This window comes from Triticum aestivum, chromosome 3A (assembly GCF_018294505.1).
Source record: "Triticum aestivum cultivar Chinese Spring chromosome 3A, IWGSC CS RefSeq v2.1, whole genome shotgun sequence".
Taxonomy (NCBI): domain Eukaryota; kingdom Viridiplantae; phylum Streptophyta; class Magnoliopsida; order Poales; family Poaceae; genus Triticum; species Triticum aestivum.
The window spans coordinates 500495050-500567138 of NC_057800.1; positions in this window are offsets into that span (position 1 = coordinate 500495050).

Here is a 72089-nt window from a genome sequence, read left to right on the forward strand (position 1 = left end):
GCCCAAGACCCACCTAAACCCCCTCCATCATCTCGGTCTTTCGATCACGATCGCGTGGCCGAAAACCGCACATCATTTGGACTCTCCTAGCTTCCTCTACCTATAAATAAGTGATCCCCTCCGAAATTTGCGGTCTAACCCTAGCCTTCCTCTACCTCATGCCATCGGACAAAAATCCCCGCTGCCGGACATGTCCGCCCTCCACCTCGCTCCGGCCAATGGCGTCGCGCCACATCACCCTGCCGCCGCCAGCCTATCGCGCGCCGCTACCTCACCGTCCTCTCTCTCCCCGCGCCGCCGCGGCCCTGCGGGCCCGAGGCCGGCCTGCCCGGCCAGTGCTGCCCGCGCCCCGCACCCGAGCTCTCCCGATGCCGCGCGCCGCCCGCGTTGACTTGCTCCGCTGCCTGCCTCCGCGCCCCGCGCCGCGACCTCGCCGGAGCGCCGCCTCCCACCGCTGCTCCACGGTGCCATGGCGCCGCCGCCGCGTGGTTCGGCTCCTCCTCGCGCCGGCCTTCCCTCGTCGTGGAACCGTCAGCCGTCGCCGTCCTTCGTCCTGTTCCGGCCACCGCCGGCACCGCTTGCCGGAGTACCTCGTCGCCGGCCTCAAGCTCGCCGGAGCCCGTCTTGGCCGGATCTGCTCCGGTGGATGAGATCCACCGGGAGATGAACCAAACGCACGCCCGAGTCCGGATCTCCTCGTCCCCGTATCCCTCCGTCCGATTTTCCGGAGAGGTCTATTTTTTCTTCTAAGTCCCAGATCTCCATATTTTTTTAGCATTATTCATCATGTCATAACTTCATCACCGTTGCTTCGATTTGGGCGTGTAGCATATCAGAATGTTCGTCTCGACGAGTACGTCATTTCATCTCATTGCATCATTTTCATTTGAGCTCATCTTGATGCCCGAAATGCTGTTGGAAGAGGGCTATGTGATGATTATCTCAGATCTGTTTCAGCAAATGGCTTTTTGTCATTTTTGCCATGATTAATGTGTGCATACTATGATCCTGAGCTCTACATGTGTTCTGTAGAATAACATGTCATATTTACATGGGTGTATGCCATGTATTTTTGTGATCTTGGTGGTGACTAGCACAAGCATGCAAAGTAGCTTACTCAATGATGCTGATTTCAGGGACTTGGAATTTCACTAAGTCCTTGCCCTGTCATTATTTTTATGCCATATGTTCATGTTGTTTCCTAGTGATCCGTGCCTCTTTTGAGCATGATCAGTAAGGATGTTTTGTTAATATTGTGGTGCTCTATCCATCCATGTCTTTGTTTGCATTTATGGAGCACCCTAGCTTGAGTCAATCGAGCTCTACTTTTACTATAAAATGTTCCTGGCAGATGGTTAACATGTCTCCGGTCAATAACCAATAGCGGAACCTGGATGCTCATATTGGCTCCTACATATTCTACGAAGATCTTTATCGGTCAGACCGCATAACAATATATGTTGTTCCCTTTGTCATCGGTATGTTACTTGCCCGAGATTCGATCGTCGGTATCTCAATACCTAGTTCAGTCTCGTTACCGGCAATTCTCTTTACTCGTTCCGTAATACATCATCCCACAACTAACTTATTAGTTGCAATGCTTGCAAGGCTTGAGTGATGTGCATTACTGAGAGGGCCCAGAGATACCTCTCCGACAATCGGAGTGACAACTCCTAATCTCGAAATACGCCAACCCAACAAATACCTTCGGAGACACCTGTAGAGCACCTTTATAATCACCCAGTTACGTTGTGACGTTTGGTAGCACACAAAGTGTTCCTCCGGTAAACGGGAGTTGCATAGTCTCATAGTCATAGGAACATATATAAGTTATGAAGAAAGCAATAGCAACAAACTAAACGATCAAGTGCTAAGCTAATGGAATGGGTCAAGTTAATCACATCATTCTCCTAATGATGTGATCCCGTTAACCAAATAACAACACATGTCTATGGTTAGGAAACAAAACCATCTTTGATCAACGAGCTAGTCAAGTAGAGGCATACTAGTGACACTCTGTTTGTCTATGTATTCACACATGTATTATGTTTCCGGTTAATACAATTCTAACATGAATAATAAACATTTATCATGATACAAGGAAATAAATAATAACTTTATTATTGCCTCTAGGGCATATTTCCTTCAGCTATGATCCTGAGCTCTACATGTGTTTTGTAGAATGTCATGTCATCTTTACAGGGGTGTATGCCATGTATTTTTGTGATCTTGGTGGTGACTAGCACAAGCATGCAAAGTAGCTTACTCAATGATGCTGATTTCAGGGACTTAGAATTTCACTAAGTCCTTGCCCTGTCATTATTTTTATGCCATATGTTCATGTTGTTTCCTAGTGATCCGTGCCTCTTTTGAGGATGATCAGTAAGAATGTTTTGTTAATATTGTGGTGCTCTATCCATCCATGTCTTTGTTTGCATTTATGGAGCACCCTAGCTTGATTCAATCGAGCTCTACTTTTGCTATAAAATGTTCCTGGCAGATGGTTAACATGTTTAGCGATTTTGCCAAGCTTATTGTTGTTGATCCGTGCATGCTATGTTGTTGTTCTTGCCATGTCTAGCTTCTATGCCATGTCTATTTGCTGGGTGTATGATTAGTTTGTCATGCAATGCCTCGTAGTGAGTGCATCGAGCTCGTATTGCCTACTTGTTAATCTGTTTGCATGCTTCAGTTTTTCACCAAGTCTGAATCTGTTTATGTTTTTGCTATGTTCACATGCTTGCAATTGTACTTTCTGATCCCTTTTGGCTCATGGTCACTAAGGGACTTTTGTTATATGCTTTGAGTATCTTCATGCCATGCCTTGCTTTGCCATGATATGTTCCTGTAGCATGTAGTTTTCGTGCTCTAAACATTGCTTCCTGATGTTAAATTCCTGACTTGCTATTAATTTCACTAAGTCTGAAACCTGTTATCTTTTGCACTTTTACCATGCTTGTTTGAACCTGTTATTGGGTGAATTAGCCATAGCTCAGTGTTCATCTTTTGTCAAGCATCATGAGTGGATCCCTGCCATGTATTTTGTTGTCATGTTGGAATGTTGTAGCATGTTGTTCTTGATGCATTTAGAAGGCTACTTGCTGTTAATCGCAGACCGGTGTCATATTTGTTTGCTTGCCATTTCCAAACCGTGCATCCGATTCCGGTGATCTTTATATCGATTTCAACCGAAATCACCTTCCCTTTCCAGTGGCACTCTTGGATTTCCAAGTTGATGCCAGGTTCAATCATTCTTTTTCAAATCATGCATATGCATCACATACCGCATCTCGCATATCATGCCATGTTCATGTGTTGGTTGTTTACTATGTTGTGTGCTTCTTTCCGGTGTTGCTTCTTCGGGTTGGTTCCGATAACATCGCGTTTGTGAGGAACCATTTGACTTCGTCCATTTGTCTTCTTCATGGACTCGTTCTTCTTCCTTGCAGGATTTCAGGCAAGATGACCATACCCTCGAAATCACTTCTATCTTTGCTTGTTAGTTGCTCGCACTTTTGCTATGCCTATGCTACGATACCTACCACTTGCTTATCATGCCTCCCATATTGTTTGTTGGGGAACGTTGCAGAAAACAAAAAAATTCCTACGGTTTCACCAAGATCCATCTATGAGTTCATCTAGCAACGAGTGATCGGATTGCATCTACATACCTTTGTAGATCACGCGCGGAAGCGTTCAAAGAACGGGGATGAGGAAGTCGTACTCGACGTGATCCAAATCACCGAAGATCCTAGCGCCGAACGGACGGCACCTCCGTGTTCAAAACACGTACGGTCAGCGTGACGTCTCCTCCTTCTTGATCCAGCAAGGGGGGAGGAGAGGTTGATGAAGATCCAGCAACACGACGGCGTGGTGATGGATGCAGGGGTCACCGCAGCAGGGCTTCGCCGTTCTACTACGAGAGGGAGAGGTGTAGCAGGGGAGAGGGAGGCGCCAAGACTCAAGGGTGCGGCTGCCCCCTCCCTCCCCCCGTTTATATAGGCCCCATAGGGGTTGCGCCAGCCCTAGGAGATGGGATCTCCTAGGGGGCGGCGGCCAAGGGGTGGAGTGCCCCCCAAGCCAGGTGGGGCGCCCCCCCCCCCCACCCTAGGGTTCCCAACCCTAGGCGCATGGGGTGGGCCATGGGGGGCGCACCAGCCCACTATGGGCTGGTTCCCCTCCCCACTTTGGCCCATGGGGCCCTCCGGGATGGGTGGCCCCACCCGGTGGACCCCCGAGACCCTTCCGGTGGTCCCGGTACAATACCGGTGTGTAGGATCGAAAGTATGTCTAGAGGGGGGGGGTGATTAGACTACTTGACCAAATAAAAGCTTAACCTTTTCCCAACTTTAGTTCTTGGCAGATTTTAGCTATTGTAGGACAAGTCAAGCAATCATCACACAATTCAAGCAAGCATGCAAAGAGTATATTGGCAGCGGAAAGTAAAGCATGCAACTTGCAAGAATGTAAAGGGAAGGGTTTGGAGAATTCAAACGCAATTGGAGACACGGATGTTTTTCCCGTGGTTCGGATAGGTGGTGCTATCCTACATCCACGTTGATGGAGACTTCAACCCACAAAGGGTAACGGTTGCGAGAGTCCACGGAGGGCTCCACCCACAAAGGGTAACGGTTGCACGAGTCCACACAGGGCTCCACCCACGAAGGGTCCACGAAGAAGCAACCACCCACAAAGGGTCCACGAAGAAGCAACCTTGTCTATCCTACCATGGCCATCGCCCACACAGGACTTGCCTCACTAGCGGTAGATCTTCACGAAGTAGGCGATCTCCTTGCCCTTACAAACTCCTTGGTTCAACTCCACAATCTTGTCGGAGGCTCCCAAGTGACACCTAGCCAATCTAGGAGACACCACTCTCCAAGAAGTAACAAATGATGTGTAGGTAATGAACTCCTTGCTCTTGTGCTTCAAATGATAGTTCCCCCAACACTCAACTCTCTCTCATAGGATTTGGATTTCGTGGAAAGAAGATTTGAGTGGAAATCAACTTGGGGAAGGCTAGAGATCAAGATTCATATGGTAGGAATGGAATATCTTGGTCTCAACACATGAGTAGGTGGTTCTCTCTCAGAACATATGAATTGGAATTGTGTATGTGTTCTGATGGCTCTCTCCACGAATGAAGAGGAGGTGGAGGGGTATATATAGCCTCCACACAAAATCCAACCGTTACACACAATTTTCCAATCTCGGTGGGACCGAATCAATAAACTCGGTCGGACCGAAAATGTAAACCTAGTGACCGTTAGAGATTTTCGGTGGGACTGACATGCAACTCGGTGGGACCAATATGGTTAGGATTTGGGCATAACGTAATCTCGGTGAGACCAATTACACAAACTCAGTGAGACCGAATTTGGTAATCAGCTAACCAGAGAGTTGGTCAGGCAAACTCGGTGGGACCGATTTGCTCTTTCGGTGAGACCAAAAAGTTACAAAAAGGAAACACTGAATTTACATTGCAATCTCGGTGGGACCGATTCGCTCTTTCGGTGAGACCGAAAAGTTACGAAAGGGAAACAGAGAGTTTGCAATCCCATCTCGGTGAGACCGAGATCCCTATCGGTAGAACCGAATTGCTAGGGTTTGGCAGTGGCTTATGACAAGTGAAACTCGGTGGCGCCAGATAGAAAGAATCGGTATGACCGAGTTTGGCTTAGGGTTTAGGTCATATGTGGATATGGGAAAGTAGTTGAGGGTTTTGGAGCATATCACTAAGCACATGAAGCAAGAGGCTCATTAAGCAACACCTCATCCCTCCTTGATAGTATTGGCTTTTCCTAAAGACTCAATGTGATCTTGGATCACTAAAATATAAAATGAAGAGTCTTGAGCTTTTGAGCTTGAGCCAATCCTTTGTCCTTAGCATTTTGAGGGTTCCACTTTCACATCCATGCCATGCCAATCATTGAGCTTTCCTGAAATAATCATCTTGGAATAGCATTAGCTCAATGAGCTATATGTTGTTATGAATTACCAAAACCACCTAGGGATAGTTGCACTTTCAATCTCCCCCTTTTTGGTAATTGATGACAACATATAGATCAAAGCTTCGACAAATGATAATAAGCATGTAATATATCGTCACTTTGAGAAGTATGTGACAAGTAAGAGCTCCCCCTAAATTTGTGCATATTTAAAATTTGCTTTGGACTGCAAATGCACAAGGAGTTAGAGTCATGGGTTACTCTTTCATGTCACATACATCTTGGTGGAGCGCTTAAAATGATAAGAATGAAATACATGCACTCATCACCAAGAATAGTGAATGATCACATAAGATAGATAAGATAATAGCATTAAACAAACATTAAGTGTAGCTTATGATCAAACACATGATCATCAATGTCTCACAGATAACGACGTAGTATCTCAAGCACTCAAAAGCAAACAAAGTTCGAAAAACCACCAAACAAAGCAAGAGAGAAAAAAGGCAACACTCTCTCTTGAAGCCTATGATCTATACATTTTTCTCCCCCTTTGGCAACAAGTTACCAAAAAGTTCCTAGAAAATGCATAGTGCTAAGTCGACACTCAGGCTTGATCTTCTGGTGGTGGTGGAGTCCGGAGCACTCCAAGGACGAAGCCTTCTGTAGATGTGGTCGGAGTTGAGGCTGAAGTAGATGCTGGAGCTGGTTGGGCTGGTGCTATGGCTGGAGCTGAGGCAGTTGCTCTTGTGTCAGGAACTGGCACTACAGACGACCTCGGACCTCGTGGCACTCTGGCAAAGGCATCAGTGGTTGTCTTCCCTCTCCTCTCCTGCATGTCATCCTGGAGCTGCTCCACGACAGTCTAAATCTCTGTCACCTTGACATCCAAGTCATAGAACTTTTGTTCCATGATCCTCTCTAAGCTTGCCTGGTTCTGAGTTAGAGTGGCTAGTCCTTTCTCAATCCGCAGGGTGGATGCAATCAGGTAACCAAGCTGCTCTTGTTTAGTTTTCAGGAAATACTCAGATGCCTCCTCTTGAGTTGGCATCTTGGCAGCTTTCTCCTTCCTTGCCTTCTCCTTCTTGGCTTGTGCTTGGGCAGATGATGGCTCATTCTCAGTCATGACAACTTGATTATCTTCAAAATCTGGACGGATGGGCAGGTGTTCCTTGTCCAATAAGTATATGCCCGTGCCCATATTGGAGTTAATGAGCTCCTGAATTTGTGGGGCATATCCACAGCTCCTCTTCTAATCAGCTGTTGTCCTCTTAATGGTCTCTACCATGAGGCTCATCACCTTGAACTTCTGTGGCACATCAAAGATATGTAGCAAGTTGATTGCATGGCCTCTGATCATCTTGTGATCTCTAGACTTGGGCAAGAGAGTGTGCCTCAATATCCAATTTATAGTAGGCAGCCCTGACAGAAGATAATGCACAGACCCAAACTTGAAAGTATTAAGAGCTTCATTGGGAATCTCCTTGTACATGTTGGACATTGAGTTGTGGTCCATCTTCTTCTTGGCATAAATGTCCAAGTCATCCGCTTGCTCCTCTGGGGCATTGATCAACTTTGGCCATTCCTCAACAGTTGATTGGTACCTCGTACCTTCAGACATCCATGTGATCCTTCCATCTGGGTAGAAGTGTGCTGTGGAGTAGAATTGCATAATGAGCTCCTCGTTCCACTTTGTGAGCTTCTGCCCAACAAAGTCTGCAACTCCACACGCACTAAAGCTATCATACACTCCAGGGTAGTGGTCCTCATTTTCCTTCATGTAGGTCCAGTCGACCCATCTCATGTCACAAACAATGGGCTTCTTGTCCAACAAAATTGTCTCATAGAAATCCTGCTGTTCCTTGGTGTGAAATCTGTAATCCACAGCAGTCCTCCTCCTTGAAGCATATGGATCTGCTTCTCTCCACTTCCTTAGCCCTGAGTCTCTCCTGAGCTTCATGTCCTCAGCCACAGGATGAGCATCGTTGTGGTCTAGGATCTTGGGCTTGAGTTTTCTAAGAACTTGCTCTTCATCCTCTTCTTCAGCAGCTTCAGGCACTGGGGCCTTGTTCTTTTCAGTTGCAGGTATGCTCCTTGTATTTCTCTTTGGTGCTGTCTTGACCTTTGATGCAGCCTTGGGCTTAGATGCAGTAGCCCCTGATTTGATAGCATCACCCATTAGCTTGGGTGCCTTAGGTGCTGGTGCAGCAACCTCTTCTTCCTCTTCCTCTTCCATGATGGAAGCCTTTCCAAGCACTTTGGCTACGGTCTTCTTCACCCTTTCCTTTCTTTTCTTACCTTCAGCAGCAACTGGCTCTTTGGGTGCAGGCTTTTCAGTTGAAGCTCTGGCCTTTGACATAGGCTGCCTGCCTGTTGGCCTTTTGATCTTTAAGCCTGGCTTTGTGCCCTGTGCTGGCTCAACTCTCTTTGATGTGGCCTCTTCCTCTGCCACATAATCTTCATCTTCAGAGTCTGAAGTTCTCTTCTTCCTCTGTCTAGTGGCAGCTTTTGGCAGATTGCTTGGGGTACTTCTGCTGCCATCATCTGAAGAGCTGGAGGGACTAGTGCCCTCACTCATATGCACTTGCTGCTCTGACAAGTTCTGGCTGTCACTCTGATCAGACATGTTGCAAACTCTGACTGCTGACCCTGTGAATAGTTTATAGATGAGGTAGAATAGATGAGCATCACAAAATGCAGAGATTTTTGCAAAAGAATGATCCAGAAACTTAGTTTTAGTTTCCCACTGAAATCATCTCAGATCTACCGATTTTTAAACTCGGTGATACCGAAGCAGTTTTGGCACCTAAACTAGTGAACTCGGTCAGACCGAGTCACAGTTCGGTGGCACCGAGACTGCTAGGGTTTCATAGAGTTCCAAAATCGGTCACACCGATAAGTAATTCTCGGTCAGACCGAGTCTCACTTGTGCAATGGCATAAGCCAAATTGGTGGGACCGAGTTTTTCAACTCGGTGGGTCCGAGATGGTTTCGGCGGAAACCTAACCCTAAAATTTTCGAATCAAACCTAATCTACGAACGCATTGACTGGATAGGAGCGTTTCAATCGTGGCAAGAATCATGATGATCACAATGTGCTAAGAATCAGATTGGAGAATAGCACAAAGATCGAGTCCATACCCTAGTTCGGCGGAGACTCACTATGGCGGCAACGGCAGGGTAGAATTCCCGTTGACGGCGACGGAGACCAGCGCTGGAGGCGGCTGGCGGCGAGGAGACGATCCGGAGACCACGTTGGCAGAGTAGGCTATCGCGCGGGCGAAGGGGTTCGGAGAAATTTCCAAATTTTTGCCCATGACTATATATAGCCCGACCCTGTCGGTGTGACCGAGTGGAACAACTCGGTGTGACCGAAAGGTTCAAATCGGTTGCACCGAGATCAAAAACCTAGATCAACTTAATGATCTCGGTAGGACCGAAAGTGGGGTATCGGTCAGACTGAGAATCATAAAGAGGTTTTGGAAGTTTAAGTCTATGACGAATCGGGGACTCCGAGCACTCCTCACACAGAGTGGTTCGAATCTGACTTGATCAAATTTTGTGATGTAGCATGAATAGAGTTTGAGACGAGAAAAGCATAGATAGCTAGAGGAGGTTCTTAGGCACTCTTGTCCATCCACTTGGCAAAAGGAAATAAAACCAAACAATCAAAGCAACAAGTGGATGTCCTTGAATGAGTAAAATATGCAACCATCATGATCACACAATAAGATGGCAAAAGAAATATGTGACAAGGCATGCACAACCAATTCTAGCATCTATCAAGCAATTTGCGATGACAAGGTCATCTATATATGAGTATATTGACTTAGGAGTCAAGTGAGAACACTTGATCATAGGTCATACTCATCGTTTAAGCTCAAGTGGGGTTACCACTTTTACATAAAGCATTGTTGTGTTCACATCTTTAGAGTTGCTTTGGCTCAAGTCTTAGAGTAAAGCTCCCCCTAGATGTGATATCCCCCCTTAGAGGGATGAACTAACCTTGGGTTTTGTCGATGATGACTTCATGTAGATGTTGAAGATGTGGATGTTCAATGTTGATGTAGATCACTTGGAGCTATCCATTTGAGTGAATTGCACTTTCAATACCTACATGGGTTAGTCCCACAAGGAACAAACAAGGATATCCATAGACATAGAGTGATGCACACACAAGATGATGTCCATGAAAACTTTTAGGTTACCTTGTCCCTTGTCTTACCAACAAGAGGGTTTGTGACTCCTTGAACTAGTGCAAGATGTGGAAGTTGATTGCACTTGTTCTTGCCAAAATGATAAGAGTGAAGTATGTTGGCGGAGTCACCCTCAAGAACTCTCTAGTTCTTCTTCTTTTGGATCCACACCATCTTGATGGGAATCCTTGGAGTTGTAGTCGTACTTGATGAAGTGGAACTTGAATTAGTCTTGGGAATCCACTTGACTAAGGTCTTAGGAGCTTCTTCAAATGCATCAATTTCCTCTTGAAGCTTGTCCTTGCCTTTTTGCTTGTAGTCTTGTGGTGGAAGATCATCTTGAGCTTGTGTCCCCTTGAAGGAAGTATCATACTTCTCTTGTTGAGGAACAAACTTTGTCTTGTGGTATTGATCTTCTTCCCACTCAACTCCATTGGCATTGAACTTTCGTTCAAAACCAACACCTTGATTTTTCCGGTGCATTCCTTGCTTTACCACAATTTCCTCGAATTGCTTACTCCCGGCAAGGCTTTTGTACACTCCTTTCTCTATAATTCCCTTCAATAAGCTATTTTCTTGCTCAGGTGTAACTTGGCTAAGAGAATCATTAGTGGAATCAAGAGAACTACTAGAAGCAACAATATTGGATTTAGCATGATCATTGTTACTACTAGTGGAAGAATCTTTCTTGTTCTTGTTACTAGACTTGACTTGAGGCATGTAAGTGGATAAGAGTAAACGCTTGGCAATGTGAGAAGAACTTCTCTTGTGGAGATCATCATTGATTGCTTTTAAGAACTCATGCTCTTGCTCAAGATTGAGCTTTTCAAAGCGTATTTTCTCATGAGCTCTTAAAAGTTCTCGATGATCTTCGAAGATAGTTTCATGAGCTAACTTAAGAGTGTTTAGTTCTTTAGTTAGATCCTCAATCTTCTCCTTATCATTGTCATTCGTTTTATCTTGATTAGCATGATTAATTGACGTTTCATCATAGTATTTATCACTAGAGTTGTCAACAAGCAAATCATCACCTAACAAGTCGTCTTCATCACTATTGAAATCAACATACTCGGGGTGTGTTACCTTAGGACCTTTGGCCATGAAGCATCTTCCAATTCCTTCATTTGGTGAGTTAAATATGTCATAGGAGTTGGTTGACACAAGTGCTAGACTGGCAACACCTTCATCTTGAGTATCTTCGGAGTCGGAGTGATAACTTCTCTCGGAGCGGCTGTCGGAGTCGGAGCCGGATACCCATTCACCAACATGAGCTTGATGTCTTCGTTTTGTGTAGCTCCTTGATGATTTTTCCTTCCTTTCCGAATCCTTGCTTCTCCGTGAGTATCTTCGTTCATAACGATCATCTCTACTCCTTCTCTCTCTTGGTGGTGATTCTTTGCTTCTTCTTTTTGGAGAATCTTCTCTTCTCTTGTAGGGAGCCGTACACTCATTGGAATAGTGTCCGGGTCTTCCACAACTGTAGCAGTTTCGCTCTCGACTAGAAGATCTTTTGTCATTGTAGGACCTTGACTTGAAGCTTCTATCTTTGCTTCTACTCTTGTAGAACTTGTTGAAGTTCTTCACCATTAAGCTCAATTCTTCATTGAAGTTTTGTTTCTCACTTGATGATGTAGGGGCTTCACATGAGGCTTTGTAGGCACAACTTGATTTGTTGTGAAGTTCCTCTTTATCCCTAAGTGACATCTCATGAGCAACAATTCTTCCAATCACCTCCGTTGGCTTGAGATCTTTGTAATTGGGCATCATTTGGATCAATGTGCACATGGTATCATATTTTCCATCCAACGCTCTTATAATCTTCTTGATGATGAATCTATCGGTCATCTCTTCACTTCCTAAGCCAGCAATCTCGTTTGTGATGAGAGCAAGCCTAGAGTACATTTCAGCGACACCTTCACCATCCTTCATTTTGAACTTGTCAAGTTGACTTTGAAGCACATCCAACTTGGATTCCTTGACGGAGTTGGTACCTTCGTGCATATCAATCAAAGTGTCCCAAATTTCCTTTGGATTCTCAAGACGGCTGATTTTGTTGAATTCTTCGGGGCATAATCCGTTGAAGAGAATATCACAAGCTTGAGCATTGTATTGCAACATCTTCAACTCATCCGCGGTAGCTTCACGGTTTAATTCTTTCCCATCAAAGAAGTCACCTTGCAAACCAACACACATAATAGCCCAAACGGCGGGGTTATGTCCAAGAATATGCATTTTCATTTTATGCTTCCAACTAGCAAAATTAGTACCATCAAAGTAAGGACCTCTACGGTGATAATTTCCCTCGCTAGACGCCATACTCTCCTAGGTTGTGAAACCAAGGCTATGACCACCAAAAGATATGGGGATCAAAGCAAATGGAGACCAAAGCTCTGATACCAATTGTAGGATCGAAAGTATGTCTAGAGGGGGGGTGATTAGACTGCTTGACCAAATAAAAGCTTAACCTTTTCCCAATTTTAGTTCTTGGCAGATTTTAGCTATTGTAGGACAAGTCAAGCAATCATCACACAATTCAAGCAAGCATGCAAAGAGTATATTCGCAGCGGAAAGTAAAGCATGCAACTTGCAAGAATGTAAAGGGAAGGGTTTGGAGAATTCAAACGCAATTGGAGACACAGATGTTTTTCCCGTGGTTCGGATAGGTGGTGCTATCCTACATCCACGTTGATGGAGACTTCAACCCACAAAGGGTAACGGTTGCGAGAGTCCACGGAGGGCTCCACCCACAAAGGGTAACAGTTGCGCGAGTCCACACAGGGCTCCACCCACGAAGGGTCCACGAAGAAGCAACCACCCACAAAGGGTCCACGAAGAAGCAACCTTGTCTATCCCACCATGGCCATCGCCCACACAGGACTTGCCTCACTAGCGGTAGATCTTCACGAAGTAGGCGATCTCCTTGCCCTTACAAACTCCTTGGTTCAACTCCACAATCTTGTCGGAGGCTCCCAAGTGACACCTAGCCAATCTAGGAGACACCACTCTCCAAGAAGTAACAAATGGTGTGTAGGTAATGACCTCCTTGCTCTTGTGCTTCAAATGATAGTCTCCCCAACACTCAACTCTCTCTCATAGGATTTGGATTTCGTGGAAAGAAGATTTGAGTGGAAAGCAACTTGGGGAAGGCTAGAGATCAAGATTCATATGGTAGGAATGGAATATCTTGGTCTCAACACATGAGTAGGTGGTTCTCTCTCAGAACATATGAATTGGAATTGTGTATGTGTTCTGATGGCTCTCTCCACGAATGAAGAGGAGGTGGAGGGGTATATATAGCCTCCACACAAAATTCAACCGTTACACACAGTTTTCCAATCTCGGTGGGACCGAATCAATAAACTCGGTCGGACCGAAAATGTAAACCTAGTGACCGTTAGATATTTTCTGTGGGACTGACATGCAACTCGGTGGGACCGATATGGTTAGGGTTTGGGCATAACGTAATCTCAGTGAGACCGATTACACAAACTCGGTGAGACCGAATTTGGTAATCAGCTAACCAGAGAGTTGGTCAAGCAAACTCGGTGGGACCGATTTGCTCTTTCGGTGAGACCGAAAAGTTACAAAAAGGAAACACTGAATTTACATTGCAATCTCGGTGGGACCGATTCGCTCTTTCGGTGAGACCAAAAAGTTACGAAAGGGAAACAGAGAGTTTGCAATCCCATCTCGGTGAGACCGAGATCCCTATCGGTAGAACCGAATTGCTAGGGTTTGGCAGTGGCTTATGACAACTGAAACTCGGTGGCGCCGGATAGAAAGAATCGGTATGACCGAGTTTGTCTTAGGGTTTAGGTCATATGTGGATATGGGAAAGTAGTTGAGGGTTTTGGAGCATATCACTAAGCACATGAAGCAAGAGGATCATTAAGCAACACCTCATCCCTCCTTGATAGTATTGGCTTTTCCTAAAGACTCAATGTGATCTTGGATCACTAAAATATAAAATGAAGAGTCTTGAGCTTTTGAGCTTGAGCCAATCCTTTGTCCTTAGCATTTTGAGGGTTCCACTTTCACATCCATGCCATGCCAATCATTGAGCTTTCCTGAAATAATCATCTTGGAATAGCATTAGCTCAATGAGCTATATGTTGTTATGAATTACCAAAACCACCTAGGTATAGTTGCACTTTCACGGTGACCCCCAAAACTCTCTCGATGGCCGAAACTGCACTTCCTATATATAATTCTTCACCTCTGGACCATTCCGGAACTCCTCGTGACGTCTGGGATCTCATCCGGGACTCCGAACAACTTTCGGGTTACTGCATATTATATCTCTACAACCCTAGCGTCACCGAACCTTAAGTGTGTAGACCCTACGGGTTCGGGAGACATGTAGACATGACCGAGATGGCTCTCCGGTAGCGGGATCTGGATACCCATGTTGGCTCCCACATGCTCCTCGATGATCTCATCGGATGAACCACGATGTCGAGGATTCAAGCAACCCCGTATACAATTCCCTTTGTCAATCGGTACGTTACTTGCCCGAGATTCGATCGTCGGTATCCCAATACCTCGTTCAATCTCGTTACCGGCAAGTCACTTTACTCATACCGTAATGCATGATCCCGTGACCAGACACTTGGTCACTTTGAGCTCATTGTGATGATGCATTACCGAGTGGGCCCAGAGATACCTCTCCGTCATACGGAGTGACAAATCCCAGTCTTGATCCGTGTCAACCCAACAGACACTTTCGGAGATACCTGTAGTATACCTTTATAGTCACCCAATTACGTTGTGACGTTTGGTACACCCAAAGCACTCCTACAGTATCCAGGAGTTACATGATCTCATGGTCTAAGGAAAAGATACTTGACATTGGAAAAACTCTAGCAAACGAACTATATGATCTTGTGCTATGTTTAGGATTGGGTCTTGTCCATCGCATCATTCTCCTAATGATGTGATCTCGTTATCAATGACATTCAATGTCCATAGTCAAGAAACCATGACTATCTGTTGATCAACAAGCTAGTCGACTAGAGGCTTACTAGGGACATGTTGGTGTCTATGTATTCACACATGTATTACGATTTCCAGATAACACAATTATAACATGAATAAAAGACAATTATCATGAACAAGGAAATACAATAATAATCCTTTTATTATTGCCTCTAGGGCATATTTCCAACAGTCTCCCACTTGCACTAGAGTCAATAATCTAGTTACATTGTGATGAATCGAACACCCATGGAATTCTGGTGTTGATCATGTTTTGCTCTAGGGAGAGGTTTAGTCAACGGATCTGCTACATTCAGGTCCGTATGTACTTTACAAATATCTATGTCTCCATCTTGAGCATTTTCACGAATGGAGTTGAAGCGACGCTTGATGTGCCTGGTCTTCTTGTGAAACCTAGGCTCCTTGGCAAGTGCAATAGCTCCAGTGTTGTCACAGAAGAGTTTGATCGGCCCCGACACATTGGGTATGACTCCTAGGTCGGTGATGAACTCCTTCACCCAAATCGCTTCATGCGCTGCCTCCGAGGCTGCCATGTACTCCGCTTCACATGTAGATCCCGCCACGACGCTCTGCTTGCAACTGCACCAGCTTACTGCCCCACCATTCAAAATATACACATATCCGGTTTGTGACTTAGAGTCATCCAGATCTGTGTCGACGCTAGCGTCGACGTAACCCTTTACGACGAGCTCTTCGTCACCTCCATAAACGAGAAACATTTCCTTAGTCCTTTTCAGGTACTTCAGGATATTCTTGACCGTTTGTCCAGTGTTCCTTGCCAGGATTACTTTGGTACCTACCTACCAAACTTACGGCAAGGTTTACATCAGGCCTGGTGCACAGCATGGCATACATAATAGAACCTATGGCTGAGGCATAGGGGATGACACTCATCTCTTCTATATCTTCTGCCGTGGTCGGACATTGAGCTGAGCTCAATTTCACACCTTGCAACACAGGCAAGAACCCCTTCTTAGACTGATCCATATTGAACTTCTTCAATATCTTATCAAGGTATGTGCTTTGTGAAAGACCTATGAGGCGTCTTGATCTATCTCTATAGATCTTGATGCCTAATATATAAGCAGCTTCTCCAAGGTCCTTCATTGAAAAACTCTTATTCAAGTAGGCCTTAATGCTGTCCAAAAGCTCTATATCATTTCCCATCAAAAGTATGTCATCTACATATAATATGAGAAATGCTACAGAGCTCCCACTCACTTTCTTGTAAACGCAGGCTTCTCCATAAGTCTGCATAAACCCAAATGCTTTGATCATCTCATCAAAGTGAATGTTCCAACTCCGAGATGCTTGCACCAGCCCATAAATCGAGCGTTGGAGCTTGCACACCTTGTCAACATTCTTAGGATCGACAAAACCTTCCGGCTGCATCATATACAATTCTTCCTTAAGGAAACCATTAAGGAATGATGTTTTGACGTCCATTTGCCATATCTCATAATCATAGAATGCGGCAACTGCTAACATGATTCGGACGGACTTCAGGTTCGCTACCGGTGAGAAAGTCTCATCGTAGTCAACCCCTTGAACTTGTCGATAACCCTTAGCGACAAGCCGAGCTTTATAGATGGTCACATTACCATCCGCGTATGTCTTCTTCTTAAAGATCCATTTATTTTCTATGGCTCGCCGCTCAACAGGCAAGTCAGTCGAAGTCCATACTTCGTTTTCATACATGGATCCTATCTCGGATTTCATGGCTTCCAGCCATTTGTCGGAATCCGGGCCCGCCATCGCTTCTTCATAGTTCGAAGGTTCACCGTTGTCTAACAACATGATTTCCAAGACAGGGTTGCTGTACCATTCTGGTGCGGAACGTGTCCTTGTGGACCTTCGAATTTCAGTAGGAGCTTGATCAGAAGTATCTTGATCATCCTCATTAACTTCCTCTCTAATTGGTGCAGGCACCACAGGAACATTTTCCTGAGTTGCGCCACTTTCCGGTTCAAGAGGTAATACTTCATCAAGTTCTACTTTCCTCCCACTTACTTCTTTCGAGAGAAACTCTTTCTCTAGAAAGGATCCATTCTTGGCAACAAAGATCTTGCCTTCGGATCTGAGGTAGAAGGTATACCCAATAGTTTCTTTAGGGTATCCTATGAAGACGCATTTTTCCGACTTGGGTTCGAGCTTTTCAGGTTGAAGTTTCTTGACATAAGCATCGCATCCCCAAAATTTTAGAAACGACAGCTTAGGTTTCTTCCCAAACCATAATTCATACGGTGTCATCTCAACGGATTTCGACGGAGCCCTATTTAATGTGAATGCGGCAGTCTCTAAAGCATAGCCCCAAAATGATAGCGGTAAATCGGTAAGAGACATCATAGATCGCACCATATCCAATAGAGTGCAATTACGACGTTCGGACACACCATTACGCTGAGGTGTTCCAGGCGGCGTGAGTTGTGAAACTATTCCACATTTTCTTAAGTGTGTGCCAAATTCGTGACTCAAGTATTCTCCTCCACGATCTGATCGCAGGGACTTGATTTTCCTGTCACGTTGATTCTCAACCTCACTCTGAAATTCCTTGAACCTTTCAAAGGTCTCAAACTTGTGTTTCATTCAGTAGACATACCCATATCTACTCAAGTCATCAGTGAGGGTGAGAACATAACGATAACCACCGCGAGCCTCAACACTCATTGGACCGCACACATCAGTATGTATGATTTCCAATAAGTTGGTTGCTCGCTCCATTGTTCCTGAGAACGGAGTCTTGGTCATTTTACCCATGAGGCATGGTTCGCATGTGTCAAATGATTCGTAATCAAGAGACTCTAAAAGTCCATCTGCATGGAGCTTCTTCATGTGTTTGACACCTATGTGACCAAGGCGGCAGTGCCACAAGTATGTGGGACTATCATTATTAACCTTACATCTTTTGGTACTCACACTATGAATATGTGTAGCATTACGCTCGAGATTCATTAAGAATAAACCATTCACCATCGGAGCATGACCATAAAACATATCTCTCATATAAATAGAACAACCATTATTCTCGGATTTAAATGAGTAGCCATCTCGAATTAAACGAGATCCTGATACAATGTTCATGCTCAAAGCTGGCACTAAATAACAATTATTGAGGTTTAAAACTAATCCCGTAGGTAAATGTAGAGGTAGCGTGCCGACGGCGATCACATCGACCTTGGAACCATTCCCGACGCGCATCGTCACCTCGTCCTTCGCCAGTCTCCGCTTATTCCGCAGCTCCTGCTTTTGAGTTACAAATGTGAGCAACTGCACCGGTATCAAATACCCAGGAGCTACTACGAGTACTGGTAAGGTACACATCAATTACATGTATATCACATATACCTTTCCTTTTGCCGGCCTTCTTGTCCGCTAAGTATTTGGGGCAGTTCCGCTTCCAGTGACCACTTTCCTTGCAATAAAAGCACTCAGTCTCGGGCTTGGGTCCATTCTTTGGCTTCTTCCTGGCAGCTTGCTTGCCGGGCGCGGCAACTCCCTTGCCGTCCTTCTTGAAGTTTTCTTACCCTTGCCTTTCTTGAACTTAGTGGTTTTATTCACCATCAACACTTGATGTTCCTTTTTGAATTCTACCTCTACTGATTTCAGCATTGCAAATACTTCAGGAATGGTCTTTTCCATTCCCTGCATATTGAAGTTCATCACAAAGCTCTTGTAGCTCGGTGGAAGCGACTGAAGGATTCTGTCAATGACCGCGTCATCCGGGAGATTAACTCCCAGCTGAGTCAAGCGGTTATGTAACCCTGACATAGTGAGTATGTGCTCACTGATAGAACTATTTTCCTCCATCTTACAGCTGAAGAACTTGTCAGAGACTTCATATCTCTCGACCCGGGCATGAGCTTGAAAAACCATTTTCAGCTCTTCGAACATCTCATATGCTCCGTGTCTCTCAAAAGGCTTTTGGAGCCCCGGTTCTAAGCTGTAAAGCATGCCGCACTGAACGACGGAGTAATCATCGATACGTGTCTGCCAAGCGTTCATAACGTCTTGTTCTGCAAGGAGAACAGGTGCTTCACCTAGCGGTGCTTGTAGGACATAATCTTTCTTGGCAGCTATGAGGATGATCCTCAGGTTCCGGACCCAGTCCGTGTAGTTGCTGCCATCGTCTTTCAGCTTGGTTTTCTCTAGGAACGCGTTGAAGTAGAGGACAACGTTGGCCATTTGATCTACAATACATGTTGTAAAGATTTTAGACTAAGTTCATGATAATTAAGTTCATCTAAATCAAATTATTCAATGAACTCCCACTCAGATAGACATCCCTCCAGTTATCTAAGTATAACATGATCCGAGTTAACTAGGCCGTGTCCGATCATCACGTGAGACGGACTAGTCAACATCGGTGAACATCTTCATGTTGATCGTATCTTCTATACGACTCATGCTCGACCTTTCGGTCTTCTGTGTTCCGAGGCCATGTCTGTACATGCTAGGCTCGTCAAGTCAACCTAAGTGTTTGCATGTGTAAATCTGTCTTACACCCGTTGTATGTGAACGTTGGAATCTATCACACCCGATCATCACGTGGTGCTTCGAAACAACGAACTGTCGCAACGGTGCACAGTTAGGGGGAACACTTTCTTGAAATTATTATGAGGGATCATCTTATTTACTACCGTCGTTCTAAGTAAACAAGATGCAAAAACATGATAAACATCACATGCAATCAAATAATAATAGTGACATGATATGGCCAATATCACATAGCTCCTTTGATCTCCATCTTGGGGCTCCATGATCATCTTGTCACCGGCATGACACCATGATCTCCATCATCATGATCTCCATCATCGTGTCTCCATGAAGTTGCTCGCCAACTATTACTTCTACTACTATGGCTAACACGTTTAGCAATAAAGTAAAGTAATTTACATGGCGTTTCTCAATGACACGCAGGTCATACAAAAAATAAAGACAACTCCTATGGCTCCTGCCGGTTGTCATACTCATCGACATGCAAGTCGTGATTCCTATTACAATAGCATGAACATCTCATACATCACATATATATCATTCATCATTCATCACAACTTTGGCCATATCACATCACAAAACACTTGCTGCAAAAACAAGTTAGACGTCCTCTAATTGTTGTTGCAAGTTTTACGTGGCTGCAATAGGGTTCTAGCAAGAACGTTTTCTTACCTACGTGAAAGCCACAACGTGATTTGTCAACTTCTATTTACCCTTCATAAAGACCCTTTTCATCGAATCCGCTCCAACTAAAGTGGGAGAGACAGACACCCGCAAGCCACCTTATGCAACTAGTGCATGTCAGTCGGTGGAACCGGTCTCACGTAAGCGTACGTGTAAGGTTGGTCCGGGCCGCTTCATCCCACAATACTGCTGAAGCAAAATAAGACTAGTAGCGGCAAGAAAGTTGACAACATCTACGCCCACAACAAATTGTGTTCTACTCGTGCAAAGAGAACTACGCATAGACCTAGCTCATGATGCCACTGTTGGGGAACGTTGCAGAAAACAAAAAATTCCTACGGTTTCACCAAGATCCATCTATGAGTTCATCTAGAAACGAGTGATCGGATTGCATCTACATATCTTTGTAGATCACGCGCGAAAGCGTTCAAAGAATGGGGATGAGGAAGTCGTACTCGACGTGATCCAAATCACCGGAGATCCTAGCGCCGAACGGACGGCACCTCCGTGTTCAACACACGTACGGTCAGCGTGACGTCTCCTCCTTCTTGATCCAGCAAGGGGGAAGGAGAGGTTGATGAAGATCCAGCAGCACGACGGCGTGGTGGTGGATGCAGGGGTCACCGCAGCAGGGCTTCGCCGTTCTACTGCGAGAGGGAGAGGTGTAGCAGGGGAGAGGGAGGCGCCAAGACTCAAGGGTGCGGCTGCCCCCTCCCTCCCCCTTTATATAGGCCCCCTAGGGGGTGCGCCGGCCCTAGGAGATGGGATCTCCTAGGGGGCGGCGGCCAAGGGGTGGAGTGCCCCCCAAGCCAGGTGGGGCGCCCCCCACCCTAGGGTTCCCAACCCTAGGCGCATGGGGTGGGCCAAGGGGGGCGCACCAGCCCACTATGGGCTGGTTCCCCTCCCCACTTTGGCCCATGGGGCCCTCCGGGATGGGTGGCCCCACCCGGTGGACCCCCGGGACCCTTCCGGTGGTCCCGGTACAATACCGGTGACCCCCGAAACTCTCCCGATGGCCGAAACTGCACTTCCTATATATAATTCTTCACCTCCAGACCATTCCAGAACTCCTTGTGACGTCCGGGATCTCATCCGGGACTCCTAACAACTTTCGGGTTACTGCATATTATATCTCTACAACCCTAGCGTCACCGAACCTTAAGTGTGTAGACCCTACGAGTTCGGGAGACATGTAGACATGACCGAGATGGCTCTCCGGTCAATAACCAACAGCGGCATATGGATACCCATGTTGTCTCCCACATGTTCCTCAATGATCTCATCGGATGAACCACGATGTCGAGGATTCAAGCAACCCCGTATACAATTCCCTTTGTCAATCGGTACGTTACTTGCCCGAGATTCGATCGTCGGTATCCCAATACCTCGTTCAATCTCGTTACCGGCAAGTCACTTTACTCGTACCGTAATGCATGATCCCGTGACCAGACACTTGGTCACTTTGAGCTCATTGTGATGATGCATTACCGAGTGGTCCCAGAGATACCTCTCCGTCATACGGAGTGACAAATCCCAGTCTTGATCCGTGTCAACCCAACAGACACTTTCGGCGACACCCGTAGTATACCTTTATAGTCACCCAGTTACGTTGTGATGTTTGGTACACCCAAAGCACTCCTACGGTATCCGGGAGTTACACGATCTCATGGTCTAAGGAAAAGATACTTGACATTGGAAAAACTCTAGCAAACGAACTATACGATCTTGTGCTATGTTTAGGATTGGGTCTTGTCCATCACATCATTCTCCTAATGATGTGATCTCGTTATCAATGACATTCAATGTCCATAGTCAGGAAACCATGACTATCTGTTGATCAACGAGCTAGTCGACTAGAGGCTTACTAGGGACATGTTGGTGTCTATGTATTCACACATGTATTACGATTTCCGGATAACACAATTATAGCATGAATAAAAGACAATTATCATGAACAAGGAAATACAATAATAATCCTTTTATTATTGCCTCTAGGGCATATTTCCAACATTGTTAAGCCAAGCCTCTAACCCACCTTGTCCTAGCAAACCGTTGTTTGGCTATGTTACTGCTTTGCTCAGCCCCTCTTATAGTGTTGCTAGTTGCAGGTGAAGATGGAGTTTGTTCCATGTTGGAACATGGATATTTGTTGGGATATCACAATATCTCTTATTTAATTCATGCATATATATACTTGGTAAAGGGTGGAAGGCTCGGCCTTATGCCTGGTGTTTTGTTCCACTCTTGTCGCCCTAGTTTCCGTCATATCGGTGTTATGTTCCTGGATTTTGCGTTCGTTACACGGTTGGGTTATAATGGGAACCCCTTGACAGTTCGCCTTGAATAAAACTCCTCCAGCAATACCCAACATTGGTTTTACCATTCGCCACCTAGCATTTTCTTTCCCTTGGGTTCTGCAGACTCAAGGGTCATATTTATTTAAACCCCCCCCCCCCCCGGGGCCAGTGCTCCTCTGAGTGTTGGTCCAAACTAGAGCCCTGTGCAGCGCCCCCTCGGGGAAACTCGAGGTTTGGTTTTAGTTGTATGGAGCGCTCATCTGAGTGTGCCCTGAGAACGAGATATGTGCAGCTCCTATCAGGATTTGTCGGCACATTCTGGCGGTGTTGCTGGACTTGTTTTACCATTGTCGAGGATGTCTTGTAACTGGGATGCCGAGTCTGATCAGATTGTCTTGGGAGAAGGAATATCCTTCGTTAACCGTGAGAGCTTGTAATGGGCTAAGTTGGGACACCCCTCCAGGGATTTGAACTTTCGAAAGCCGTGCCCGCGGTTATGGGCAGATGGGAATCTGTTAATGTCCAGTTGTAGAAAACCTGAAGTTGAACTTAATTAAAATGCACCAACCGCGTGTGTAACCGTGATGGTCTCTTCTCGGCGGAGTCCGGGAAGTGAACACGGTGTTGGAGTAATGCTTGACGTGGGTTGTACTAGGATCACTTCTTGATCATAGTTGTTCGACCATGCTTTTGCCTTCTCTTCTCGCTCTCGTTTGCGTATGTTAGCCACCATATACGCTAGTCGCTTGCTGCAGCTCCACCTCATACCTTTTACACTTCCTATAAGCTTAAATAGTCTTGATCGCGAGGGTGTGAGATTGCTGAGTCCCCGTGACTCATAGATACTTCCAAAACCAGTTTTCATGTGCCGATGATACCGTGCAGGTGACGCAACCGAGCTCAAGGAGGAGCTCAATGAAGACCTTGTTCGTAGTGTTGTTTCATTCCAGTTGATTAGTAGTGGAGCCCGGTTGCGACGATCGGGGATCTGTGTAGCTTTTGGGGTAGTCTTCTTTTATTTTGGTTCCGTAGTCGGACCTTGTTTGTATCTGGATGATGTAATGCTTTATTCCTGTAATTGTGTGAAGTGGCAATTGTAAGCCAACTAGGTATCTCTTTCCCTTACGTATTACATGGGTTGTGTGAAGATTACCTCACTTGCGACATTGCTTTCAATGCGGTTATGCCTCTAAGTCGTGCTTCGACACGTGGGAGATATAGCCGCATCGAGGGTGTTACAAGTTGGTAATCAGAGCCTTCCCCGACCTTAGGAGCCCCCTGCTTGATCGAATCGTTGGCGTTGTTGAGTCTAGAGAAATGTTTTGAGTCATTTAGGATTATATATGTCAGAGAGTAGGATTCTTTTTACTCCTCACTCCCTTCGTCGCTCTGGTGAGGCATCCTGACGTAGAGTTTTGACTCTTCTCTTCTCAAATTTCACGAATTTTTTTTAGGATCACGCGGGTATCTTGGAATCGTTCCGATGGTTTTGTGACGAGAACATTGTTCTTGGTGCCTCCTGACATCTAGGGGTTGTGGCAGTGTCCCGGGGAGTTGAGCTCCGAGGTGTTGTCGTCACAATTTTATCGTTGCAGTTCTGGAATACCTGAGTTCGCCGACATCGAAAATCTCTTTTATGCAGTTTTTGGTGAGATAACCTCGATGCCACCCAGTACTGGGGCGGGAGTTCGGGAGTATTGCCATAACTCGTATAACGGATGTTTTTCGAAGGTTGAGGTAAATGATTTCCGAAGGTTTCTTGGTTATGTGTTGAAGGATGGATACAGCTGGATGTAGGATTTGCTAGTTTTGGGTGAGATATTATGCTTCCCTTGTATCCCCAACACCTGATTGCATAACCGGAAAGTTTTGGGAGTTTATAAGTGGGAATTCAGGTAGCTCCTAGGATATCTTTCCGACAGATGTATGATATGAAATTGGGGTTCGACGTCTAGTGGTCCGCCTATCCACGGTTGGTTTTACAGTGGTCTCGTTGTGTCTTAAAGAGTCCTTGGCTATGCCGACTCGGGGACACTTCGTATGTCATGTGCACTGCCTTGTACATGATGGTGTTGTACGATCGAGCCCGTGTAGGCCCCACCATGAAAACTTCGGACGAAATCTCTATCATATGTTTGTTCTGGCTTTTTCTGCAAGCCAATCCTTATTTTGTTTTGAGTTGTGGTATTCGAGTTGCTTCGAAGTCAAATGTTGATTCCATACCTTTCCTAAGCGGTGTTCTCATACTCCTATGCGAATACTAATCCTTCTTGATCATCGGGATGTGCTGTCAATCCTTTTCAACCGGCGTGTTTCTCTTCAAGTGGATCCGAACATTTCAACATCCGCAAGATCAAGTATCAGTTCTTCTCAACGGTGTTTGTTTCATCCGTCTCCAAGTTGCCTTTGTTTTTCCCGCCCACCCACCCTTTTTCTTCAAGGACTAAGATTTCTTTATCAAGTATCTATCTTATGATTATGAAGTCTCTCCATTCTTTTCCGTCAATGTTTTTACTCGGTGATTCTCATGAAGATTCTAACGGGCCTCAAGTTCATCATTCTTCATTATTTTCATCTCCGGTGGTTTCAAGTCAAGGTTTGTTGATCATATCCTTTTCCTTATTTCAATGCTTTCTCTTGCCGGTGCAATTCTTAATCGTTCACCTCTCGCTATTCATTTGTTACGGAGTGCTCAAGATATCTCAAAATGCGCGTCTTGTCATTCAAGATCCGTTCAACCTATTTCGAGGTTGTTATCTCATTCAAGCCATTCAAATCAACCGGTGTAATCTCTCCTTCAAATCTTTTCAACGGTGTTTCTCTTGAGTGGGCCCTAACCCACAGGTTTTTCCTAGGATCTTACCTGACTCTTCTAATTTTACCAGAGCTATTTTCAAATTCATCTCAAAGTTTGACGTAAGAATGAATTATCATCAGTCAAATGCCTTTCTCCAAGATCTTTCAAATTCTTTTCATCGTTGGCTCAACCTTTTCCAATTTCTTTCCGGAGTGCCTCAAAAATTTTCAGTGGTGGTTCTCGTCATCATTCTCAACATTTGAATATCGAGGAATAATTTCTCTTCAATCATATCCGTTCTCATGAAGATTCTAAGTACTAGCTTAATGCCATCCTCTCATAATTGTTTTGGTTGCGAAAATTCTTTTCACCTATCCGGAGCATTTCATGAGATGTTTCCATTTCTTTACTCCGAAGCCCATCACCTCAGATTTATTCATTCCAGCTTTCAGCTCTCATACTCTAAATCATACCGGTGCTTAAATCAAGGATTCTCTAATCAGCTCATAATCTCTTTGTTCTCATGTATCTAGATTGTCTCAATTATCTTCGTTCATTTCACAATTCTTACCCGATGATTCATCCCTTTACTTCGTTCATTTTGAATTCTTACGATGGTTCGTTCAAGATTTCTCTTCCTTCTTTATCATATCAATTCATTCGTTGTTTCGATCCTACTGGTGGTTCGTTGAACACTTTCTCAAGTTTATGTTATATCTCTCTTAATCTTTTCTACGAGAATAAGTAAGATGTCAAATCCGTTGATTGTCATCAATTTAATTGGTGAAGGATGAGCATATCATAATTCTTATTCTTGATTCACCCAAATGATTAATTCTTTATTCCGGAGGCTCATCAAATTCCTGATTTCAATCGTTTTCATCTTCTCTTTTTCCCGGAGTTCCAACCTTTTTCAATTATTTCACCACGGAGATTCATTTAAATCATTACAAGGTTTCACCTTGTGTTTTCAACTTCTCTTTCTTTTCGTTATTCTTTTGTACCGGAGTTCTTCATGGAGATTCTACATGTTGGTTCAGCAAGGATTTAATTCCTTCTCGGAGTGTTCATCGAGATTCTTTTCAGAGGAGCTCAAGCATTCTTCATCTTGCAATCCGGAGTGCAATTCTTTTTCGTATCATGGGAGGTGGTATTATGTTAATCTTGATAATTTGAGTTCATGTTTCATGACTCACATGTTGTCAAGAATGAGATATCTTAAATCCATCAATCGCGTCATTGGAGTTATGTTGGGTTATTTTTTCACCTAAAGCCTTCCCTAAGGATTTTTGCTATTTATGGTGCTTATAATTGACCCAAGTTCTTTTATCCTCCCGGTGGTATAAGTTTCTCGTCTCCTTGTTGATATCAATCCAATCTATCGTTTCCGTTAGTGGCAGAACTTCACCTCATAGTTTTGAGATGTTTTCCATAAGACCACAACAAGTTTACTCTTTTTGTTGTTGGTTTTCCAACAACTCCGTTCGACCCTTCTCCTAAGGATGCTTTTAAAGCTCTTTTGTAGCAGAAGTCGGCATTTTCTTCTCCATTCTTTCAATTATCTATCTTCTGCTAGGGTTTACTGCGTCCGCTGCTGACTTGCGCCGCTATCGTCTTCCCATCCGTCGCATCATCAGATCCCCCCCCCCACCTCCACCCCTCCTTCTTCCTTTTGCTGTGGTGATCTCCATGGACAAATCTAGGGGTTCTTCCTGCGAGGCGCTTTCTGGTTGCAAACGGCGCCGCGAGGATTCCCCCGCCTCCGCGGTGGAGCTGGAGCTTGAGGCTTCGCTCCGCTCCAAGCTGGAGTCGGAGCAAGCGGCGCACGAGCAGGCGGCTCATGCCCGCGAGGCCTGGGCTCCAGGTCCGAAGCGGGTGAAGGAGGGTGTGACTGGATCTGGCTTGCAGGGCTCTGGGTCTGGTCCCTCTCCTTCCCTGGTGGTGGACCCGTGGGAGGCGGCGGTGGCTTCTAGCGGTGGGATGTCTTCGTCCTCGGCTTCCCTCCCGGCTCCGGGGGTTGGGCGTGGTCCGTCGGCCCCGTCTCGGCCCCTACCTCCCCCTCCTCCTCGCTCGTTTGGGGCCGGATCTGGTTTTCGTCCGCCGCCTCGATCCTTCGCGGGGCCGGCGCGTCGGCCGCCCGGTTCGGCTTCTGGGGATGGGATCCTTCCCCCTCCCCAATTGCAGTAGCAACCCCGTCCCTCTCCCTCTTCCCACAGCAACCCCTCGGCGCTTACCTGCTTCGCTTGCCACAGACCGGGCCACTTTCAGTCTCGCTGCACCAATCCACCATTCTGCTTGATTTGTCGCTCTGATGGTCACCTCACGGTCAATTGCATGGATAGACAGAAACCTCCCGCGGTCATCCAGTTTGGTCTGGGTCTTCCTGGCTGCTCCTTCTTCGCTTTTGATGGTGACCTGCCTGTTCGGGAGGTGGCTCCTACGCTGTCCAATGCGGCTATTATCTCTGTCAAAGACCAAAAGATCTCCCCCCAAACTCTGCTGGAAGGGCTTCGCATCTGGGATGTGGCTAGTTGGGACTGGCAAGTTGTGCAGCTATCAGAGTTTGACTTCTCTGTGGTGTTCCCCTCCAAAGATTGCCTGCGAATGATTGCTTCCTGCACCAGCTTCACCTTACCTCTTAATCAACTGGTGGTTTCTGTCAAAGCGGCTGCATCCAACGGTACTGCTGTTGGTCCTTTGTCTCAAGTGTGGGTGTTGATTGAAGATCTACCTGCTAGTCTGCGCTCGTCTGTTTTCCTCATGTCCTTTGGGGTTTTGATTGGGAAACCCATCGAGGTGGATGAGGAGTCTTTGAACAAGGTTGGTCCTGCTCGGTTGAAGGTCTGGTGTGTTGATCCTGATCGGGTGCATGGCTTCATTGATGTCTATCCCTCTCCCAATGGCATCAGGTTGCGGGTGCGGGTGGAGGGGGCGACGGCGGCTGCTCCACCTTCCCCCCTCCTCCTGCTAACCCTTCAGATAAACATGACAAGGAAGGGGATGGTTCTTTTGGTGGCCCCAATCAGAGTTTTGGGTCTAATCTCCGCTTCACTCAATCTGAATGGGATAGCCTGGCAGACTCAGAACGTGAGATGTTTCATTCTCAAGCGCCTGCTGGTGATGCTCCTCGTGAAGATGTAGTGATTCCCCCTTCAGTCCAGATGGCCCCCTTTGCTGCTGTTGATCTGCCTAAAGCTCCGCCCTGCTCGGCTACTCCTGTGTCTGCTGCATGCTCCAACCTCCCGGCTCGCCCTATCTCCCCCACTCGTTCGGGTATTGAAGATCTCCCTGGCTCTCCTGCTCGTGATATGATGGAATCACAACACCCCTCGAAGAAGAAATCCTCAGTTCGCAAGTACTCAGCTAAGAGCCGGACCTCCTCGGGCTCGAAGAAATCTATGAAGGGGATCTGTCGGCGTCTTGATCATGATCTGGGCTCCACGTCCCACTCGGGCCCCCACGCTGGCTCTCCTGCTGCGCGGTCGCCTGCTATCCGCTCCCCGGTGTCCACGGCCCGCAAAGGTAGGCGGGTTTCACATTCTGGTGGCTCGATTCTGGAAAGGGCGGAGAAGCGGGCTGCGGCGAATGACCTCCCTCCCCCAGGTACCTCCCCATCCCCATCGGTCGCTGTTTCTCCGGTTCGGGTGGTTTTACCTTCGATGTCTGATGATCATCTTTTAAACATTATGTCGGATGTGGGTTTGGTGGTTGATACTTCTGTTGGCTCTCCCAGTTCGCTCCTTGCTATTATTCGGGCTAATGAATTGGCCCAAGCTACCATTGCGGAAGCCAAAGAGGTTGTTGCCTCGCGGGTGGCGGATGCTGGTTGTGTTGTGGGGGAGGCTTCGGGTGCTAGTAGTGGCCAGCCCTCATCCTCATCCTGCCTTGCTAAGAGGGGTACTAATAAACGATCTAAAACCTGTGTGGCCTCCAGCAGGTCGAGCCTCCGTATCAAGAACCTTTCGTATAAATGAGGGCCTTATTCTGGAATATTAGAGGGTTCGGTGCTAGGGGGCGCCGTGACCAACTGAAAGATTTGGTTCGTTCTAACTCTATTGACTTTGCGGGGCTGGTTGAAACGTTTAAGGATTCCTTTACCCCCAGTGAGCTTTCTGCTATCGTGGGTATGGATAGATTTCAGTGGCAATCTTTACCGGCTTCGGGCCACTCTGGTGGGATTCTGATCGGTTCTAATAAGGATATTTTTGACTTTGTTGCTTTTGATCATGGGTTTTATTGGGCTAGTGTTGTTCTCTCGCATAGATCTATGAATGCCCTCTGTGAATTTATAGTTGTTTATGGGCCCGCGGATCACTCCTTTTCGCACCTTTTCCTTGATGAACTTTCGATCAAGCTTGAGTCCTGTTCTCTCCCGACGGTGATTGGGGGAGACTTTAATCTTTTGCGATGCCCTCTTGACAAGAACAATGATAATTTTTCCTGGTCTTTAGCCAATGCTTTTAACGACTTTATTAGTGTCAACGCCATTCGGGAGCTTCCTCGGGGAGGAGCCCGCTTTACTTGGTCTAATCATCAGGCGAACCCCATCAGATCCGTGCTTGATCGTGTCTTCGTATGTCCTAGTTGGGATGCCTTGTTTCCTAGGTCCTCTCTTGTAGCTAAATGTATTGTGGGGTCAGACCACACCCCCTTGATTCTGGATGATGGTTCCATTCGCAATAGACCTCCGACTAGATTTCAGTTTGATGCTTCTTGGCTGTCTGTTGATGGCTTTGTTGACATGGTTGCGGAGAAAATCTCCCAATCCCTCTCTCACAACCCCCGCTCTTTTGGCCCTCTGGATGATTGGCAGTCATGTGCCTATGCTTTACGAAAATTTCTTAGAGGTTGGTCACGTAACCGTGCGGCGGAGGATCGCCGCTCCAAAGCCTTCCTTGAAAATCAGATCCTAGAGCTGGATCATATTGCGGACTCTATTGGGCTCTCGGATGATGGTTGGGTTGTTCGCTATAATCTGGAGGCCGCTCTTCTGCAGCTGCATCATCAGGCTGAGATTTACTGGCGTCAGAGGGGCACCCTCAATTGGACTCTCAAAGGAGACGCTCCTACTGCTTATTTCTTTGCGATTGCAAATGGTAGGCGTAGGCGTTGTGAGATTAATAGCCTATTGATTAATGGTATGCGCTCTACAGACCAATCTGTGATTATGGCTCACGTGGTGGACTTCTTTTCGTCTCTGTTAGGGGCTAAACCTCCATCGGGCCTGTCCATCTCCCCCCACCTCTGGAGTTCTGGTCTTAAAATTTCTCCTGAGGAGAATGCTTCCTTGATGCTTCCGCTCTCCGATCAGGAAATCTGGGATGTGGTTAATTCTGCCAATACTAATGCTGCTTCCGGGCCTGATGGCTTCTCCATCCCTTTCTTTCAGAAATTTTGGCCCCAGTTGAAACAGTTGGTGTGTAACATTATTTAGGGTTTTTGTCTTGGTACTGTCGACATCTCTCACCTGAACTATGCTGTTATATCCCTGATCCCTAAGGTTAAGGGTGCTGATGTCATTTCCCAATTCCGGCCTATAGCGTTGATTAACAACTTTGCCAAGTTCCCTTCCAAAGGATTTGCGAACCGGCTGTCTCCGGTAGCTCACAGAGTTATTAGTCCCTTCCAATCTGCTTTTATCCAAGGGCGCTTTATTTTAGATGGCATTCTCTCCCTTCATGAGATAGTTCATGACCTCCATGTGCGGAAATCCAAAGCTATCATTCTCAAACTAGACTTCGAAAAAGCGTATGACTCGGTTAGCTGGTCTTTTCTTAGGCAGATTCTTCTTGCCAAAGGTTTCGACGGTGCCTATGTTCACCGTATCATGCAGTTGGTCTCGGGTGGCCACACTGCAGTTGCCGTAAATGGTGCTATTAGCAACTTCTTTGCGAATGGGAGGGGCCTCCGCCAAGGGGATCCGGCCTCCCCTGTTCTTTTCAACTTTGTGGCTGACGCTTTCTCCTGTATGCTCTCCAAAGCGGCTCGATGTGGACACATTATTCCTGTGGTCTCTCACCTACTTCCGGAAGGGGTCTCTCATTTGCAATATGCGGATGACACAATCATCTTGGTAGAGTTGGACAATGCCTGTATTGCCAATCTGAAATTTATTATGTTGTGCTTCGAAGCTGTTTCTGGTCTTAAGATCAATTTCGCCAAGAGTGAGGTTATGGTGACGGGGGTTGATCGGGCGGAGGCCTTGCAGGTGGCCAGACTCCTCAATTGCTCCTTAGGTTCCTTTCCTTTCAAATATTTAGGTCTTCCTATCTCTCCTGGTCTGCTTCACGCGAAAGACTTCGCTCCGGTGGTTGCTAAAGTGGGGAATAGGGTGCTTCCTTGGAGGGGTAGGTATAATACCAATGCTGGCAAAGTGGCTCTAATCAATTCTTGCTTATCCTCTCTCCCGTTGTTCCTTATGGGCTTTTACCGTCTCACGGATGGTGTGCATGCTGGCTTCGACAAACATAGGGGTGGCTTTTATTGGAATTCTGCAGATAACAAAAGGAAGTATAGGTTGGTTAAGTGGCAGCTTATGTGCAAGCCTAAAAACCTTGGGGGGTTAGGCATTATTAATACTCGGGTGATGAATATTTGTCTGCTCATTAAGTGGTGGTGGAAAATTATGACGGTTGGGGCCGATGTGCTGTGGTTTTCGATTCTTAAGGCTAAATATTTTCCTAACTCCAACCCTATGTTTGCCCCTGCGCGGCGTGGTTTGCAGTTTTGGAAAGCCCTTGTTAAAGTTCGGCCGATTTTTTTGGAGCACGTTAAGTTTTGTGTGGGTAATGGGTCTGCTGTTCGTTTTGGTTAGATTGGTGGTCCGGGGATGCTCCCCTGGCTGTTAGCTTTCCGGTTCTGTTCTCTTATTGCCCCAATCCGCAAATCTCCATCGCGGAGGTGGCTGCTAATAATTGGGACTTGGCTTTTCGTCGGGCCATGTCTCCTGAAGAGTTGGAAGAATGGCAAAGTCTTTCTGCCCTCTTCCCTGTGCTCTCGGAGGAGGCTGACTCTGTGGTTTGGCCACTTACGGCCTCTGGGCTATTCTCGGTCAAATCGTTGTATTCTAGACTCATTGGTGGTACTACTTCGGCTCGCTTCTCTTGTATTTGGAAATCTAAGGTCCCTCCTAAGATTAAGATTTTCCTCTGGCAAGCCTTCCGAGGTCGCCTTCCTTCTGCTGATCAGATCAAAAAACGCAATGGGCCGGGCTCGGAATTCTGTAACTTGTGTGGGGCTTTGGAAAACTCTAATCACATCTTTTTCAAATGTGTTCTTGCCAAATTAGTTTGGTCTTGCGTAAGATCATGGCTTCGGGTCTCCTGGGATCCCTCCTCTTTCGCAGACACTAGAACCCTAGCCAAATCTCTGGTAGGGGTCACCAAGAGGGTATTCTGGGTTGGCTTGGGAGCCTTATGTTGGGCTCTTTGGACCATTAGAAACAAATTTACTATTGAACTTACCTTCCCATCTAAGCCTGCTGACGTTCTTTTCAAATCATGTATATTCTTGCAGCAGTGGAGATTATTGACTAAGGAGCCAGATCGGGACGCCCTGGACCTGCTCATCACCAAAATTCGGGCTTCAGCCTCTCAGATCTCTGAGACGAATCATGGCGTATAAGCCTGGTGCTGTAGTTTGTGGGATTAGGTCTCCTTCTCTCCCCGGCCTGCGTGCCGTGTTTGGCAGCTGCCTGTTTCGTTAGGAATTTGGGCCTATTTATCTTCTCTTTGTGTTTCTGAGACTGTGTGAACCTTTGGTATTCGTGACGCTGCCATGTGGCTTTATTTATAAAGTCGGGCTTTGGCCTTTTCTCTAAAAATTATCTATCTTCTATTTCCTTCTTCCGGAGGTCTTGTGATGTTGCTCTTTTCAATCATCATCTCGAATTGTGAAGGTCATGTTCTTTTCGTGCTTATACATTTAACCGGAGTGTGTGCCCGCTGCTCAAGTTCTTTCATTTTATGAAGCCTCGCATATCTTTCCAACCGGAGTGTTGTTCGAATTTGTTCTTCCTTCTTCCTTTTTCCTAACGGAGTGCTTTCTGTAAGTGCATCTAGTGCCACCCCTAGTTGGTTTTGGAGTGTTGACGACAAACCTAGTTGAGGGACTAATGTGTTTGTGAGAATTGCAGGATAACACAGGTAGAAGTCCCTCATTGATTCGGTTTTCCTACCAGAGATGACCCCTAAAAATGTATGAAGACATTGAAGTCAAAGGTGGTATATGAAGATATTCACATTAAAGACTATGACAAGAGAAGACACCACATGAAGCCTATGGAGCTCGAAGACTTAGATCTTTCGTAGTTCTCTTTCTTCTGTATTGAGTCATAGGAACCACTGTACTGTTAAGTGGGGTCCAAGAGAACCAGTCAGAATGACTGAAGTGATGCTTAAACAAAACCTATGTCTTCGAGTGAAGACTTTGAGAGCAAATCTTGTCCAGAGTCGGGCAAGTCAGCTTTGCTTGAAGCCCAAGTAAAGTTGTCGTGTGAGTTTGAAATCTGATCGTTGGAACACGTGTCAGTTCCTTAGTGACCCAGGGTCATTTCGGACAAATCAGGTCGGGTTGCCAAGTGGCTATAAATAGCCCACCCCCTACAACCATAAACGGTTGGCTGCTTAGATTCAGAGTACAGCTTTTGTCGTTTGAGAGCAACCCACCTCGAAGCCTTTGAGAGAGAATTCCTTGCGAGCATAAAGCCCTAACCACCCAGAGCCAAAGAGAATTAGGCATCACTTAAGTCTTCTTGTCTGTGTGATCTGAAGACTTATTACACTTGAGGACTGTGCATCCTCCAGCCGGTTAGGCGTCGCGTTCTGAGCATCCAAGAGACATTGTGGATTGCCGATGAACGAAGTCTATGAAGGTTTGGGAGTCTACCTTGAAGACTTACCAGAGTGATTGGGCGAGGTCTGTGTGACCTTAGCTCAAGGGGAATACGGTGAGGACTGGGTGTCCTGAGCTGCGTGTTCAGGACTGGGTGTCCGGGACTGTGTGTCCTAAGGTTTAAATACCTAGCCTCCCTAACCAGACGTACAGTTGTCACAGCAACTGGAACTGGTCCAACAAATCATTGTCTTCAGCGAGTCACTGGTTTCATCTTCCCTTCCCTTTACTTACTGTTACTCCTTGTGAAGTCATTGTATGTTCGCACTATCTTTTGTCTTCACTGAGTGACTGCGTGTTCTGTGTGGCTTCACAATATCTTCCTACCTGATCCTTACTACATTGCTGCTATTAGTCATTGTGCTTTCACTCTATTGAATACTTGACTATGGCTTGCCTAGTGTAGTCTACCTTCCGCTGCAGGGTAATAGGTTTATTTCTATCGTTTGTCTTCATAACTTCCACGTTTTGAAGACTTTCATAAAAATCGCCTATTCACCCCCCCCCCCTCTAGTCGATATAACGCACTTTCAATTGGTATCAAAGCAAGGTGCTCTCTTGTTCTGTGTGATTCAGTTTAACCACCTGGAGTTTTAGCTATGTCGACTGCAGGGATAATTAGAGTCTCCGCTTCGTGCCCCGTCTTCGATGGAACTGAATATCCCTACTGGAAGAATAAGATGCGCTTGCATCTTGAAGCCATTGACGTTGACCTATGGTATGTCGTCAAGAATGGCGTTCCCAAGGCTGGAGAAGGTATCACTGCTGCTGATGTCAAGAAGTTCATTCAACTGGACTCTACTGCCAAGAATATCATCTGTGGTCATCTGACCAAAGGACAGTATGGCCGTGTGAGTGCTTTGAAAACATCTAAGCTGGTCTGGGACTGGCTCTCCAAGGTCAATGAAGGCGTCTCAACCCAGAGAGATCAGAGAATCAGTGTCCTTCGCAACCTCTTCAACCGCTTCAAGCGAAATTACAATGAGAATGTCCAGCTCACATTTGACCAACTCACTGACATCACAAATGAGCTTCAAGCCCTCGGCGCTACTGAGATCACCAAACATGAAGTCGTCAAGACACTACTGAGATCACTTGATAGTTCGTTTGACACCCTAGCCCTGATGATTCAAGAACGTCCTGATTTCAAGACACTCGATCCGTCTGACATACTTGAGAGGCTCAACACACATGAGTTTCAGCTTTCTGAGAAAAGAGATATCTACGGTCCAAACTATGGGCGAACTCTTGAAGGCAAAAGTTGTCTCCGCATCTGAAGAAGAATCTGACGACAGTTCAGATGATACTGAAGACATTGGAAGGGAACTTGCTATGCTTGTGAAGAAGTTCCAAAAATTCACCAAGAAGAAAGGTTTCAGAAAGTCTTCCCGATCAAGCTCAAGGAATGATGAAGCTTTTGCTCATGACGACAAGAAGAAGAAGAAATACTCAAAGTCTTCTTCCAAGTCTTCCTCAAAGTCTTCATCACACAAGAAGAGCTCATCTGGCAAGGCACGTGCGTTTGTTGGCAAGGAAATGGATTCAGAGGAGGAGTCCGCTTCTGAGGAGGCGGAGGTGGAGTCTGAGGAGGAGTCCGATTCAGGCGTCGCAAGTCTGGCTATAGCATACGTTGCCAAGTCCATCTTCAACACTGAAGACAATGACTTCATCACCGACATCGATGCAAATGACAAGGACTACTCCGCTTCTACCTACTGCTTCATGGCACGCGGTGCCAAGGTAAATACATGCACTACTCACTATCAAACATCTAGTGACGATGACTCCGATTGTGGTTCAAAACCCAGCTACAAAACACTTGCTAAAATTGCAACTGAACAACAGAAAGCTATGGAACATATTCAAAAACTGTTAGACAGAAGCGATGATCTATTAGGTGCTGAAATGACTCGATCTGAATCCTTAATTGAAGACATAAAAAATCTTCACGTTAAGTATGAGGAACTTGAAAGTCGTCATGAAACTCTCTCAACAACTCATGAAAAGCTTTCCTATGGTTATATTCAAAGGAAGCAAGATCTTGAGAAATTGAGAGCGGCTCATGAAGATCTTCAAAAGGAAAATGAGTCACTTCGCGCCAAACAGATCAGTTCCGCTCAGGAAGGATTTGAACCACCATGTCTTAAATGCATTGAGCGTGATAATGCTACTTCTGTTGCTGAATGTTCTACTGCTACTACTGTTGCAATATCTTCAACTGTTGATGTGGTAACTAACCCCTCTGCTGAGGATATCACTGCTATTGCTGATGAGAATGCTAGGTTGAAGACATTGCTTGAAACAGGGATGTACAAAGGTCTTAAAGGGCATCAGACACTATGTGATGTCCTCAAAAAGCAGATTCTGAACCGAAACCCGAGGAAAGAGGGTGTTGGGTTCGTAAGGAAAATGAATGCTGATGGCTCTTACTGGAAACCTGAGCAGTACCCCAAAACCATGTGGGTTGCTGCAAAGGAACCTTCAGCAGATCCATCCAATCTATCTGGCTTCACTTGTGCTAACCCCATTATCATTGATGAATCCCTTGATGCAAACTATAAATTGTTTAAGAATCAGAATGGTGAAGTGTTTGCCAGGTACATTGGTACTAACTGCAGGAATGGACCGCCTATGAAGAAGATCTGGGTTCCGAAAAGGTGTCTGGAGAATCTTCCTATGAATGTCATCATGACACCTCACGTGAAGAAGACAAACCTCAGACCAAAGGCTTCTTACGGTCCAAAGGCTTCATACAGACAGAGAACTCACCCGAGTCGCACTAACGCAAATGTTTTGCAGGGAAACCATACTCAGGCATATGAATATGAGAGAGGTTCATCAAACCGCCATGTTCATAAGACCAAGAACTATTCTGCTTATTCTTATGAGTACTATTGTCCGCCTGCAAGACTGTTTGCTAGGGCTCCAAAGCCAAAGTTCTCAGATGCTGCACTTAGACTTATTGCTTCTAAGCCACCCTTGAAGATGTGGGTGGCTAAGAAAGCTTAACTCTCTTTTGCAGGGAAAGGTCTCCAGTAGAAAACCAAAATCGTCTGACACTATTGCTGGGGACCTTAAACATCTTGTAGGGCGCAAGATCAAATGCCCGAATGGTCTTACTATGTACTTCGTTCCTGAATCGCTTGCTACTCTCCCTATTAGTCCTATTCTGGATCTAAGCTTTCATAACCCACTAGTTCGTCAAATGTTTTTGCTTCACAATGCTCTTCGTGAAGCCTATCCCCCAAACTGCACTGTAGGGTACGACACCAGCGTCTTTAGAACGGATTATTGATAGTGGGTGTACAAATCACATGACTGGCAAAAGAAGCCTTCTTATGGACTCAACCTTACGTCCATCCGACAAGAGCCACATCACATTTGCTGACACTAGTAAAAGTAAGGTATTGGGTCTAGGTAGAGTTGCAATCTCAAGGGATCAACACATGGATAAAGTCATGCTTGTTGAATCCCTTGGCTTCAACTTAATGTCTGTCTCAATGCTTTGCGATTTAAACATGATCGTAATATTTGGAAAATATCGTTGGCTTGTTCTAATGGAATCTGACAAGTCTCTAGTATTTGAAGGGTATCGAAAAGATGATTTGTACGTGGTAGATTTCTCAGCAGGACCACAGCTTGCCGTATGTCTTCTAGCAAAAGCTTCAGAATGCTGGCTCTGGCATCGGAGGCTTGGGCATGCTGGCATGAGGAACCTCCACACCCTGGCAAAGAAGAAGCATGTCATATGCATAGAGGGCGTCAAGTTCAAGAAAGATCACTTATGCGGTGCATGTGAGGCAGGAAAGATGACGAGGGCCAAACATCCCTCGAAGACAATCATGACCACTACTCGACCCTTCGAACTGCTTCACATGGATATTTTCGGTCCCACTCATTACTCAACTCTTACTACTACTGCTTGCCTCTATGGCTTTGTCATTGTTGATGATTATTCTAGATATACTTGGGTGCACATAATCCTTTACAAGACTGAAGTGCAGGATGTCTTCAGACGCTTTGCCAATCGAGCAATGAACAACTATGGCGCCAAGATAAAGCATATCAGAAGTGACAATGGCACTGAATTCAAGAACACTGGCCTTGATACATATCTTGATACCTTGGGCATCACACATGAATTCTCAGCCCCGTACACGCCACAGCAGAATGGGTCGTCGAACGCAAGAACAGAACACTCATTGAGATGGCCAGAACGATGCTAGATGAATACAAGACTCCAAGAAAATTCTGGCCTGAAGCCATTGATACTGCATGCCATACAATCAATCGTGTTTATCTTCACAAGCTTCTGAACAAGACATCTTATGAGCTCCTTACTGGCAAGAAGCCAAATGTCAGTTACTTCAGAGTATTTGGCGTCAAGTGCTGGATCAAGGACCCACATCACACCTCAAAGTTTGCACCAAAAGCACATGAGGGTTTTATGATTGGATATGGAAAGGATTCGCACTCCTACAGAGTCTTCAATCTCTTTCATTACAAAGTGGTTGAAACAGTGGATGTGCGGTTCGATGAGACCAACGGTTCACAAAGAGAGCAACTGCCAAATGTGCTAGATGAAGTTCCATCCAGTGAATCAATCAAGCTAATGGGAACTGGAGAAATTATACCTTCTGAAGCTCATCCTGAAGAAGAACTTATCATCTCAGCACCTGATCAACATGAAGACAATGCTCAGCCTGAAGACATTCCTTCTAACAACGACAATGATCAGCAAGAGCAAAATCTTTGCCCTGTACATCCTCGCGTTGCCAATGAAGTGCAGATTGAAAGAATAATTGATAGCATCAATGCACCCGGTCCACTCACTCGTTCAAGGGCAACTCAGCTAGCAAATTTCTGTGGGCACTTCGCATTCGTCTCAATAACAGAACCCAAGAAAGTTGAAGAAGCCTTCATGGAACCTGAATGGATTCAAGCTATGCAAGACGAGCTTCAACAGTTTGAGCTAAATAATGTATGGGAACTGGTCAAGCGTCCCGATCCTCGGAAGCACAACATAATAGGCACCAAATGGATATACCACAACAAGCAAGATGAGCATGGTCAAGTTGTCAGAAACAAAGCTCGTCTCGTTGCTCAAGGATATACTCAAGTGGAAGGCATTGACTTCGATGAAACATTTGCTCCTGTGGCTAGACTTGAAGCCATACGCATACTGCTGGCCTATGCAAATCATCACAACATACTTCTTTATCAAATGGATGTGAAGAGCGCCTTCCTCAATGGCAAGATTGAAGAAGAAGTGTATGTTGCACAACCTCCTGGCTTTGAAGATCCAAAACATCCTGACATGGTATACAAGCTCAACAAGGCACTATATGGCCTCAAACAAGCCCCTCGGGCCTGGTATGACACACTCAAATACTTCCTGAAGAGCAAAGGCTTCATACCTGGTTCTCTCGACCCCACTCTCTTCACGAAGACATATGATGGTGAATTGTTTGTGTGCCAAATATATGTGGATGACATTATCTTCGGCTGCACCAATCAGAAGTACAGTGAAGAGTTTGGATATATGATGCAAGAGCAATATCAAATGTCTATGATGGAAGAGCTGAAGTTCTTTCTCGGTCTTCAAATACGACAGCAACGCAACGGCATCTTCATATCTCAAAAGAAGTATCTCAAAGATTGCCTGAAGAAGTTCAGTATGCAAGACTGCAAGGGCTTCACGACGCCAATGCCAGCCAAGCATCATCTGGGTTCTGACGACAATGGTAAAGAGTTCGATCAAAAGGTATACCGCTCCATGATTGGTTCTTTACTTTAGCTATGTGCATCTAGGCCAGATATTATGCTTAGTGTTTGCATGTGTGCTCGATTTCAAGCGGCACCAAAGGAGTCGCATCACTTAGCTGTGAAGCGAATTCTTCGATATTTGGCTCACACCCCAACTCTAGGATTATGGTATCCAAAGGGCTCAGAGTTTGATCTGGTTGGATTCTCGGATGCTGATTATGCTGGTGACAAAGTTGATCGCAAGTCTACATCAGGCACATGTCACTTTCTGGGACGATCACTTGTATGTTGGTCTTCAAAGAAGCAGAACTGTGTATCTCTCTCCACTGCTGAATCTGAATACATTGCTGCTGGATCTTGCTGCGCTCAGCTTCTGTGGATGAAGCAAATGCTCAAAGACTATGGCATTCATCTGAAGCAAGTGCCACTCTACTGCGACAACGAAAGCGCCATCAAGATTGCCAACAACCCAGTTCAGCACTCGAAGACAAAGCACATTGAAATTCGTCATCACTTTCTCAGAGATCATGTTGTGAAGGAAGATATTGATATCATACACGTCAACACTGAAGAGCAATTGGCAGATATCTTCACCAAGCCCTTGGATGAGAAGAGATTTTGCAAGTTACGGTGTGAGCTAAATATCCTGGAATCCTCAAATGTCATGTGATCAGGCACACATCCTAACCCTTATGCATATTGATGACTTAGATGTGCAACACACGAAGTAAAGTATATCTTCAATCAATGAAGACATACATTCTAAGTGTGAATACATTAATGTGGAATTTGACTTCGGAGCGCCACGATAATTGTGCGTCGTGTCTGGGTCTAATACTTCCTATATGGTGGGTAACGCCACCACCAAATGTTCTATTTTGAAGTGTTTCACTCATGGCGTTACCTTGCTATGTCTTCACATTTGGTTTGGCTTCAATCTCAACATGTCTTCATGATTATCTTCACTATGTTGATTATATATATATATACTAGTGTTCTATCCTCTACAGCATTCACTTATAGCTATGTCTTCTTGTTGAATCTTTTGAACTAAGTGAATGTGATCGGACCCTAACCTCTCTATGCTATCTATCTCAAACTCTATCTCTCCAAATCATATGCATTCTATTGAAACTGTCAAATGTCTTCTCTGCATCCTTGTCAGCAGAAGATACAAAGACAAACCTTAAGTCCACTTTCAATGCTCATTCCTCCACATGAAACTCGGAGAAGTAGGAATGACCACCCGACAATCCAGGCGTGCGTGGGACGTGGAACAAACCCCAAAATTCTGCATAATGGCCACGTGTTCCTCAGATGCGAATCGCCAGGGGCACCTGTGTAATAACGCAGTGCCGCCCCTGTACCTATAAATACACACTTCATGGCGGTCATTATCTCTTCTTCCACTCTCGCACGAACCCTAGCGCCACCGCTAGCCCTCGATGACGCCAGCGACGAAGCGCTTCGCTGCCGCAACCTCTCCGATGCCGTCTTCACGCCGACCGCGGACATCGTCCTCTCCGCCGTCGCCGTAGGTGTCCTCCGTCGCCAAGTTAGGGCACGGAAGATTGAACTGCTCGGCCTCATCTTCCACTCCGTCTAGCAGTTCTTAGTGTGGTAAATAAAACTTCCTTTTTACGGCACCGTTGATCCTATGGCTTTGTCACTTTCTACCACAAGCAGCTTCTATTCACACAAGTTAGATCTCTCTCATACTGCATCTCATAACATGCCTAGTATATTCACTTATGCTTCACAAAGTAGTTAGATTCCTCACTTGTACTGATCTCTGGATTCGTACAAATCTGGAACCAACTCCTTATCTATGAGTGAATGTCTTCGCACGATGAGGTCAATGTCTTCTAAACTGATTTATATTCAAAATCTTCTGAGAATGCATATGACCTCTTCCCCTTGCCTCGCACCTTAATGCTGTCACAGGTACATGTCCGTGGGAGAATCCCTTGGTTCTCATAGTCTGCATTCATTTGCAGAATTCTTACAGCATCATATAAATTCTCCCGAAGCAAGTTCTTATTTGTCCAGCAAGCGAAAATCTTTGAAGCCTTTGAACGTGTTGAAGCCTTTCAGTTTAAAGTTCATGGCTTCAGAGAAATCAGCAAGGAAGGGTGGCAGAAAGCATCATGGAGAAACATCTAGAGATCTGCCAGATGACCTCTCAGAACTGTACAAGACAGATCCTGAAGAGGATTACAATCAGCGCAAGACCCGAATCCAATGGATTCGAAGATATTGGGCAGAACAATGGTTCAAATACCGATTTGTAACCCAGGAATATGCTGAGAAAAATGCCATAAAGAGACCGTGGGGAGACATCCTATACAAGAATCTTCAACCCAGGTCCAGAGATGAAGCCATTGAACAAGGCTTCTATCCCTGCATGGTCCGTGGGCCACAGCCTGTTGATGCACACCCATCGTCACTACTATGGTGTCGTGACGACATTCTGTTCAAGCGCAACTTCCAATTTGCCCAAAACTCAGCGAAGCAAAACAAGAAGACATTGGGACTAGACTTCAACCCTGGTCCCTCAGCTCTAAGGGCTGATGGCACACGAGATGCAGAACCCAATGTCGTCGGTCCTTTCTACAACCTTGAAGGCCTCATCACCCATATTTTGGTTCAAGGGACTGCAGTGAATGAGCCTGCAGCTGACGCTGAATTAGATGAAGCGCCTACTGCACCGAAGCCAAAGAAGTTGAAGAAGCCTAAAGCTTCAAAGCCTGCCCCTTCACCAAAAATCTCACGGGCGAAGCCACTGGCAACTGCACCTCCTGAAGACAGTGTGCAGTCCGAAGATTTATCACGCATCTCCAAGCCCCAGAAGGTCAAGATGCCTCTGCCACACACCGGCCAAGAGCTAACAGATGCTGCCATTTTGCGCAATGATGCCATTGATCTGTCAAGTGATGAAGATCTTGCAGATGACGCTCTTGAGCAACTCATCAAGAGCAAAGAAGAAGCAGAAATCTTCAATTATCTGCCTCTCTTTGATATAACAATCATCCACAACTTCATTGATGAATGGTTTGACACGCCAAACATCAGCTTCGAAGATCTGCAACTACCCATTGGCCTCAGTGTCGCCTTCCATGGCGCCATTGCTTCAGAGTTAGCTATCGCCCAGCGCATTGTTGAATTGAAGCAAAAGATTGACTATGAAAAGGCTCAGTTCAAGAAGCATATGGCCAAGCTCAGCGTGTAAGAGGTGAAGAACTTCAAGATTATGCTGCACGAGCTCAAGGAAGCCTTTCTCAAGAAACATGTAGAAGCTCAAGGTTCTCGTGAGCGCATGAAGGTTCTGGCTGACAAATGTGTGCAGGCCTACAATGAGGCTGAGAAGCGCAAGGCCCTTGGGCGTCCTGGCATCGACCCCAGGATGGCAGCAAAGAGGATGAAGAAGCCCGCTACGGCTGAACCTGACGCACCAAGGCAGGAAGCAGATCTCATTGTCTTCCCAACTAGAATGACTGGCTCGAAGCCAAAAAGTCGGTCAACCGCTTCAGAGCTCAAGAAGACGAGGACTGCTGAGGCTGAAGCCAGGAAGAGGAAACATCCTGCAGCCTCTCCTATTGCCCCCTCCAAGAAGAAGAGGAAGACCAAGAAAGATCGGGCTGCTCCCACAGAGCCTTTGATAGTTGAACCCATTTCCATGGTTCGTCCTGACGCTGAATGCCAACTAACAATCCATGAGCCTACTTTCACAGAGGCTCATGAAGCTGAAGACTTTCCAGCTGCTGATCCTATCGCTGCTGAAGACATTGGTCAACATGACCATGTAGAAGATGGTGCAGTCCTTCCTCAGCTCGAGAACAACGAACTCATCAGCATTGGTTGTCCTCTGACGCCAATCACTCAGGATGCTTCATGGGTTGATCGCCCACAAGACGAAGAAGACTTTGAGGCCCAGCCAACTCCAACTACACAGGCGTCGCCTGCGTTGCGCAGGCTTTGCAAAGGACCTAGGTCTCCAGTCTCTGCGTCTGAAGCTGAAACTGCTGAAGACATTCCGGCTGCATCAGCCGATGAAGAAGAAGTCCCACAAGCTGCTACTCCCCTGTCCCACCAAGAAGCGGTTCTCGAGAAGAACGTGATTGTGACCGACCCTCTAGCTCGTCAAGTGGAGGTTGAAAATCTTGAGGCTGCCACCACCACCACCAATGAAGCCACTGACGTTGTCATGGCTGAAGCTAATGTGGAGCCCTCCCCAACAAAAGCATCAGAAGTTAGCGAAGCCACTGATCCCACTGCTTCTGTTCCTAAACCTGCTGCCGGTCCCCAGTTCGACTATCATGTTGAGCACAGGCCTCAGGTACAGAAGCCAATCCCAAGATTGCCCAGGTTCCTAGGTCCTGCATCAGCACCTGGATCCTTCAATATCAATGGCTTCAGAGCAGACAACACATTCTTCAATAGCTCCAGGAACCCCTACTCAAGGGAAAGGATATCATCTGATCGGTTCTGGAGCTATCCGCAGCGAAGCTATTACTCCTGCATTCTATACAATCAAGGTCGCATCTTCCCCCACAAGCGTCTTGACATTGAAGCTATAGCTGGTCTGCCCTGTCTGGAAGAAGCTCTGGATTGCTTCAAAGAAGTTGGATTGCTGCCATTCATCACTGACCAAGAGCATTGGAATGAAGAGTTGCTGCTCCAATTCTATGCCACACTTCACATCCGCGGGTATAACAGAGATCCGAAGACTTGGGTCCTGGAGTGGATGACAGGAAACGTTCATCACGAAGCCAAAGCCTTTGACATCATTGAGCTCACTAGTCTGCCCACTCCCGGAGATCTCTACGAATCTGGCTGTCAACTTCACAGTGAAGCTGTGGAGAGCATCTTTCAGAAGCCTGAACCTAACATGAGTCAGATGCTCAGTATGATGAAGCCATTACCCCAAGATGCTGCATATCCCAAAGAGTTCTTTGTTGAAGACCTAGAGTATCTGCCAAGGACTATTTATCACATCATAAGGCGAACTCTCTGGCCCATCAAAGGGTACTCTCCACATGCCAAGCTTGAAGGTGTAATGAAGACTTTGGTCTTCTATATTCTTCATGGAAAATGCTTCAATGCACAGGACTTCTTCATTCGCCAACTTGCTGCATCAGGCTCTGATCTGTTTGGCTTGAAGTTCTATGCCCCATGGGTCATGCGGCTGATCAAACTTCACTCCACTATCTCATATCAGCCATCTTCTCGCAATCATCGGATTTTTCTGCCTGATGTGGATATGTCGATTGAAGCCATCTATTCTGAGCCTTCCAAGGAACCTCTCAGTCTTCAGAATGCAGAGCATCAAAGTTTCACTCAGAATGTTGAAGGCGTGGAAGCCGTAACTCGTGTGTATCCTTTGGCTGGCACTACACATGCACCGCATCCTGCTCTCACTGAAGCCACTGACAGTACAACTGCTCCATGACCCAAGAAGCGCACTCGTGTTCTCAACGACCGAGAGCTTCTTGTGGCTCTTCACCAGAAACAGGATAGGCATCATGACTGGCTGAAGCGTCAGATGCAAAGCCTCTTGGTGGATGTTAATCGCATTTGCAATCTTGCCACCAAGAATGCTTTTGTTGCCCATGAAACCTCTCGCCGCACATGGAAAGGGCTAACGCTGATGTGTTCTGAAGATGATCTTCAAGAGGATGGCTACACTGAGCGATTCAAGTTTGACTCCACACCTCCTCGAAGGGCAGTTCTGCGACGAACTCCATCCCTTGAAGACTCTGAGTTTTGTTCCTCTGCTGCAACTGTGAATGCCAGAGTGATCGAGGAAGAAGACGATGCTACTTCACCGCCACCTCCTTCAGCACGCTTCGACTCTGCTCCAAGCTCTTCAGCACCGCCAAACACCACCAACGACCCTGCTGCTTCACCTACTCCTCATGGGAACGAGTAGATGCTCTATGTCTTCAAACCTTTTTGGTCCTTATTGACAAAAGGGGGAGAAGCATATGAGGTTGATAGTTTTCAAGCGGGTCCATATGGGCGGGTGCTTTATATTTTGCTTCGTGCTTACAACTCTCGTTTTGCTACATTTGGTTCTTTGAGTTGTAACACTTAAACTCGATGGTCGTCTGCTACTTATCTGCCACCTTGTGTTGCGATAATAAATTCCGCATGTGCGATGATAAATTCCGCACTTAGATCATTCTGCAGACGTCCATTTTCCATTATGCATGTCATTATCTTCATGTACTTTCACATGCATAGTGGATTGTCATCATAAGTTGAAGTGGATCTCCACAAGCACAACCTGCCATGTGCATTTGCATTCCAAAAGCAAATTACTTATATGCACATCTTCAGGGGGAGCCCTTGCAACTTATGAAGACAATTCCTTATCCTTTACAATTTCACAGATTATATTCCCCGTTGAAAACTTCAACTAGTTTGTCATCAATCACCAAAAAGGGGGAGATTGTAAGTGCATCTAGTGCCACCCCTAGTTGGTTTTGGAGTATTGACGACAAACCTAGTTGAGGGACTAATGTGTTTGTGAGAATTGCAGGATAACACAGGTAGAAGTCCCTCATTGATTCGGTTTTCCTACCAGAGATGACCCCTAAAAATGTATGAAGACATTGAAGTCAAAGGTGGTATATGAAGATATTCACATTGAAGACTATGACAAGAGAAGACACCACATGAAGCCTATGGAGCTCGAAGACTTAGATCTTTCGTAGTTCTCTTTCTTCTGTATTGAGTCATAGGAACCACCATACTGTTAAGTGGGGTCCAAGAGAACCAGTCAGAATGACTGAAGTGATGCTTAAACAAAACCTATGTCTTCGAGTGAAGACTTTGAGAGCGAATCTTGTCTAGAGTCGGGCAAGTCAGCTTTGCTTGAAGCCCAAGTAAAGTTGTCGTGTGAGTTTGAAATCTGACCGTTGGAACACGTGTCAGTTACTTAGTGACCCAGGGTCATTTCGGACAAATCAGGTCGGGTTGCCAAGTGGCTATAAATAGCCCACCCCCTACAACCATAAACGGTTGGCTGCTCAGATTCAGAGTACGACTTTTGTCGTTTGAGAGCAACCCACCTCGAAGCCTTTGAGAGAGAATTCCTTGCGAGGATAAATCCCTAACCACCCAGAGCCAAAGAGAATTAGGCATCACTTAAGTCTTCTTGTCTGTGTTATCTGAAGACTTATTACACTTGAGGACTGTACATCCTCCAGCCGGTTAGGTGTCGTGTTCTGAGCATCCAAGAGACATTGTGGATTGCCGGTGAACAAAGTCTGTGAAGGTTTGGGAGTCTACCTTGAAGACTTACCAGAGTGATTGGGCGAGGTCTGTGTGACCTTCGCTCAAGGGGAATACGGTGAGGACTGGGTGTCCTGAGCTGCGTGTTCAGGACTGGGTGTCCGGGACTGTGTGTCCTAAGGTTTAAATACCTAGCCGCCCTAACCAGACGTACAGTTGTCACAGCAACTGGAACTGGTCCAACAAATCATTGTCTTCAGTGAGTCACTGGTTTCATCTTCCCTTCCCTTTACTTACTGTTACTCCTTGTGAAGTCATTGTATGTTCGCACTATCTTTTGTCTTCACTGAGTGACTGCGTGTTCTGTGTGGCTTCACAATATCTTCCTACCTGATCCTTACTACATTGCTGCTATTAGTCATTGTGCTTTCACTCTATTGAATACTTGACTATGGCTTGCCTAGTGTAGTGTACCTTCCGCTGCAGGGTAATAGGTTTATTTCTATCATTTGTCTTCATAACTTCCACGTTTTAAAGACTTTCATAAAAATCGCCTATTCACACCCCCCCTCTAGTCGATATAACGCACTTTCACTTTCAACTTCGCTCATTCTCGTTACACTCTTTCTTTCAATTTGTTCAACCTCTCAAGGCTCGTGGTTTCACTCGTTTGTCAAGGAAGCAACTTAGCTTTACCTCTTCTCTTTCTCTTCCGTTTTCCCTCTGGTGCCATTCTAGATCTCGGGACGAGATCCTCTCGTAGTGGTGGAGTGTTGTGACGCCCCGAGACCGATGTGCCAGGTGTCTTCCAGTTATTTGTTGTTGTTGCCTTGTCATTGCTTGCGTGTCATGCATTTCATATCATGTCATGATGTGCATTTCATTTGCATACATGTTCATCTCATGCATCCGAGCATTTTCCCCGTTGTCCGTTTTGCATTCTGGCGCTCCTATGTCCTCCGGTGTCCCTTTCTACCTCTTTTAGTGTGCAGGTACTAAACGTTTTTGGATTGGACTGAGACTTGCCAAGCAGCCTTGGTTTACTACCGGTAGACCGCCTGTCAAGTTTCGTGCCATTTGGACTTCGTTTGATACTCCAACGGTTAACCGAGGGACCGAGAAGGCCTCGTGTGTGTTACAGACCAACACCCTTCCAAAGTGTCCCAAGACCCACCTAAACCCCCTCCATCATCTCGGTCGTTCGATCACGATCGCGTGGCCGAAAACCGCACCTCATTTGGACTCTCCTAGCTCCCTCTACCTATAAATAAGTGATCATCTCCGAAATTTGCGGTCTAACCCTAGCCTTCCTCTACCTCACGCCACCGGACAAAAATCCCCACCGTCGGACATGTCCGCCCTTCACCTCGCTCCGGCCAATGGCGTCGCGCCACGTCACCCCGCCGCCACCGCCAGCCTATCGCCCGCCGCCACATCACCGTCCTCTCTCACCCCACGCCGCCGCGGCCCTGCGGGCCCGAGACCGGCCCGCCCGGCCCGTGCTGCCCGTGCCCCGCGCCCAAGCTCTCCCGATGTCGCGCGCCACCCGCGTTGACTTGCTCCGCCGCCTGCCTCCGCGCCCCGCGCCGCGACCTCGCCGGAGCGCCGCCTCCCGTCACTGCTCCATGGTGCCATGGCGCCGCCGCCGCACGGTTCGGCTCCTCCTCGCGCCGGCCTTCCCTCGTCGTGGAACCGTCAGCCCTCGCGCCGCTGTCCTTCGTCCCGTTCTGACCACCGCCAGCATCGCTTGCCGGAGTACCTCGTCGCCGGCCTCAAGCTCGCCAGAGCCCGTCCTGGCCGGACTTGCTCCGGTGGATGAGATCCACCGGGAGATGAACCAAACGCACCCGAGTCCGGATCTCCTCGTCCCCGTATCCATCCGTCCCAATTTTTCGGAGAGGTCTATTTTTTTCTTCTAAGTCCCAGATCTGCATATTTTTTAACATTATTCATCATGTCATAACTTCATCATCGTTGCTCCGATTTGGGCGTGTAGCATATCAAAATGTTCATCTCGACGAGCACGTCATTTCATCTCATTGCATCATTTTCATTTGAGCTCATCTTGATGCCCGAAATGCTGTTGGAAGAGGGCTATGTGATGATTATCTCAGATCTGTTTCAGCAAATGGCCTTTTGTCATTTTTGCCATGATTAATGTGTGCATGCTATTGTTGGGGAACGTAGTAATTTCAAAAAAAATCCTACGCACACGCAAGATCATGGTGATGCATAGCAACGAGAGGGGAGAGTGTTGTCTACGTACCCTCGTAGACCGGCAACGGAAGCGTTGACACAACGTAGAGGAAGTAGTCGTACGTCTTCCCGATCCGACCGATCCAAGTACCGAACGTGCGGCACCTCCGAGTTCTGCACACGTTCAACTCGATGACGTCCCTCAAGCTCCGATCCAGCAAAGTGTTGAGGGAGAATTTCGTTAGCACGACGGTGTGATGACGGTGATGATGTTCTACCGACGCAGGGCTTTGCCTAAGCACCGCTACGATATGACCGAGGTGGAATATGGTGGAAGGGGGCACCGCACACGGCTAAGGAACGATCACAAAGATCAACTTGTGTGTCATGGTGTGCCCCCTGCCTCCGTATATAAAGGAGAAGGGGGAGGCGGCCGGCCCAGGGGGCGCAGGAGAGTCCTACTCCCCGGGAGTAGGATTCCCCCTCCTGCCTTGTTGGAATAGGAAGTGGGGAGGGGGGAGAGAGGAAGGGGGGCGCCGCCGCCCCCTTCCTTGTCCTATTTGGACTAGGGGAGGGGCGCGCGGCCCACCCTGCTCCCCTTTCTCCCACTAAGCCCATGTAGGCCCATTATAAGTCCCCGGCGGGGTTTCCGGTAACCCCCGGTACTCCGGTAAAATCCCAATCTCCCGGAAACACTTTCCGAATCCAAATATAAGGCTTCCAATATATCAATCTTCATGTCTCGACCATTTCGAGACTCCTCGTCATGTCCGTGATCACATCCGGGACTCCGAACAACCTTCGGTACATCAAAACTCATAAAACCATAATATAACCGTCATCGAAACTTAAGCGTGCGGACCCTACGGGTTCGAGAACTATGTAGACATGACCGAGACACGTCTCCGGTCAATAACCAATAGCGGAACCTGGATGCTCATATTGACTCCTACATATTCTACGAAGATCTTTACCGGTCAGACCGCATAACAATATATGTTGTTCCCTTTGTCATTGGTATGTTACTTGCCCGAGATTCGATTGTCGGTATCTCAATACCTAGTTCAATCTCGTTACCGGCAAGTATCTTTACTCGTTCCGTAATACATCATCCTGCAACTAACTTATTAGTTGTAATGCTTGCAAGGCTTGAGTGATATGCATTACCGAGAGGGCCCAGAGATACCTCTCCCACAATCGGAGTGATAATTCCTAATCTCGAAATACGCCAACCCAACAAATACCTTCGGAGACACCTGTAGAGCACCTTTATAATCACCCAGTTACGTTGTGACGTTTGGTAGCACACAAAGTGTTCCTCCGGTAAACGGGAGTTGCATAATCTCATAGTCATAGGAACATATATAAGTTATGAAGAAAGCAATAGCAACAAACTAAACGATCAAGTGCTAAGCTAATGGAATGGGTCAAGTCAACCACATCATTCTCCTAATGATGTGATCCCGTTAACCAAATAACAACACATGTCTATGGTTAGGAAACAAAACCATCTTTGATCAACGAGCTAGTCAAGTAGAGGCATACTAGTAACACTCTATTTGTCTATGTATTCACACATGTATTATGTTTTCGGTTAATACAATTCTAGCATGAATAATAAACATTTATCATGATACAAGGAAATAAATAATAACTTTATTATTGCCTCTAGGGCATATTTCCTTCAGTCTCCCACTTGCACTAGAGTCAATAATCTAGATTACACAGTAATGATTCTAACACCCATGGAGCCTTGGTGCTGATCATGTTTTGCTCATGGAAGAGGCTTAGTCAGCGGGTCTGCAACATTCAGATCTGTATGTATCTTGCAAATTTCTATGTCTCCCACTTGGACTAAATCCCGAATGGAATTGAAGCGTCTCTTGATGTGCTTAGTTCTCTTGTGAAATCTGGATTCCTTTGCCAAGGCAATTGCACCAGTATTGTCACAAAAGATTTTCATTGGACCCGATGCACTAGGTATGACACCTAGATCGGATATGAACTCCTTCATCCAGACTCCACCGTTTAGAACTGCACCAACTGACAGCTCCACCGTTTAATGTAAACACGTATCCGGTTTGCGATTTAGAATTGTCCGGATTAGTGTCAAAGCTTGCATCAACGTAACCATTTACGATGAGCTCTTTGTCACCTCCATATACGAGAAACATATCCTTAGTTCTTTTCAGGTACTTTAGGATGTTCTTGACCGCTGTCTAGTGATCCACTCCTGGATTACTTTGGTACCTCCCTGCTAGACTTATAGCAAGCCACACATCAGGTCTGGTACACATCATTGCATACATGATAGAGCCTATGGCTGAAGCATAGGAACATCTTTCATTTTCTCTCTATTTTCTGCAGTGGTCGGACATTGAGTCTTACTCAACTTCACACCTTGTAACACAGGCAAGAACCCTTTCTTTGCTTGATCCATTTTGAACTTCTTCAAAACTTTGTCAAGGTATGTGCTTTGTGAAAGTCCAATTAAGCGTCTTGATCTATCTCTATAGATCTTAATGCCCAATATGTAAGTAGCTTCACCGAGGTCTTTCATTGAAAAACTCTTATTCAAGTATCCCTTTATGATATCTAGAAATTCTATATTATTTCCAATCAATAATATGTCATCCACATATAATATCAGAAATGCTACAGAGCTCCCACTCACTTTCTTGTAAATACAGGCTTCTCCAAAAGTCTGTATAAAACCAAATGCTTTGATCACACTATCAAAGCGTTTATTCCAACTCCGAGAGGCTTGCACCAGTCCATAAATGGATCGCTGGAGCTTGCACACTTTGTTAGCTCCCTTTGGATCGACAAAACCTTCTGGTTGCATCATATACAACTCTTCTTCTAGAAATCCATTCAGGAATGCAGTTTTGACATCCATTTGCCAAATTTCATAATCATAAAATGCGGCAATTGCTAACATGATTCGGACAGACTTAAGCATCGCTACGGGTGAGAAGGTCTCATCGTAGTCAATCCCTTGAACTTGTCGAAAACCTTTCACAACAAGTCGAGCTTTGTAGACAGTAACATTACCGTCAGCGTCAGTCTTCTTCTTGAAGATCCATTTATTCTCAATTGCTTGCCGATCAACGGGCAAGTCAACCAAAGTCCACACTTTGTTCTCATACATGGATCCCATCTCAGATTTCATGGCTTCTAGCCATTTTGCGGAATCTGGGCTCACCATTGCTTCTTCATAGTTCGTAGGTTCATCATGATCTAGTAGCATGACTTCCAGAACAGGATTACCATACCACTCTGGTGCGGATCTTACTCTGGTTGATCTACGAGGTTCGGTAGTAACTTGATCTGAAGTTTCATGATCATTATCATTAGCTTCCATGTACTACTTTCCAATAAGGGAGCAGGTACAGTTACCTCATCAAGTTCTACTTTTCTCCCACTCACTTCTTTCGAGAGAAACTCCTTCTCTAGAAAACTCCGAATTTAGCAACAAAAGTCTTGCCTTCGGATCTGTGATAGAAGGTGTACCCAACAGTCTCCTTTGGGTATCCTATGAAGACACATTTCTCCGATTTGGGTTCGAGCTTATCAGGTTGAAGCTTTTTCACATAAGCATCGCAGCCCCAAACTTTCAGAAACGACAACTTTGGTTTCTTGCCAAACCACAGTTCATAAGGCGTCGTCTCAACGGATTTCGATGGTGCCTATTTAACGTGAATGCAGCCGTCTCTAAAGCATAACCCCAAAACGATAGCGGTAAATCAGTAAGAGACATCATAGATCGCACCATATCTAATAAAGTACGATTACGACGTTCGGACACACCATTACGCTGTGGTGTTCCGGGTGGCGTGAGTTGCGAAACTATTCCGCATTGTTTCAAATGTAGACCAAACTCGTAACTCAAATATTCTCCTCCACGATCAGATCGTAGAAACTTTATTTTCTTGTTACGATGATTTTCAACTTCACTCTGAAATTCTTTGAACTTTTCAAATGTTTCAGACTTATGTTTCATTAAGTAGATATACCCATATCTGCTTAAATCATCTGTGAAGGTGAGAAAATAACGATATCCGCCACGAGCCTCAACATTCATTGGACCACATACATCTGTATGTATGATTTCCAACAAATCCGTTGCTCTCTCCATAGTACCGGAGAATGGTGTTTTAGTCATCTTACCCATGAGGCACGGTTCGCAAGTACCAAGTGATTCATAATCAAGTGGTTCCAAAAGTCCATCAGTATGGAGTTTCTTCATGCGCTTTACACCGATATGACCTAAACGGCAGTGCCACAAATAAGTTGCACTATCATTATCAACTCTGCATCTTTTGGCTTCAACATTATGAATATGTGTATCACTACTATCGAGATTCATCAAAAATAGACCACTCTTCAAGGGTGCATGACCATAGAAGATATTACTCATATAAATAGAACAACCATTATTCTCTGATTTAAATGAATAACCGTCTCGCATCAAACAAGATCCAGATATAATGTTCATGCTCAACGCTGGCACCAAATAACAATTATTTAGGTCTAATACTAATCCCGAAGGTAGATGTAGAGGTAGCGTGCCGACCGCGATCACATCGACTTTGGAACCATTTCCCACGCGCATCGTCACCTCGTCCTTAGCCAATCTTCGCTTAATCCGTAGTCCCTGTTTCGAGTTGCAAATGTTAGCAACAGAACCAGTATCAAATACCCAGGTGCTACTGCGAGCATTAGTAAGGTACACATCAATAACATGTATATCACATATACCTTTGTTCACCTTGCCATCCTTCTTATCCGCCAAATACTTGGGGCAGTTCCGCTTCCAGTGACCAGTCTGCTTGCAGTAGAAGCACTCAGTCTCAGGCTTAGGTCCAGACTTGGGTTTCTTCTCCTGAGCAGCAACTTGTTTGCTGTTCTTCTTGAAGTTCCCCTTCTTCTTCCCTTTGCCCTTTTTCTTGAAACTGGTGGTCTTATTGACCATCAACACTTGATGCTCCTTCTTGATTTCTACCTCCGCGGCTTTTAGCATTGCGAAGAGCTCAGGAATAGTCTTATTCATCCCTTGCATATTATAGTTCATCACGAAGCTTTTGTAGCTTGGTGGCAGTGATTGAAGAACTCTGTCAATGACACTATCAACAGGAAGATTAACTCCCCAGTTGAGTCAAGTGATTATGATACCCAGACATTTTGAGTATATGTTCACTGACAGAACTATTCTCCTCCATCTTGCAGCTATAGAACTTATTGGAGACTTCATATCTCTCAATCCGGGCATTTGCTTGAAATATTAACTTCAACTCCTGGAACATCTCATATGCTCCATGACGTTCAAAACATCGTTGAAGACCCGGTTCTAAGCCGTAAAGCATGGCACACTGAACTATCGAGTAGTCATCAGCTTTGCTCTGCCAGACGTTCATAACATCTGGTGTTGCTCCTGCAGCAGGCTTGGCACTAGCGGTGCTTCCAGGACGTAATTCTTCTGTGCAGCAATGAGGATAATCCTCAAGTTATGGACCCAGTCCATGTAATTGCTACCATCATCTTTCAACTTTGCTTTCTCAAGGAACGCATTAAAATTCAACGGAACAACAGCACGAGCCATCTATCTACAACCAAACATAGACAAGAAAGATACTATCAGGTACTAAGTTCATGATAAATTTAAGTTCAATTAGTAATATTACTTAAGAACTCCCACTTAGAAAGATATCCCTCTAATCCTCTAAGTGATCACGTGATCCAAATCAACTAAACCATGTCCGATCATCACGTGAGATGGAGTAGTATCAATGGTGAACATCAATATGTTGATCATATCTACTATATGATTCACGCTCGACCTTTAGGTCTCCGTGTTCCGAGGCCATATCTGTTATATGCTAGGCTCGTCAAGTTTAACCTGAGTATTCCACGTGTGCAGTTGTTTTGCACCCGTTGTATTTGAACGTAGAGCCTATCACACCCGATCATCACGTGGTGTCTCAGCACAAAGAACTTTTGCAACAGTGCATACTCAGGGAGAACACTTATGCTTTGATAATTTAGTGAGGGATCATCTTATAATGCTACCGTCAATCAAAGCAAGATAAGATGCATAAAAGATAAACATCACATGCAATCAATATAAGTGATATGATATGGCCATCATCATCTTGTACTTGTGATCTCCATCTTCGAAGTACCATCATGATCACCATCGTCACCGGCGCGACACCTTAATCTCCATCGTAGCATCGTTGTCGTCTCGCCAATCTTATGCTTCCACGACTATCGCTACCGCTTAGTGATAAAGTAAAGCATTACAGCGCGATTGTATTGCATACAATAAAGCGACAACCATATGGCTCCTGCCAGTTGCCGATAACTCGGTTACAAAACATTATCATCTCATACAATAAAATTTAGCATCATGTCTTGACCATATCACATCACAACATGCCCTGCAAAAACAAGTTAGACGTCCTCTACTTTGTTGATGCAAGTTTTATGTGGCTGCTACGGGCTTAGCAAGAACCGTTCTTACCTATGCATCAAAACCACAATGATAGTTTGTCAAGTTGGTGTTGTTTTAACCTTCGCAAGGACCGGGTGTAGCCACACTTGGTTCAACTAAAGTTGGAGAAACTGACACCCACCAGCCACCTGTGTGCAAAGCACGTCGGTAGAACCAGTCTTGCGTAAGCGTACGCGTAATGTCGGTCCGGGCCGCTTCATCCAACAATACCGCCGAACCAAAGTATGACATGTTGGTAAGCAGTATGACTTATATCGCCCACAACACACTTGTGTTCTACTCGTGCATAACATCAACGCATAAAACCTAGGCTCGGATGCCACTGTTGGGGAACGTAGTAATTTCAAAAAATTTCCTATGCACACGCAAGATCATGGTGATGCATAGCAACGAGAGGGTAGAGTGTTGTCTACGTACCCTCGTAGACCGGCAACGGAAGCGTTGACACAACATAGAGGAAGTAGTCGTATGTCTTCCCGATCCGACCGATCCAAGTACCGAACGTACGGCACCTCCGAGTTCTGCACACGTTCAACTCGATGACGCCCCCCGAGCTTCGATCCAGCAAAGTGTTGAGGGAGAGTTTCGTCAGCACGATGGTGTGATGACGGTGATGATGTTCTACCAACGCAGGGCTTCGCCTAAGCGCTACTATGATATGACCGAGGTGGAATATGTTGGAAGGGGGCACCGCACACGGCTAAGGAATGATCACGAAGATCAACTTGTGTGTCATGGGGTGCCCCCTTGCCCCCATATATAAAGGAGGGAGAGGGGGAGGTGCGGCCGGCCCAAGGGGTGCGCCTGGAGGAGTCCTACTCCCACCGGGAGTAGGACTCCCCCCTATTGCCTTGTTGGAAAAGGAAGGGGGAAGGGAGAAAGAGGAAAGGGGGCGCCGCCCCCCCTTCCTTGTCCTATTCGGACTAGGGAGGAGGGGCACGCGGCCTGCCCTAGCCAGCCCTCCTCTTCTCCCTTAGGGCCTATGTAGGCCCAATAACCCCCGGGGGGTTCCGGTAACCCCCGGTACTCCGGTAAAATCCCGATTTCCCCCGGAACGTTTCCGATATCCAAATATAGGCTTCCAATATATCAATATTTATGTCTCGACCATTTCGAGACTCCTCGTCATGTCCGTGATCATATCCGGGACACCGAACAACCTTCGGTACATCAAAACACAAAATACCTAATTACGATCGTCACCGGACTTTAAGCGTGCGGACCCTACGGGTTCGAGAACTATGTAGACATGACCGAGACACGTCTCCGGTCGATAACCAATAGTGGAACCTGGATGCTCATATTGTCTCCTACATATTCTACGAAGATCTTTATCGGTCAGACCGCATAACAATATACGTTGTTCCCTTTGTCATCGGTATGTTACTTGCTCGAGATTCGACCGTCGGTATCTCAATACCTAGTTCAATCTCGTTACCGGCAAGTCTGTTTACTCGTTCCGTAATACATCATCCCGCAACTAACTTATTAGTTGCAATGCTTGCAAGGCTTGAGTGATGTGCATTACCGAGAGGGCCCAGAGATACCTCTCCGACAATCGGAGTGACAAGTCCTAATCTCGAAATACACCAACCCAACAAATACCTTCGGAGACACCTGTAGAGCACCTTTATAATTGAAGGAAATATGCCCTAGAGGCAATAATAAAGTTATTATTTATTTCCTTATATCATGATAAAAGTTTATTATTCACGCTAGAATTGTATTAACCGGAAACATAATACATGTGTGAATACATAGACAAATAGAGTGTCACTAGTATGCCTCTACTTGACTAACTCGTTAATCAAAGATGGTTATATTTCCTAACCATGGACAAAGAGTTGTTATTTGATTAACGGGATCACATCATTAGTTGAATGATCTGATTGACATGACCCATTCCATTAGCTTAGCACCCGATCGTTTAGTATGTTGCTATTGCTTTCTTCATGACCTATACATGTTCCTATTGTTGGAAATATGCCCTAGAGGCAATAATAAATTGATTATTATTATATTTCCTTGTTCATGATAATCGTTTATTATCCATGCTAGAATTGTATTGATAGGAAACTCAGATACATGTGTGGATACATAGACAACACCATGTCCCTAGTAAGCCTCTAGTTGACTAGCTCGTTAATCAATAGATGGTTACGGTTTCCTGACCATGGACATTGGATGTCGTTGATAACGGGATCAGATCATTAGGAGAATGATGTGATGGACAAGACCCAATCCTAAGCCTAGCACAAGATCATGTAGTTCGTATGCTAAAGCTTTTCTAATGTCAAGTATCATTTCCTTAGACCATGAGATTGTGCAACTCCCGGATACTGTAGGAGTGCTTTGGGTGTGCCAAACGTCACAACGTAACTGGGTGGCTATAAAGGTACACTACGGGTATCTCTGAAAGTGTCTGTTGGGTTGGCACGAATCGAGATTGGGATTTTGTCACTCCGTGTAAACGGAGAGGTATCTCTGGGCCCACTCGGTAGGACATCATCATAATGTGCACAATGTGACCAAGGGGTTGATCACGGGATGATGTGTTACGGAACGAGTAAAGAGACTTGCCGGTAACGAGATTGAACAAGGTATCGGTATACCGACGATCGAATCTCGGGCAAGTACCATACCGCTAGACAAAGGGAATTGTATACGGGATTGATTGAGTCCTTGACATCGTGGTTCATCCGATGAGATCATCGTGGAACATGTGGGAGCCAACATGGGTATCCAGATCCCGCTGTTGGTTATTGACCGGAGAACATCTCGGTCATGTCTGCATGTCTCCCGAACCCGTAGGGTCTACACACTTAAGGTTCGATGACGCTAGGGTTATAAAGGAAGTTTGTATGTGGTTACCGAATGTTGTTCGGAGTCCCGGATGAGATCCCGGACGTCACGAGGAGTTCCGGAATGGTCCGGAGGTAAAGATTTATATATAGGAAGTCCTGTTTCGGCCATCGGGACAAGTTTCGGGGTCATCGGTATTGTACCGGGACCACCGGAAGGGTCCCGGGGGCCCACCGGGTGGGGCCACCTGCCCCGGGGGGCCACATGGGCTGTAGGGGGTGCGCCTTGGCCTACATGGGCCAAGGGCACCAGCCCCTAGAGGCCCATGCGCCAAGATATAGGAAAAAGGGGAGAGTCCTAAAGGGGGAAGGCACCTCCGAGGTGCCTTGGGGAGGATGGACTCCTCCCCCCCTCTTAGCCGCACCCCTTCCTTGGAGGAAGGGGCAAGGCTGCGCCTCCCCCCTCTCCCCTGCCCCTATATATAGTGGAGGGGAGGGAGGGCATCCATACCTGAGCCCTTGGCGCCTCCCTCCCTCCCGTGACACCTCCTCCTCTCCCGTAGGTGCTTGGCGAAGCCCTGCAGGATTGCCACGCTCCTCCATCACCACCACGCCGTTGTGCTGCTGCTGGATGGAGTCTTCCTCAACCTCTCCCTCTCTCCTTGCTGGATCAAGGCGTGGGAGACATCGTCGAGCTGTACGTGTGTTGAACGCGGAGGTGCCGTCCGTTCGGCACTAGGATCATCGGTGATCTGAATCACGACGAGTACGACTCCATCAACCCCGTTCACTTGAACGCTTCCGCTTAGCGATCTACAAGGGTATGTAGATGCACTCTCCTTTCTACTCGTTGCTGGTCTCTCCATAGATAGATCTTGGTGATACGTAGGAAAATTTTGAATTTCTGCTACGTTCCCCAACAGTGGCATCATGAGCTAGGTCTATTGCGTAGATTCTTTGCACGAGTAGAACACAAAGTAGTTGTGGGCGTCGATATTGTTCAATATGCTTGCCGTTACTAGTCTTATCTTGATTCGGCGGCATCGTGGGATGAAGCGGCCCGGACCAACCTTACACGTACGCTTACGTGAGACCGGTTCCACCGACAAACATGCACTAGTTGCATAAGGTGGCTGGCGGGTGTCTGTCTCTCCCACTTTAGTCGGATCGGATTCGATGAAAAGGGTCCTTATGAAGGGTAAATAGCAATTGGCATATCACGTTGTGGTTCATGCGTAGGTAAGAAACGTTCTTGCTAGAAACCCATAGCAGCCACGTAAAACATGCAAACAACAATTAGAGGACGTCTAACTTGTTTTTGCAGGGTATGCTATGTGATGTGATATGGCCAAAAGGATGTGATGAATGATATATGTGATGTATGAGATTGATCATGTTCTTGTAATAGGAATCACGACTTGCATGTCGATGAGTATGACAACCGGCAGGAGCCATAGGAGTTGTCTTTATTTATTTGTGACCTGCGTGTCAACTTAAACGTCATGTAATTACTTTACTTTATTGCTAACCGTTAGCCATAGTAGTAGAAGTAATAGTTGGCGAGGCAACTTCATGAAGACACGATGATGGAGATCATGATGATGGAGATCATGGTGTCATGCCGGTGACGATGATGATCATGGAGCCCCGAAGATGGAGATCAAAAGGAGCAAAGTGATGATGGCCATATCATGTCACTATTTGATTGCATGTGATGTTTATCATGTTTATACATCTTATTTGCTTAGAACGACGGTAGTAAATAAGATGATCCCTTACAACAATTTCAAGAAGTGTTCTCCCCTAACTGTGCACCGTTGCGACAGTTCGCTGTTTCAAAACATCACGTGATGATCGGGTGTTTTATTCAGACGTTCAAATACAACGGGTGTTGACGAGCCTAGCATGTACAGACATGGCCTCGAACACACGCGAAACACTTAGGGTTAACTTGACGAGCCTAGCATGTACAGACATGGCCTCGGAACACGGAGACCGAAAGGTCGAACATGAGTCGTATAGAAGATACGATCAACATGAAGATGTTCACCGATGATGACTAGTCCGTCTCACGTGATGATCGGACACGGCCTAGTTTGACTCGGATCATGTAATCACTTAGATGACTAGAGGGATGTCTATCTGAGTGGGAGTTCATAAGATGAACTTAATTATCCTGAACATAGTCAAAAGGTTTTTGCAAATTATGTCGTAGCTCACGCTATAGTTCTACTGTTTAGATATGTTCCTAGAGAAAAATTAGTTGAAAGTTGATAGTAGCAATTATGCGGACTAGGTCCGTAAACTGAGGATTGTCCTCATTGCTTCATAGAAGGCTTATGTCCTTAATGCACCGCTCAGTGTGCTGAACCTCGAACGTTGTCTGTGGTTGTTGCGAACATCTGACATACACGTTTTGATAACTACGTGATAGTTCAGTTAAACGGTTTAGAGTTGAGGCACCAAAGACGTTTTTGAAACATCGCGAAACATATGAGATGTTTTGAGGGCTGAAATTGGGATTTCAGGCTCGTGCCCATGTCAAGAGGTATAAGACCTCCGATGACTTTCTTAACCTGCAAACTAAGGAGAAAAGCTCAATTGTTGAGCTTGTGCTCAGATTGTCTGAGTACAACAATCATTTGAATCGAGTGGGAGTTGATCTTCCAGATAAGACAGTGATGGTTCTCCAAAGTCATTGCCACCAAGCTGTTAGAGCTTCGTGATGAACTATAACATATCAGGGATAGATATGATGATCCTTGAGGTATTCGCGATGTTTGACACCGCGAAAGTAGAAATCAAGAAGGAGCATCAATTGTTGATGGTTGGTGAAACCACTAGTTTCAAGAAGGGCAAGGGCAAGAAGGGATACTTCATGAAACGGCAAATCAGCTGCTGCTCTAGTGAAGAAACCCAAGGTAAAACCCAAACCCGAGACTAAGTGCTTCTGTAATAAGGGGAACAACCACTAGAGCAGAATTACCCTAGATACTTGGTAGATAAGAAGGCTGGCAAGGTCGATAGAAGTATATTGGATATACATTGTGTTAATGTGTACTTTGCTAGTACTCCTAGTAGCACCAGGGTATTAGATACCGGTTCGGTTGCTAAGTGTTAGTAACTCGAAACAAAAGGCTACGGAATAAACGGAGACTAGCTAAAGGTGAGCTGACGATATGTGTTGGAAGTTTTTCCAAGCTTGATATGATCAAGCATCGCACGCTCCCTCTACCAAAGAGATTGGTGTTAAACCTAAATAATTGTTATTTGGTGTTTGCGTTGAGCATAGACATGATTGGATTACGTCTATCGCAATACGGTTATTCATTTAAGGAGAATAATGGTTACTCTGTTTATTTGAATAATACCTTCAATGGTCTTACACCTAAAATGAATGGTTTATTAAATCTCGATCGTAGTGATACACATGTTCATGCCAAAAGATAGTAATGATAGTACCACCTACTTGTGGCACTGCCACGTAAGTCATATCGGTATAAAACGCATGAAGAAGCTCCATATTGATGGATCTTTGGGCTCACTCGTTTTTGAAAAGTTTGAGACATGCGAACCATGTCTATTGGTGTATATGCATGAAGAAACTCCATGCAAATGGACCGTTTTGACTCACTTGATTTTGAATCACTTGGGACATGCAAATCATACCACATGGGCAAGATGACTGAAAAGCCTCGTTTTCAGTAAGATGGAACAAGATAGCAACTTGTTGGAAGTAACACATTTTGATGTGTGCAGTCCAATGAGTGCTGAGGCATGCAGTGAATATCGTTATGTTCTTACTTCACAGATGATTCGAGTAGATGTTGAGTATATTTACTTGATGAATCACGAGTCTGAATTATTGAAAGGTTCAAGTAATTTCAGTGTGAAGTTGAAAGATCGTCGTGACAAGAGGATAAAAGATCTATGATATGATCATAGAGATGAATATCTGAATCACGAGTTTGGCACAGAATTAAGACATTGTGGAAATTGTTTCACAACTGATACAGCCTGGAACACCATAGTGTGATGGTGTGTCCGAACATCATAGTTGCACCCTATTGGATATGGTGCATACCATGATGTCTCTTATCGAATTACCACTATCGTTCATGGGTTAGGCATTAGAGACAACCACATTCACTTTAAATAGGGCACCACGTAATTCCGATGAGATGACACCGTATGAATTATGGTTTAGAGAAACCTAAGTTGTCGTTTCTTAAAGTTTGGGGCTGCGACGCTTATGTGAAAAAGTTTCAGGATTAAGCTCGAACCCAAAGCGGATAAATACATCTTCATAGGACACCCAAAACAGTTGGGTATACCTCCTAATTCAGATCCGAAAGCAATATGGATTGTTTCTAGAATCGGGTCCTTTCTCGAGGAAAGGTTTCTCTCGAAAGAATTGAGTGGGAGGATGGTGGAGACTTGATGAGGTTATTGAACCGTCACTTCAACAAGTGTGTAGCAGGGCACAGGAAGTTGTTCCTGTGGCACGTACACCAACTGAAGTGGAAGCTTATGATAGTGATCATGAAACTTCGGATCAAGTCACTACCAAACCTCGTGGGATGACAAGGATGCGTACTACTTCAGAGTGGTACGTAATCCTGTCTTGGAAGTCATGTTGCTAGACAACAATGAACCTACGAGCTATGGAGAAGCGATGGTGGGCCCGGATTCCGATAAATGGCTCAAGGCCATAAAACCCGAGAGAGGATCCATGTATGAAAACAAAGTGTAGACTTTGGAAGAACTACTTGATGGTCGTAAGGCTGTTAGGTACATATGGATTTTGAAAGGAAGACAGACAATGATGGTAAGTGTCACCATTGAGAAAGCTCGACTTGTCGTTAAGATGTTTTTCGACAAGTTCAAGGAGTTGACTACGATGAGACTTTCTCACTCGTAGCGATGCTAAGAGTCTGTTGGAATTATATTAGCAATTACTGCATTATTTATGAAATCTTGCAGATAGGATGTCAAAACATTGTTTCCTCGACGATTCTTGAGGAAAGGTTGTATGTGATACAACCGGAAGGTTTTGTCTATCCTGAAATATGCTAATAAGTATGCAAAGCTCCAGCAATCCTTCTGAGGACTGGAGTGAGCATCTCGGAGTTGGAATGTATGCTTTGATGATGATCAAAGATTTTGGGTGTATACAAAGTTTATGAGAAACTTGTATTTCCAAAGAAGTGAGTGGGAGCACTATAGAATTTCTGATGAGTATATGTTGTTGACATATTAATGATCAGAAATGACGTAGAATTTCTGGAAAGCATATAGGGTTATTTGGAAAGTGTTTTCAATGGAAAACCTGGATTAAGCTACTTGAACATTGAGCATCAAGATCTATAAGGATAGATCAAAACGCTTAATAGTACTTTCAAATGAGCACATGCCTTGACGTGATCTTGAAGGTGTTCAAGATGGATCAGTCAAAGAAGGAGTTCTTGCCTGAGTTGTAAGGTATGAAGTTAAGACTTAAAGCTCGACCATGGCAGAATAGAGAGAAAGGAACGAAGGTCGTCCCCTATGCTTAAGACATAGGCTCTACAGTATGCTATGCTGTGTACCGCACCTGAAGTGTGCTTTACCATGAGTCAGTCAAGGGGTACAAGAGTGATCCAAGAATGGATCACAGGACAGCGGTCAAAGTTATCCTTAGTAACTAGTGGACTAAGGAATTTTCTCAATTATGGAGGTGGTAAAAGAGTTCGTCGTAAAGGGTTACGTCGATGCAAGCTTAACACCTATCCGGATAGCTCTGAGTAGAGATACCGGATACGTATAATGGAGCAACAATTTAGAATAGCTCCAAGTAGAACAGTTATTTGGAATAGCTCCAAATAGAACGTGGTAGCTGCATCTAGGAGATGACATAGAGATTTGTAAAGCACACACGGATCTGAAAGGTTCAGACCCGTTGACTATAACCTCTCTCACAAGCATAACATGATCAAACCCAGAACTCATCGAGTGTTAATCACATGGTAAATGTGAACTAGATTATTGACTCTAGTAAACTCTTTGGGTGTTAGTCACATGGGGATGTGACCTTGAGTGTTAATCACATATCGATGTGAACTAGATTATTGACTCTAGTGCAAGTGGGAGACTGTTGGAAATATGCCCTAGAGGCAATAATAAATTGATTATTATTATATTTCCTTGTTCATGATAATCGTTTATTATCCATGCTAGAATTGTATTGATAGGAAACTCAGATACATGTGTGGATACATAGACAACACCATGTCCCTAGTAAGCCTCTAGTTGACTAGCTCGTTAATCAATAGATGGTTACGGTTTCCTGACCATGGACATTGGATGTCGTTGATAACGGGATCACATCATTAGGAGAATGATGTGATGGACAAGACCCAATCCTAAGCCTAGCACAAGATCATGTAGTTCGTATGCTAAAGCTTTTCTAATGTCAAGTATCATTTCCTTAGACCATGAGATTGTGCAACTCCCGGATACCGTAGGAGTGCTTTGGGTGTGCCAAACGTCACAACGTAACTGGGTGGCTATAAAGGTACACTACGGGTATCTCTGAAAGTGTCTGTTGGGTTGGCACGAATCGAGATTGGGATTTTGTCACTCCGTGTAAACGGAGAGGTATCTCTGGGCCCACTCGGTAGGACATCATCATAATGTGCACAATGTGACCAAGGGGTTGATCACGGGATGATGTGTTACGGAACGAGTAAAGAGACTTGCCGGTAACGAGATTGAACAAGGTATCGGTATACCGACGATCGAATCTCGGGCAAGTACCATACCGCTAGACAAAGGGAATTGTATACGGGATCGATTGAGTCCTTGACATCGTGGTTCATCCGATGAGATCATCGTGGAACATGTGGGAGCCAACATGGGTATCCAGATCCCGCTGTTGGTTATTGACCGGAGAACATCTCGGTCATGTCTGCATGTCTCCCGAACCCGTAGGGTCTACACACTTAAGGTTCGATGACGCTAGGGTTATAAAGGAAGTTTGTATGTGGTTACCGAATGTTGTTCGGAGTCCCGGATGAGATCCCGGACGTCACGAGGAGTTCCGGAATGGTCCGGAGGTAAAGATTTATATATAGGAAGTCCTGTTTCGGCCATCGGGACAAGTTTCGGGGTCATCGGTATTGTACCGGGACCACCGGAAGGGTCCCGGGGGCCCACCGGGTGGGGCCACCTGCCCCGGGGGGCCACATGGGCTGTAGGGGGTGCGCCTTGGCCTACATGGGCCAAGGGCACCAGCCCCTAGAGGCCCATGCGCCAAGATATAGGAAAAAGGGGAGAGTCCTAAAGGGGGAAGGCACCTCCGAGGTGCCTTGGGGAGGATGGACTCCTCCCCCCCTCTTAGCCGCACCCTTTCCTTGGAGGAAGGGGCAAGGCTGCGCCTCCCCCCTCTCCCCTGCCCCTATATATAGTGGAGGGGAGGGAGGGCATCCATACCTGAGCCCTTGGCGCCTCCCTCCCTCCCGTGACACCTCCTCCTCTCCCGTAGGTGCTTGGCGAAGCCCTGCAGGATTGCCACGCTCCTCCATCACCACCACGCCGTTGTGCTGCTGCTGGATGGAGTCTTCCTCAACCTCTCCCTCTCTCCTTGCTAGATCAAGGCGTGGGAGACATCATCGAGCTGTACGTGTGTTGAACGCGGAGGTGCCGTCCGTTCGGCACTAGATCATCGGTGATCTGAATCACGACGAGTACGACTCCATCAACCCCGTTCACTTGAACGCTTCCGCTTAGCGATCTACAAGGGTATGTAGATGCACTCTCCTTCTACTCGTTGCTGGTTTCTCCATAGATAGATCTTGGTGACGCGTAGGAAAATTTTGAATTTCTGCTACGTTCCCCAACAGTGGCATCATGAGCTAGGTCTATTGCATAGATTCTTTGCACGAGTAGAACACAAAGTAGTTGTGGGCGTCGATATTGTTCAATATGCTTGCCGTTACTAGTCTTATCTTGATTCGGCGGCATCGTGGGATGAAGCGGCCCGGACCAACCTTACACGTACGCTTACGTGAGACCGGTTCCACCGACAAACATGCACTAGTTGCATAAGGTGGCTGGCGGGTGTCTGTCTCTCCCACTTTAGTCGGATCGGATTCGATGAAAAGGGTCCTTATGAAGGGTAAATAGCAATTGGCATATCACGTTGTGGTTCATGCGTATAAGAAACGTTCTTGCTAGAAACCCATAGCAGCCACGTAAAACATGCAAACAACAATTAGAGGACGTCTAACTTGTTTTTGCAGGGTATGCTATGTGATGTGATATGGCCAAAGGATGTGATGAATGATATATGTGATGTATGAGATGATCATGTTCTTGTAATAGGAATCACGACTTGCATGTTCGATGAGTATGACAACCGGCAGGAGCCATAGGAGTTGTCTTTATTATTTGTGACCTGCGTGTCAACTTAAACGTCCTGTAATTACTTTACTTTATTGCTAACCGTTAGCCATAGTAGTAGAAGTAATAGTTGGCGAGGCAACTTCATGAAGACACGAGATGGAGATCATGATGATGGAGATCATGGTGTCATGCCGGTGACGATGATGATCATGGAGCCCCGAAGATGGAGATCAAAAGGAGCAAAGTGATGATGGCCATATCATGTCACTATTTGATTGCATGTGATGTTTATCATGTTTATACATCTTATTTGCTTAGAACGACGGTAGTAAATAAGATGATCCCTTACAACAATTTCAAGAAGTGTTCTCCCCTAACTGTGCACCGTTGCGACAGTTCGTGTTTCGAAGCACCACGTGATGATCGGGTGTTAGATTCAACGTTCACATACAACGGGTGTAAGAGCAGACAGATTTACACACGCGAAACACTTAGGGTTAACTTGACGAGCCTAGCATGTACAGACATGGCCTCGGAACACGGAGACCGAAAGGTCGAACATGAGTCGTATAGAAGATACGATCAACATGAAGATGTTCACCGATGATGACTAGTCCGTCTCACGTGATGATCGGACACGGCCTAGTTTGACTCGGATCATGTAATCACTTAGATGACTAGAGGGATGTCTATCTGAGTGGGAGTTCATAAGATGAACTTAATTATCCTGAACATAGTCAAAAGGATTTTGCAAATTATGTCGTAGCTCACGCTATAGTTCTACTGTTTAGATATGTTCCTAGAGAAAATATAGTTGAAAGTTGATAGTTAACACTTATACATGTTCCTATGACTATGAGATTATGCAACTCCCGTTTGCCAGAGGAACACTTTGTGTGCTACCAAACGTCACAACGTAACTAGGTGATTATAAAGGAGCTCTACAGGTGTCTCCAAAGGTACATGTTGGGTTGGCATATTTCGAGATTAGGATTTGTCACTCTGATTGTCGGAGAGGTATCTCTGGGCCCTCTCGGTAATGCACATCACTTAAGCCTTGCAAGCATTGCAACTAATGAGTTAGTTGCGGGATGATGTATTACAGAACGAGTAAAGAGACTTGCCGGTAATGAGATTGAACTAGGAATAGGATACCGACGATCGAATCTCGGGCAAGTAACATACCGATGACAAAGGGAACAACGTATGTTGTTATGCGGTCTGACCGATAAAAGATCTTTGTAGAATATGTAGGAACCAATATGGGCATCCAGGTCCCGCTATTGGTTATTGACCAGAGACGTGTCTCGGTCATGTTTACATTGTTCTCGAACCCGTAGGGTCCGCACGCTTAAGGTTACGATGACAGTTATATTATGAGTTTATGCATTTTGATGTACCGAAGGTTGTTCGGAGTCCCGGATGTGATCACGGACATGACGAGGAGTCTCGAAATGGTCGAGACATAAAGATTGATATATTGGAAGCCTATGTTTGGATATCGAAAGTGTTCCGGGTGAAATCGGGATTAGTGGGCCTTAGTGGAAGAGAGGAGAGGTGGCCATAGATGGGTCGCGTGCCCCTCCCCCCCCCCCCCTTGGTCCGAATAGGACAAGGAGAGGGGGTCGGCCCCCCTTCCTCCTCTCTCTCCTCTTTTCCCCCCTCCGCGAATCCTATTCCAACTAGGAAAGGGGGGAGTCCTACTCTCGGAGGGAGTAGGACTCCTCCTGGCGCGCCTCTCCTGGCCGGCCGCACCCCCCTTGAGCCTTTATATATGGAGGCAGGGGCACCCCCTAGAGACACAAGTTGATCCACGTGATCATATTCTTAGCCGTGTGCGGTGCCCCCTTCCACCATAGTCCTCGATAATATTGTAGCGGTGCTTAGGCGAAGCCCTGCGACAGTAGTACATCAAGATCGTCACCACACCGTCGTGCTGACGGAACTCTTCCCCGACACTTTGCTGGATCGGAGTCCGGGGATCGTCATCGAGCTGAACGTGTGCTAGAACTCGGAGGTGTCGTAGTTTCGGTGCTTGATCGGTCGAGCCGTGGAGACGTACGACTACATCAACCAAGTTAACGCTTCCGTTGTCGATCTACAAGGGTACGTAGATCACACTCCCCCCCTCTCGTTACTATGCATCACCATGATCTTGCGTGTGCGTAGGAATTTTTTTGAAATTACTACGAAACCCAACAGTGGCATCCGAGCCTAGGTTTTATATGTTGATGTTATATGCACGAGTAGAACACAAGTGAGTTGTGGGCGATATAAGTCATACTGCTTACCAGCATGTCATACTTTGGTTCGGCGGTATTGTTGGACGAAGCGGCCCGGACCGACATTACGTGTACGCTTACGCGAGACCGGTTCTCCCGACGTGCTTTGCACATAGGTGGCTTGCGGGTGACAGTTTCTCCAACTTTAGTTGAACCGAGTGTGGCTACGCCCGGTCCTTGCGAAGGTTAAAACAACACCAACTTGACAAACTATAGTTGTGGTTTCGATGCGTAGGTAAGATTGGTTCTTGCTTAAGCCCGTAGTAGCCACGTAAAACATGCAACAACAAAGTAGAGGGCGTCTAACTTGTTTTTGCAGGGCATGTTGTGATGTGATATGGTCAAGACATGATGCTAAATTTTGTTGTATGAGATGATCATGTTTTGTAACCGAGTTATCGGCAACTGGCAGGAGCCATATGGTTGTCGCTTTATTGTATGCAATGCAATCGCGCTGTAATGCTTTACTTTATCACTAAGCGGTAGCGATAGTCGTGGAAGCATGAGATTGGCGAGACGACAATGATGCTACGATGGAGATCAAGGTGTCGCGCCGGTGACGATGGTGATCATGACGGTGCTTCGGAGATGGAGATCACAGCACAAGATGATGATGGCCATATCATATCACTTATATTGATTGCATGTGATGTTTATCTTTTATGCATCTTATCTTGCTTTGATTGATGGTAGCATTATAAGATGATCTCTCACTAATTATCAAGAAGTATTCTCCCTGAGTATGCACCATTGTGAAAGTTCTTCGTGCTGAGACACCACGTGATGATCGGGTGTGATAGGCTCTACGTTCAAATACAACGGGTGCAAAACAGTTGCACACGCGGAATACTCAGGTTATACTTGGCGAGCCAAGCATATACAGATATGGCCTCGGAACACGGAGACCGAAAGGTCGAGCGTGAATCATATAGTAGATATGATCAACACAGTGATGTTCACCAATGAAACTACTCCATCTCACGTGATGATCGGACATGGTTTAGTTGATTTGGATCACATAATCACTTAGAGGATTAGAGGGATGTCTATCTAAGTGGGAGTTCTTTAAGTAATATGATTAATTGAACCTAAATTTATCATGAACTTAGTACCTAATAGTATCTTGCTTGTTTATGTATGATTGTAGATAAATGGCCCGTGTTGTTGTTCTGTTGAATTTTAATGCGTTCCTTGAGAAAGCAAAGTTGAAAGATGATGGTAGCAATTACACGGACTGGGTCCGTAACTTGAGGATTATCCTCATTGCTGCATAGAAGAATTACGTCCTGGAAGCACCGTTGGGTGCCAGGCCTGCTGCTGGAGCAACACCAGATGTTGTGAACGTCTAGCAGAGCAAAGCTGATGACTACTCGATAGTTCAGTGTGCCATGCTTTACGGCTTAGAATCGGGACTTCAACGATGTTTTGAACGTCATGGGGCATATGAGATGTTCCAGGAGTTGAAGTTAATATTTCAAGCAAATGCCCAGATTGAGAGATATGAAGTCTCCAATAAGTTCTATAGCTGCAAGATGGAGGAGAACAGTTCTGTTAGTGAGCATATACTCGAGATGTCTGGGTATTGTAATCACTTGATTCAACTGGGAGTTAATCTTCCGGATGATAGCGTCACTGACAGAATTCTCCAATCACTTCCACCAAGCTACAAGAGCTTCGTGATGAACTATAATATGCAAGGGATGAATAAGACTATTCCTGAGCTCTTCGCAATGCTGAAAACTGCGGAGGTAGAAATCAAGAAGGAGCATCAAGTGTTGATGGTCATCAAGACCACTAGTTTCAAGAAAAAGGGCAAAGGAAAGAAGAAGGGGAACTTCAAGAAGAACAGCAAGCAAGTTACTGCTCAAGAGAAAAAACCCAAGTCTGGACCTAAGCCTGAAACTGAGTGCTTCTACTGCAAGCAGACTGGTCACTGGAAGCGGGACTGCCCCAAGTATTTGGCGGATAAGAAGGATGGCAAGGTGAACAAAGGTATATGTGATATACATGTTATTGATGTGTACCTTACTAATGCTCGCAGTAGCACCTGGGTATTTGATAATGGTTCTGTTGCTAATATTTGCAACTCGAAACAGGGACTACGGGTTAAGCGAAGATTGGCTAAGGACGAGGTGACGATGCACGTGGGGAACGGTTCCAAAGTTGATGTGATCGCAGTCGGCACGCTACCTCTACATCTACCTTCGAGATTAATATTAGACCTAAATAATTGTTATTTGCTGCCAGCGTTAAGCATGAACATTATATCTGGATCTTGTTTGATGCGAGACGGTTATTCATTTAAATCAGAGAATAATGGTTGTTCTATTTATATGAGTAATATCTTTTATGGTCATGCACCCTTGAAGAGTGGTCTATTCTTATTGGATCTCGATAGTAGTAACACACGTATTCATAATGTTGGAGCCAAAAGATGCAGAGTTGATAATGATAGTGCAACCTATTTGTGGCACTGCAGTTTAGGTCATATCGGTGTAAAGCGCATGAAGAAACTCCATACTGATGGACTTTTGGAACCACTTGATTATGAATCACTTGGTACTTGCGAACCGTGCCTCATGGGCAAGATGACTAAAACGCCGTTCTCC